General features: G+C 32.8%; 1 protein-coding gene across 1 annotated transcript; it reads left to right on the forward strand.

Annotated features, from left to right (window-relative positions):
• Positions 1–35,685: 35,685 nt before the first annotated feature.
• Positions 35,686–49,171, forward strand: Lmx1a (LIM homeobox transcription factor 1 alpha). Its single transcript, XM_089699311.1, has 4 exons — positions 35,686–35,776; positions 47,281–47,482; positions 47,614–48,230; positions 48,334–49,171. The coding sequence occupies exons 1-4, from the start codon at positions 35,686–35,688 to the stop codon at positions 48,579–48,581; spliced, it is 1,158 nt and encodes a 385-aa protein (XP_089555437.1). The 3' UTR covers positions 48,582–49,171.
• The last annotated feature ends 12,983 nt before the right edge of the window (positions 49,172–62,154 follow it).

Below are 62,154 nucleotides of genomic sequence, written 5' to 3' on the forward strand. Positions count from 1 at the left end.
TTTTAATTTTTCACCTAAATTTTGAGGTTATGTGAAAAAATTGCAAATACAAAAGTAAATAAACCATTTTTTTTGCCTTAGAAGCCCCCCCCCCCTCCCACTTCCCGAACTCGGATTGTCTGTAATTTATTTTTCTTTTAATTTTTATCACATTCCCCTCCTTTTCTAATGGGTTTCATCCTACTGTGATTTTTTTTTGTTTCAAAAATTATCGGCCCTGGTCTATGAAGACTAGATATTTTTATAACGGAATAAACTCAAAGTTCAAACATATACAAAATATATTGCTCTGTAATAAAGCGATATAGAAATGAAGAAACATGTTTACAAAAAAAAAAAACATTTGAACACTCAAAGTAGAATCATTTACAACAACAATTTCAACCATCATTAAGGATTAAGCCACCTGATAAACAACATTTTTATTGTCATCGATACGGTATTAAGTATTTAATTATTTTTGTCCCCGCAAAATTGAATTATTATTAGGTATCGCAATATGTTGGGTCGTATTGTTATGCACCCCCAAAGTTCACCCCAGTGCATTCCTCGATCCACGTGTGTCGTAAAGTGAGGGTAGTTAGACGCATAATTAATTGTTTATGTTAATGTAAACTAATTTTGATAAATATATCACATTCAAAGGTCACGCGCACGAATGGCATGGTTTTAGATGTAGATTACGTATTTATTATCTATCGGGTATAGCCGGTTGATTTTATTTTAATATTTTTATCACTTGAAAAATGCGACCGTAAATGTTTGTAATCATGAACGTATGAAAGTTTGTATCTTTTACGCAAAAAGTACTTTCCATTAGGCTCCAGGTTCCAGGCGACACTAAGTCTTAAATGTGTGACTAAATAAAAACCATCGATGCGATAAAAAAACGCAACGTTGAAGCGGTAAAATAAAAATCAAAGAAGAGCTTAATTACTAGGTATATTAACTAAATTACCTATCACCTTATGTCGCAGAAAAAATTGTGTAGACATTTATAACAGTGAAACGATATTGGGAGCCTAATCATAAGTCCTAATCAATATATTACTTATTTAATTATAATCGAGTGATCCTTTTAATAATTAAAATTTCAAAATGAAAGTTTGTAGTTTGAAACTACAAACTTGAACTACTAGTTTCAATACATTGAAAATACAAAGGCATATTCGTAGAACTACATGCTATCTGCAATCTCTTCTACAACAGCGCGAAATGTACGTCATAAGTCATAACCACCATTCCAGAATTCATTTCTGCATTGATGCTTCAAAATTATTTAGAATATTTCATAATACTATGCTTCGCATACCGGCCTCGAACTTTTCGTGAATGCAAGAATAGTGGAATTTTTCGCTGGATCACTGAAAATAATAAGCACCTTTGCTTTGTATTTGCACATACCTATTGATCTATGACGTACATATTTCCAATTTAGAGGGGAAATTTCTATTGAATTAAATTTTCGATTTAATAAAATCCGTGTTATGTAAAAGTAATAAACTAGTAATCACAAAACATTGTTATACTGTCCATTTGATCGCCCAATTCAAAATACTGAAACATAATATAATATCACAGTATTACAATATCTATATATTGTAATATTACAATATCTATATATTGTAATACTGTGATAATATATTGTGCGGACTTTGAGTAAAGCTACGACGCCCTTACGTAAAAGGCCGCCTTGAAGAAAAGAAAAGTAGAATTTTTAAAGGGGACCCAAAAAAACTAGTGGCACGCCTACTTCTGGAATGATTTTCGGCTACAGGGGTGTGTGGGGGAGGGTGGTCGTATTTCACAATTAAATTTTTCTGGCGCGATCTCGCTATGTATACGTTGAGCAACGCCGCACGCTTGGGGTGAGACGTAGGGATGCTCAAACTGTTCATATTTGTACATTTCTGAAATTGTTCTTACATGAGTTTCTGTTTCTTGTAGAATAATGAATAAGATATTTTACTCGTAGCTCACATATGACTTTATTATCTGTGACTCTTGTACATAAACTTTATAATTTAACAATCAGTGTTCAGTAAAAGCACGTAAAAGCTACCCAAATGAATTCTGTGAGACAGTGTTATAAAGCCCATATTTGCTGCGTATAAAGTTTAATGTTTAAGTAGGTATGTGCTAGCTATACATAAATAAATCAACATATATATTCGATCCTCTGCGATCATACACACATCTAAAACAGGCCTCTCCAAAGGAAATACCGGAAAATATTGGACAGGGTACGTGAATGTTGACACGCACTGTCCCTCGGTTTAATATCGCAACGGCGACGACACGGCGGCGTCACGTGCGCTCAAAGATATACTAACACAAGCACACAATTACACAGATGCTTGTCTGTGTGACCTGGATGCCAGCCTGATGAAATCTTCGACATGTTACTTGATAGCCTGAAGAGGATTGTACTAAATTACGTTATATTCTTGAGCTACTATTATTCTCGGAAGTTCCAAGTATTTTTGTTAGATCGTAGGCAGGTACAGGTAATGAGATGTTATTCAATGTAATTGAATTATTTCCTTTATTATGAAATGTACTTTGATGAAAATTCCTAATTTGATTTGAAATTAATTCAGGGATGATAAGGAAAATGTAAGTTTATGAAATGTCTTTTGCTTTTGGCGAGTAAGTATATTAAAATAAAATTTAATTTATGTTTTTACCCGACTGCCAAAGAAGGAGGGTAATGTTTTTTGTTATGCATAATTTTACAATTTGTTTTTCCGGGCACACTTTTGTATGTACCTAACTGTCTTTTTGGATTCTTTTATGATGGGCAATAAAACACTTGCCTATTAAACATTCAGATTCTAATAACTTCTGAATAAAAAGTTCTTAACATAATCAAACTCAAATTCGATTCGACCCTAATAAAATTACAATACCAACTCAACTCACTCATACTATTTGTACAACAAACATATTATTACGTCTTACCTTTTAAATCCTTAATCCGATTTTTACAACCGGAACGTAGCGCGAGGGATGCAAAAATGAACTTTACTGCAGTTGTTTATAGTGCAGTTTTGTTTAGAAGGTTGGTGGGATATAATTTATTACATTAAAAGCAAAGGGGAAATCCCGCGGGCTTTGTAACAGGTGCTGGGATGCTGTCCGCAACTGATCGCTAAACGCAGGGGCTGATTTCGATGATTGTGGCCTTTTGGAGAACAAATGTTGCACTTTTTGGACAGTGAGGAATTAATACTTTCAAAGTCAATGTTGACTTTGATATTAATACGCTCTTAGGCGCGGGTCAAACACCATAAGCGCACCTCTTGAATCTGTTTTGCACCACGTCCTTCTTATACATTTTGTATGAAAGAACTTTGGAAAGGCGTCGAGATGGCACGCCACGGTTGTGCCACGGTTGCGCCGCCTCTCCAAAGTTATTTCATACAAAATGCCAATAGCGCACCCGATGCACGCAGGCAGTGCGCCCGATGCGCGCCGGCCGCGGCAGTGCGCCCGATGCGCGCCGCGCCGCTTGTGTCTGTCCCGCGCCTTAGGCGCGGGTCAAACACAAGCGGCGCGGGCGCGGGCGTGCCATAAGCGCACCTCTTGAATCTGTTTTGCACCACGTCCTTCTTATACATTTTGTATGAAAGAATTTTGGACAGGCGTCGAGACGGCACGCCACGGTTGTGCCAAGGTTGCGCCAAGGTTGCGCCTTTCCAAAATTATTTCATACAAAATGCCAATAGCGCACCCGATGCACGCCGGCAGCGCGCCCGCGGCGCGCTCCCGGCGCGCCCGCGGCGCGCCGCGCCACTTGTATATGTCCCGCGCCTTAGATTTTCACGCGGTAAAATTGTTAAGTTCTTTGTCGTACCTACATTCAATAATTTTCTATGCATTCATCCTTTATATTTTATGGGTTGCAATGTATAAAGTGTATCTACATAATATAGGTATCTAATATATCACTATAAAATAAAAAGCGCCTCAAAAAATAAATTGATATACTTTCAATCAAAGTACAAGGTTTGCAGTTTTCTTTCAAATCAATAATAATAGTTCCTTAGTGCTTGTTTGTGTGCACTCAATATTCCAATCCAAAAGGGTTATACCCCGTTAACAACTCTATAGTTCCGAAACTATTGTTTATGATAAAGATAATATTTTACGTATTTTTTGAAGTGAAAACTTCTTTAGCGGCGTTGAGCACTTTTTCTGTAATGGGTATAAAATCTTAAACTTGCGTCACGTGACCTGATCGAAAAAGCGTAAGACGGATACCATTCCAAAATGCTCAACGTTAATAATCAAGTTTTCACTTCTGCCGGCACTCCCGGAGTGCAACCCGTCTTTTTTTTTAATTATGTTTGTCGAATGATGCTTTTGAGTAAGAACTTATCAAGCATGTCCTAGTAAAACAATATATGTTACACTTGAATCTTATTCGAATTTATCGATATGTAAATTAAATTGATGCAAGTACCCGTCACGAGAAGCTATAAATTATGTAAACAAACATCTTTTACTAAGTAAACATTTTATACTGCGAGATAATAATAAATTGACCATATTCAATCGACATGAAATATAGACGGGTTATATGAAAGTAACAACCTATTTAATTTAGTCGGATCATATTTTAACGACGCAAAGCGCTATCGTTTGTGTTTCTTGGTACCGGAACGCGTCCGTCGCAGGGATTGTGAACTATCGGGACGCCATTTTGAAATAAACGCATCATTCGAGTTTCGAATGCGTACGAGTTTGTTTCATTGCTTTGCATATATCGCGGATCTGGTTGTTATTGTTAATTTTGTTATTGTTTCGTTATCACTTTTTTATTGTTGTTACTTTAATTGTTGCGTTAATTTTATTTGTTATTACGTATAATGGAGCGAGTAGCCAGTACATCTAAGGAAATAAATTCGCCACGAAAAAAACGTCAAAAGGTGCGTAATACAATTTATCTAAAATATATAATAAGTAAAAAGAAAGAGTTGTTTGTTCAAACGCGCTAATCTTTGGAAACTTAAGGTTAATATTAGAAGTAGGTTTTAAATTGTGAAGTAATTGGTTAGGTTAATTGGTATACCTGGAGATATAGCTTGAGCTTCGTGTGACAAGTGACTACCGGTGATTTTTACAGGTGATTTTTTTACTTAATAATTTATTAAATCTTAAACAAATTCATTTTTTTTGTTGGTCCAAATGTTGTGAACTCCTGAACACTTGTTTACAAAATTTATAGCTTCTCATGACGGTTACTTTATATGCAAATATTAGGAAAGAATTGGTGGAAAATTGGAGTCAGTATCTATATTTTCACATCGTTTAGCAATTTAATACACCATTATCTATCTAAGAATACTTTGGGAGTAAAGTGCTGATTTCCTTTCATGTTTTGGATTTTTACTTAGTGAAATCCGCTCTTCAAGTGTTAATACAAATTTTAATTAGTCTTCACAAACAGGATAATGCACCAAGGAATGTCTTTGAAATGGTTGCAGTTATGATCTGTATGACACAAAATTATTTGTTTTTTTTTGCATTTTGTAAGCTAAAAATACTGATTTCTGTAGAGCTTCCCTAGAAAATTAAACAGCATAATAAATCTTATATCTAACGTAGGCCCTTAAATATTGATTTTATTTCCTTAAAGCTTCCCCAGAACTACTTATGTTTATGTTACTAGTTACTTCGTAGGCATTAAAGCAGGTTCTGATTGAACTATTTTTCGTAGCATATGACAGTAATTTGTTCAGTTTTTAGAAATCTTTGTTGTAGATGTTCCTACACTTTCTCAAATAGGTATTCGTCAACAGTAGCGGGATAGCTTCTATTTCCTTTTATGCACCTGTTTCTTAATTTAGTTTGATATCAGCTTAAAGTTTATGTCACTCAATGACTACGAACGTAATCGATTCCCAAAGAATTCAACCTTCTAGAATAGTCCTTAGCTGCTGTTTTTTTGCAATATATCTGTTTCGTTGAAACCTCGTCTTACTGTCTTGAACTTCGCATGCTACATTTATATAACAAGTGTGACAGCAAATTAATTATCTAACCCTTGCACTGAGCAAGTGCACAGAACGTGTCCGCGAATGTGTTACATGTCATCAATTACACCGATGCGTATTACTGTCATGCTCTTTTGTGTGGTACCCTATTTGGCCCGATTACAATGACGTGCCCGGTGTATATGGCAGTATGAAAAAAAAAACAATAATTACTCCCGCTTTAAGATATTGGAGCACGCAATGATTAGTGATTACTCTGCAACTAAAAAAATAACTATAACGAAAGCTTTTACTTCTACGTTATAAACCGTCGTTTTAGTCGTAAAAATCCATACTAATATTATAAATGCGAAAGTAACTCTGTCTTTCTGTCTGTTACTCAATCACGCCTTTACTACTGAACCAATTTGCATGAAATTTGGTATAGAGATATTTTGATACCCGAGAAAGGACATAGGATAGGTTTTATCCCGGAAATCCTACGGGAACGGGTTTTTCTTTGAAAACGCGGGCGAAGCCGCGGGCGGAAAGCTAGTTATTAATAAATAATACTTGCTCTAATATTGAAAAAGTAAACTAAATAGCCCTTGAATCAACGAAGTAACTGAATCTATACATATAATAAAATCGTAGGAAAGTCAAAACTGTACATTGAATATTTTTTTAAAAGAATACTTGATCCATGATCTATAATCGATATAGAAGCCAAAAATATAGTTTTTAGAATTTTTGTCTGTTTGTCGGTTTGTCTGTTTGTCTGTTTGTCTGTATGTATTTCCGGGCTAATCTCAGAAAGTACTGCATAGATTTACTTCAAATTTTGCATGAATATTCCTAAGAGGTCGGGTGAGGATAGTTTAAACATATTATCATGATATCACCTTCGCGGGAGGAGCTGTGAACCTTTATTTTTCTTACATATTCCGTGTACTACGACAGCGTACAATCTAAAGACTCATGTTTAAATGTTGGTTTCGAGTAAGCCATGCTATTATCTAGCTTTACAAAATAAAAACTATGTCATTTACGCAATTTGGGCAGAGAAACAGTTTAATGAATTTAGTAGTATAAAGACAAATTTGAAACAGCGCCATCTATGAGATTTCGTAAAAATCAAATCAATTTACATGTTATCACTACTGAACAACTGTTGAAAATTAATAATTTAAATATAATCATGTTATTTATTTAACTCTTTAACCCATATCTTCCCTTCCCTATAAGGTGCGCTTATATTTCGTGTGAATATACTACATTTTTAAAAGTGAGGGTAGATGTTTATTATTTTAAGTCAAACTAGACACCATTACAATTAATCTAATATTGATTGTGTTCATTGGTTACATTTTTAATCTTCGTGTTTTATAAATTTATAAAGAATAGAAAAAATTCGATCACGAGGCGGGTCTCGAACCCACATAATTTCGTGATCGAATGTTTCTATTCTTTATAAATTTATCTATATTACATATAATAAAATCGTAGGAAAGTCAAAACTGTACATTGAATATTTTTTTAAAAGAATACTTGATCCATGATCTATAATCGATATAGAAGCCAAAAATATAGTTTTTAGAATTTTTGTCTGTTTGTCGGTTTGTCTGTTTGTCTGTTTGTCTGTATGTATTTCCGGGCTAATCTCAGAAAGTACTGCATAGATTTACTTCAAATTTTGCATGAATATTCCTAAGAGGTCGGGTGAGGATAGTTTAAACATATTATCATGATATCACCTTCGCGGGAGGAGCTGTGAACCTTTATTTTTCTTACATATTCCGTGTACTACGACAGCGTACAATCTAAAGACTCATGTTTAAATGTTGGTTTCGAGTAAGCCATGCTATTATCTAGCTTTACAAAATAAAAACTATGTCATTTACGTAATTTGGGCAGAGAAACAGTTTAATGAATTTAGTAGTATAAAGACAAATTTGAAACAGCGCCATCTATGAGATTTCGTAAAAATCAAATCAATTTACATGTTATCACTACTGAACAACTGTTGAAAATTAATAATTTAAATATAATCATGTTATTTATTTAACTCTTTAACCCATATCTTCCCTTCCCTATAAGGTGCGCTTATATTTCGTGTGAATATACTACATTTTTAAAAGTGAGGGTAGATGTTTATTATTTTAAGTCAAACTAGACACCATTACAATTAATCTAATATTGATTGTGTTCATTGGTTACATTTTTAATCTTCGTGTTTTATAAATTTATAAGGAATAGAAAAAATTCGATCACGAGGCGGGACTCGAACCCACATAATTTCGTGATCGAATGTTTCTATTCTTTATAAATTTATTATTTATAAATTTATATTTATAAAGCATTTGAATAAATAAATAAATAAATAAATAAAATTAAAATAAATGTCATAAAACCAAAAATATCAAATTCAATCTTCGTGTTTTGTGAATTTTCACCATGCGTTCCCACGTAAGTTGTTACTTTTATAGGTATTTATTTTTATAATGATAGCAATTCATGTTTTTTATTAGTTTTATAATGGTTTTATATTACACTTTTAGAATGAAATCTGTGGTGTTTGGTATATACCTCATAAGTGCAAAAATGGCCATTTTTTGTTTTCTGGCCATCTATACTGATAAAAACGTCCTCTTTCGTTTGGTCTATGTCACATAAGCCTACTGATAGTAGAAATACCTTAAATAGGTTGTATCAAAACCCCTTAAGTACAAAAAAAAATATTTTTATTTGATACAAATATATTAATATAACTTAACATAGACTTTTAAAACGAATACTCAATCAACGAACGGCCATTTACAACGTAAGAGCACTTAACATAATTAGACCAAACTTGAATAATTATTATCATCACTTAACTTATTTGTACCAAATCAAATAAAATTATTTGTGAACTTAACAGGTCTTCTCCCTTACTTAAATATAACGTTATTTGGCACATAATTTAAATCTTCAGACATTAGGTCTGAAGCCTATATTATCTATAAAGAAACATGCATATGTGATGCAAGATCTCTTAGACTTAGTGTGTTCAGAAACGTTTACCAATCTTTAAATCGATTTAAAGATTGGTAAACGTTTAAAAAGCCAAGTAACGATACCTACATGCACAAGGTTTGATTCTTTGTCTCTTCAAATTCATTCTTTTGTGTCAGATTAGAATAGATTTAGAAAAATCGGAGCATAAGGCAACATTTCACTATGAAACTAAAAGATAGAAGCTTTTTGTTTACAGATTCCAAATTTAACTGCATCTGTAGCCTTTTATAAAAGAAACTTTGGACTTTTAATTTAAAAATCCGCAAAGTAACTACTAAACGAACATTCCATTATGTTATGACTTATGTATGAAGGAATATCTCAAAGAGGTGCGGATGAAATCGCATCATGCTTATGGCATTTTATTAACGGTTTGGCAGAAGAAGTAGAGTAGCTTATTTTATATTCGGTGTTGTCCAGGTCAAAAACGGTATAATATCTTGCCTGTTAAGCAGATATTGAAAGATTCATTCAAAAAAGAAACAGCACGTAGATTTTATTAAATACTCTTTGAGTGAAAATGAAGAGTTTCTGTATTTCTGGTTTAAGAGAACTGAGAAAAGAGAGAAGTCTCCGAAGTGGCTTTGCCATTGGCCTCTAATGAGCCTATCAATATCGATGCTCTGAAATTCAAAGATCTCTTAGATCTCCTGCCAATAAGTGATCCAATTTATGATGATTATTTCAAATCATTGTCTCATGGTCCGACTAGAAACAATCTTATGACTTTCAGTAACAGTGATGACGACTATGAATGAATGTTGTAGTGGTACGTTGTACAAACAAATTTTATTTGACTTGATCCAGCTCGTAACCGTTTGCAGGGTAAGGGCATCTTCTCACAAGGAGAAGGCATGAGCATTGAGCAGTAATCACCACGCTTGCTCACTCACTGCTGGTTGGTGATTTCAGACCAAAATCCCGGTTGCCATCACGATGTTTTCCTGTTATTAGAAATGATGATGTTTTCTTGTTATAGAAGATGCATCTCTGGTTATTAGAGAATCTACTTATGCATCCGAAAAAGACACATTGGTACATGTCGGTTGATGGGATCGATCTCGCAGCATCTAGCACGGCAGGCAAGCGAACTACCGTGACTTCTGAACCACACACACACACACACAAACACTACTTTTAGGATTTTACTTTGTAGAGAGAGTATCAGAGAATTGCATATTGCACGAAAATCACAATATTTCCTGGCTTTTTTATGAGTACTTATTTGTGGCAAATCACACTCCTATTCGTTTTTGTTTTTATATATGGTTAAATCTATTTGTATGGAAGACGTTTCACCATAATATTTGTTTTTTAATGTCTGTTTATGTCTCCGTCGAAAAAAAATGAAAAATCCTTTCAATTTAGGTAAAAATAGGAATAAATACTAATGAAGAGTACAAATAAATATGCTCTAATCCACTTAAGTACACACGTTTTAGACATTTTCACATCATTTTCACATTTTTTTCTTTTGGTACAAACATGTTAAGTAACAATTACTCTTGAACTAGAACATTTTTTTTATTTTTTATGTAAGTGTTCAAAACTTAAACATAAAAGACATTTAAATATCATAAATTCGTTTTACTCAAGAGTTTATTCCGATCTGTAGCAACAGGGTAGTAACAGTGAAAACTTTCAAACGCTCATACTCAAAAATCACCATTTTGCACTTAAGTGGTACGTACCAAATACCACAGAAATAATAAAATGATGAATTCTTTTTGACTTTTACAAGATTTTGAGGTGCGTTGGGAACAGTAGTTTGTTGATAAAATTTTATTTGTAAGTAGCTCTTTTTATTGATTTACAATTATTAACGTTTGATTTTTTATTTACAGATTCAATGTTCATAAAATTATATCGCCTTTGGAAGACTATTTCTGCTGACAATTTTACAACACCACTTGAAAATTGATGATTTGATGATGAAGATAGTGGCAGCAAGGATTAAGTGGAAATTAGTAATCATCCGCTTCGTCAATTTTTGACTGAAGTTAATGTCCAACGTATGGTTCAATCATTGGAAGTATCTCGGGTAATTTTGGAGGATATTTTTCAGGAAGGAGAGGAGGGGCAGCCAACCACATATCAAACTACTACGTTTTAGTACCGAAAAAAATGTTATTGCCAAATGAAACATAAATTTTGCACTCACAACTGTACAAGTTATGATTTTTATTCTGACTTTGCTGTTATCTGATTATAATATTTATCGTTATGGCTATCGAGGTACCGACCGTACTGGGATGAGAGTACATGATATTATACCTACTCATCATCCAGGATTGCTTAGAGCATTTTCACACTGAAAAAGATGTTTTCTTTGAATCGTAGTTGCTTCATTTATTTATTTTTAATCATTTTACATAATATGTTTTATATTTGCCCATTTTCATTATATTTTATAAATAAAATGGAACCAACATAACTTTGTTGTGTAGGTATCATTTCTCTATTAATAATCCGTAGGCATATTTTCCGAGCACCCCATTTAAGGTGCGGTCCTGAAATTATAAAAAGTTAATGTATACTTTTGCCTAATATAAGCTCAAGATCATTTTTAGATAAAAATAACAAAAAGAACTTATTTATTAAAATTTAGTAGATAAAAGAAATTATGTTACGATTTTATAAGAAAACACAGTATATTTATTAGGCGGCGGTGATCTCTTCCAGGCAAAAGATATTCATCAGCTCAATAAAATTGAATAGTTGTTGTTAGTTATTCTTTAAATTCACTGATTGTAATGAGCATTTCCGCATGCAAGTTGTATCGTAGTTTAGATATATCATAGTTTTGACACATTACAGTTCCAACAAAACCCTCAAATTTTTGAGCAGAGTTGAGCAAGATAATTTAAAAAATGTGCTGTGTTAAGCATTATAGAAAAGGTTAGTTCGTTGATAATTATCATTTCTTCATCATTTACATGGGTGTTGTTAAATGTTAGTAAAAATAAACTTTGACTGTTAATACTTTTGTTCAGTATTTACCTGTATGATTATTGCTTGGTAATTAATATGTATATTTTCATGTCGTATAGCTAATTATAAACATAAGTGTGATGTGAAACTAGCTGGATTTATTTTTACACACTCACAGCCATATATTTTATATTAAAATAGTGTAAATCATAATATTTTTTCACAATTAAAAATATTTCCTTTTTTCTGATGGTGTTGGCATCGAATTAAACCGCGCTGACGTTTCGTTCACTAAAAGTGATGTTATGAGGACCGAATATGTAGCCGCCTCAACTTACGGAAACGAGAGTAACCTGCGTTGTCTGTTAGTTATTGTATAGTCGAATTTAACGTTACATGGAAATTGGAATCTAAATATATTATGGTAGGTATATTAAATCTGTACATGAAATATATTTCCTAAATAACTATCACGGGGTGATTAGGGATCGACACTGATGCCAAAGAAGCAAACAGTAAAATTTTTGTCCGTATAACCGGTATAGAAACAAAAACTACTCGACGGATTTAAACGAAACTTGGTAGGTACAATTATTTTTCATATTCCTGAGCAGAGCAGTAACTCCATTTTTAAGCTTTCGTCGCGTGTGCAACCTTAATGGTTAAAGCTACACAGAAATCATGTATGAAAGAAATGTTCTCCTTATTATATAAAAAATATCTCCCGACATCATAAATGTCTATCTTTTATGGTTGACTCACAATAACACGTGTAACTTCCGATAGCTTAGGAGTTCGAAGCTTTCTGATTATATTTGTCTATAACACTCTCAGTCCGTTTTAACTCAATTTTTATTTTCATGCATCAGTGCCACCTAAAAAATCTTTAACTCGAAATTCGAGCAAAGCTAAGAAAATGAGAAATAAGAGTTCTCAAGAATCGTTAGAGGTATACTCTAGGCCGAAAACAACACGTGTTATGCCGAGAACCTGAAACCGCTTCACAACGAGAATTGCGGCTCACAGCTGACCGCGAACGGCATGTACTATCCCGTGAGACCGAAACCTTCACTGAGAGGGTATAACGTCTCACAGCTGATCACGGCCGTCACATTTTATCTCGAGAATCTGAAACTTTTACTCAATATGAAGACCGTTTGACAAATGATAGGGTGCACCATAATATTATTCGATCTCTTGAAGATGAACATGAGCATAAGCAATGACTAGAGTAGGGACGCGAATATTACAATTAATTGAGACAAAAACGATTATTAAGTTTGTTTAATGAAAGATTAAGAATTGAAACTATTCGGTCTCTGGAAACGGACGAATAGCGAGAGGCCCCTCTTACTGCAGACAGATTTCGCATAGTCTTAATGACTTAGAGGTAAACATAGAAGATCAATCTACGAATTCGGTGGTGGGGTCCGACAAATATAAAAGTGGGTTTTCTTATAACCTCACAATTGATTACAGATCATCTTCTGTATAGGCGATATTAACGTAGTATGTTATTTTTGTAATGCTTTAAAGTGGAGTAAGGAGTCGGCTTTCGTTTGAAGATACACCGGAACCTTTGAAATCACTACTTTTAGAGGAACATGACGTGCAATCTAAACAGTTCTTAGACAATATTCGCTCTTATAGTAGTGCGTTTCAAATGATCCTTTGGTGCTCAACAATTATCAGAAGGTCCTTTCATGCTTACTTTTAAGATACAAGGTCAAGTTTACCATTTGATAGGATCCCTTTTGCCTGAAGGCCAACCTAAGTTTCTTTAAATATATTTTGTATTCGACTACAACGAATAGTCGAATACAAGAATTATCAATATTTCTCGAATTTAAAACTGAACTCATTTCACAATTTTAGAACATGTTTCATCAGGTTAATTCGTATGTATGCAGTTTTAAATCGACATTAGAAGCTTTTCCTCAAGATGGTGATATTAATATAAGATTGTTATAAATGCCGATAGACGGACGTCTATCGGCACTCAGGAACTCCCTGGGCGTGTATAACGCCCAGGCCACAGTATTACAATTTTTCCTACAGCAGGGCGACGAATGTATTTTCGCATAGCAAAGGAGGGGAACTCGCGGGGGGTCAAGTGACGCGGGCCACGTACCATTAACATGCTTAGTTTGTGGTACCGAGCGCGAAAGAAAGTCATCGTGTTTTTGTTTTGTTACTATGTAAACTAACGTAATTTAATACTTAGGTACATATTCTATAACGGTGCGCTCAAACTGTTAATCTACATTTAATTTAGATTATTATTTGAAATACTAAGTAATGTAGAATTTAAATCACATTCCTTCATGTTTTCCTCAGATTTTCAATTTTCTCCGATTTTAAGATTTTCAGAGTGTTCAATTTTAATGTAGTTAAATTTTATAAGAGACAATTAAGAACATTCAAAAATAAAGTGTCACGTATTTTTTTTAAACGACGAATGACCTAAAACGACGTAATCGCGGACGAAGTCGCGGGCAACAGCTAGTGACTCATAAAAGCAAATATTTGTAAAGTCACAACATTCAAACACATCTTGTAGTCAGAATTTCATACATATTTAAAATTGGATAACGTTGTAAAAACATCGCTATGCTTGAATATTTGTAAAAGTGTTTGCCTTTAAATTCCCGTCTGATAAATGCAGTTAATGCATTCGGTTTGTAACGATAAAATTCCGACCATTTATTAACAGCACTTTTAATATTCGGTAAGCTCTTAATCGGGCAGTGCAATACTCAAAATATATTAAACCACTAGCGGTCCGCCCCGGCTTCGCCCGTGGTACCTACATGTTTAAACTATCCTATCTAAAGTTGGATCGAACTGCACATGGTGTGCGAATTTTATTATAATCGGCTAAGTGGTTTAGGAGTCCATTGAGGACAAACATTGTGACACGAGATTTACAAATACAGTAGCACCTCTATAAGTCGAATATCAAGGGAGACGCCAAAAAATTCGAGTTATAGAGTTTTCAACTTATGGAGGATTTCGACTTAGGCGGATTTTGATTCGACATATAGAGTTTGAGGTTTATTCTTATAAATTTTGAGTTAGAGAGGTAAAATAAATTAAAATTCAACTTGCAGAGGTCACAAACATGTTTTTATTTATTATAAATCAACATTATTTCAAATCATTTTAAAATAAAAAATATGGCATTAAAAAAGTCAGTATTTTTTTTGCTTTAGATAATTTGTTTGTTCTCTAGCATTGTCTAATCTATAAAGAGCAGAAAATTCTTCTTTTTCAATGCGGTTCTTGCCTCTTTGATGGAAACCCATGGAGCGCATGTACTATTCACGTCTTCTATGTCATCTTAATCATTAGTATCGGTTTTCTGAGCTACTGAATCGATAATTTCGTCATCAGATACTTAACGCAAACACGTGTTTCGTGAGTCATAAATTAATTATCGTATACTCCTAAAATGTTTTCTAAGAAACAATAGTGTACTTGCACTGTCAGCAAATTCTTAAAGTCGGTAACTTATTTTTGTTCGAACAATAGAGGTAATAAATTCCAAATCATCAAGTTATAAAGGTTGTAAAATAAAACGTTGCTATGTTCGAGATACAGAGGTCAAATTTCATTTTTCGAGTTATAGAGTGAAAATATGTACCAAAATGGCTTGGAGGGACTCGGTGATTATTTCGACTAACAGAGGGACAAAATTTCAAGTAATAGAGGTTTTCGGGTTTGAAGGGAAGGGAACAAGACATTTTTTCGAGATTTGGAGGTTTTTGACTTATCGAGGTTCGACTTAACGAGGTGCTACTGTATTAAGATTATTGATTACATCGGATTCAATCTGATTACTTCCACTTAGTTACGTTCGGTAATCAAATGTAAATAATACTAGTTTGGTTGTGTTTCGTAGAATTGGTTTGAGTGGATTTGTAGTTTTATTGAGAAGTTTTAAAAAATATGTCTTCTTGGTTCCATCGTTTAGCTCTGTAATAATCCATTGTATTTCGTGAAGTTTATTTGAGATTTCACTATTTATTAAATAAAAAATCTTTTTTGTATGAACGTAGGATGACGATTATGGAAATAGGTATCGCTAATTTTCTTGCTAAACCTATCATACGGGTTTGACGTCATGAAATAAATCGATTGTCCTATAAATTATCTTTTAAAACAATGTCCCTATGTTAAAAGTTGAAATCCTTTATCCAAATTCAAAATCCCTATCTTTATACTCAAAATACTAGTTATAGAAATGTGTATTTTTTACTAAGAATCTGTAACCATTACGATACTAGTATGTGCAAAATAAAGTATAAATCAGTGTCATGACTCATGCCTTTGTAGACATGTGTTACGTTATTCGTAGCAAGTTCTACGTTGTAGACATGAAATGTGTTGTTCGTTCATTTCAATTATTTTTATAATATTTTCTAGTGAAATATATTGTAATTCAATTGTATCCTATTTATTGTATTGTATTATGTAATTTATAAAGTTGAATGTACGATGATTGTATATTATAATAAGGAAAATATTCAGCATTTACTGTCAACCTTCCCGAACTTATGTAGTAGGAATCAATTTCGTGCAATTTAATTGTTTGCATTGTCGTATAAATTGAATTGCTATTTAACAATTATTTTATAAATTATATAATAACGTTATAAATAACAAGTCTATTTAACATTTCTTAACCCTTAAGCAAACTATCTTATTTTAGAGGCTTTAAACCAATCAGAAAAAAACTTAACATCAATTAATGAGTGGAAGCCATATGTCAAATTTGCTTCCAGGCTATCAGATCACGAAAAGGGCATTGAAAATATAAACTTAATTACTATAAGACTATAATTCGTATGCGATGGTAGTATGTGTGTCCCTTTAATCCGATTAGCGACATCTGCCGTCCTTTGGTTCACTCCAGCTATTTTATTATCTTTTGTATTGATTTTGAATGTGCATGCATTTTAGATATTCTATAAGACTATAATTCTTATCACCTTTTGTTTAGTAACTAGTCCGACAAAAAGGATAAACGCACGAAATCGTCTGAGCGGTACTTTTCTAGTATAACAAGATTATTACTAATAATAGAAATAAGAAAGGCAAGAAGGATATTAATTATTAGTTTTTTGAGTCATTAATATATTTTAAATAGTTTTATCTTTCTTGTTACAAGACTATAGATAGTAATTAGATTTATCAGGGTTTCAATGTAATATTTCACAAACTTTTGTGTAGGAATCTAACGGATTTTTTGACAAACGAGACAAACTTACTACAAATTACACCTTCTACAATCCAATTCCCCGAATCCCAATCTACAACATAATTAAGAATTAATTATTATTATTAATGAGTAAAAATTCCACCGTGGCCATTATCATTTCATTATCGCGAAGTCATTTGACTTTATTTCAATAAAATTAACATCTGAGATTAATAAAATGGTAATAGGCCACTTGTTGCAGTGACAGCGGAGTAGTCGGATTATTTCTTTGTCTGGCCTTCGCCGCCGGTGGTCTTCTGTTTGTTCGAGCTTTATATTAAACTAGACATTGCCCGCGACTTCAACTATGAGGGGGAAAATGCATTTTCAACCGTCTTCAATAAAAAGAGGAAGTTTAATTCGACTGTTCTTCATTGGGTACGTGAACTCAGAACTCACAGCAGCACCTCGATTTGGTGACTGATCTCGTTGATTCTTTTTTTGTTTGAAAACTTGTGCTTTCCTTTTGGTTCCATCCAAAATTTAGTTAGTTCCCACCATTTGAAACCGGTTTAGTTTTTTGTTAAGAAAATATTATTTACAACATTGATGCTATAAAGAACAAAGATTCGATTCGGTGTATTTCTATGGTAAAAATGTTTATTATGTTTTGTTTCTTGTTATGTATAAGCCTTAAATCTACTTAACGAATTTTGAATTTCATCATTAAAAAACTGCATTATTCCTGAGTGATATAAGCTAAATTTTTTTTGTTTTTATTCGGAGAACCTAGCTAGAGAGATTAGCGTAGAATGGTAAAGTATGTTAGGGTGCCTTTTTTGTCATTTTACAGACAACGAACCGCGCGCCGCGCCGCGCGCCGGTGAAAAAATCAGCTTAAAATTATAATTCGGTAAAGGTATATATTTTTTAGCTTTTTTTGCTAATATAATTATAATGATAATTATAAAAATTGAACATGTTTCTACTCTCCAGAAAAATTAATATACTGTTTTAAAGAAATCTCTATGTTATCAATCTAGTTATGAGAGCTTATATGTAAGTAAGTATATGATTTAAATTCTTATTAAAATTGTGCACTAAACGTTTACAAAAGTTGCATATAATAATTGTAGAAGCCACCTTGGTGAAAAGCAAATTGCTTTAATATAATTTACGTAATATACTAAGCTCTGAAATTATGAAGGAATTTCATGAATTTAATTGTAAATTATGGCTTACTAGATTTCCGCCCGCGGCTTCGCCCGCGTTTGCAAAGGAAAACCCGCATAGTTCCCGTTCCCGCGGGATTTCCGGGATAAAAACTATCCTATGTGTTAATCCAAGTTACCCTCTATATGTGTGCTAAATTTCATTGTAATCGGTTCAGTAGTTTTTACGTGAAAGAGTAACAAACATCCATACATCCATACATCCATACATCCTTACAAACTTTCGCCTTTATAATAGTATTAAGATGTGGACTATATTAATTATCGGCTATGGCGAACTGGTAAAATCTTTTTATGTAATTGTATTTTATTTGAAGTACAAGGTACCTATATATTATTATCACAAAATCTAAGCTTTGTAAAATAAGCACTTAGATATCGTACTTTTATTACAATAATAAACGCAGGTCGTGGGAAAATCGTTCCATACAACTAAATTCGTATAAGTCGTTCAATAAAAGTAATGAATATAATATCATGTGTGCATTACGCGTTTCCCACCAACTACTAACTTCATAAATAATACATAGCCTCCCGCAGTTTGACACAAGTAAGCCAAGGCGACCGCAGATAATCCCGGCACGATATGAAACTATATTTTATATCACCTAAATGCCGGTATCGACCCGTATTGGCTTAAAACCTAAAAGCCAACTAAGCCACCCGCTCACTAAAAATTTCTCCATATTAATATCGCACAATTTTGAACTCTGTGACATCTATTACAGCTCAATTATAAATAATTTTATTAAAATGCTCCGCTCGCGCAATCCAGCTTTTATGTTCATCTCATAAAGTTCAATTTCGTGTAAGTTAAGCGGTAGGGAATGATGACTTTTAAAGCAGGCGTTAGCCCCGGGTTGTTAAATTACAGTATCCATGAATAAGTTGTACCGTGGATATATCCACATTATATTATTTATAAAATGTGAAGCGTATGAAATAAGTTAACTGTAAAATCAATTGATCTTCATTTGTTTAAAAAGGTATCATTAAAACATTACAAAAATATTCAAAATTTATTTGATAGTATTCGTTTCGTGTTTTTCTTTTTACAGTGACTATAAACGATCCCGGTTATTTTTTCAAACTAGCGGATCTTTTAGTGCTTTAAATGAAGCAAAAGAATTATACCTTATGAATTGATAGCTGTGAAATCGTGCAAAGTCGTCGCGAGGTAGAGCGGCGTGGTGCGGGCGTACGGCACGTGGCGGCCCGGGGCGCACGCGGCGCTAAGCCGGCGCACGCCGCGCCGTCTAGCGGCAAGTTTAGCCGATTGATAAGCGACTGCCCGGTGTTTGCACACGAACATCCACGCTTTATTGCCTCGTGGGATGTACCCCATTGTTGCCTTCACAATAACACTATAACACTGCCGTGTCACCCGTTACGATGGGAAAAAACAATATTTTTCCCCGTTTCGCGATATTTGCACTGCGCTCGCTAAATATTTACAGAATTCAGGCGATAAATTGCGGCGACATTTCGAATGGCACGTGAGAATTGTGATTGGTTACGCGTATTAAATTTTTTTCGATATGTATCTTCCTACCCAAACGGAATTTATTTATTTTGATATTGAATTAAAGCAAGTGAAGCGGCCCGTTACAACATTTTGCTTTATATGTTATTGAAATATTTAATTACAAAAGCATATTTTTTAATAACAGATTCATACTACAAGAATTTCTAAATATCGACCTATCATAATTGATGAATCCAGCTCTCAAAATAGCTTAGCCAATGTAATTACATATGAATTTATCATTAAGACCTCTTGAAGAAAAAAATCTATTTAAAGATCCTTTGTAATTAAATACCCGTGGTTCAATTCAGGACTTATCATTCTTAACATTCACATCAAAACAATTCTAAAACAATAATTCTATCATTAGGTACATTATGATTGTATGGTAAATGGTAATACAACAAGCTTCAACAAAATTTATAACCGGAAGACTGACATAACTCACATATAAGCATTGCATATATGCGATAAACTCGAATCTATACTAATCAGTTCAATATAACTTGTATAACAAGTGAATTTTATCATGACAAGATCTTATGAAAAGGTTACAGTTCCCAATCATATAAAAACACCTGTATAAATAGGTGAATTACACAAACAATAAAACTAGTGCTATAAACTAATGCACGGTATATTAGTCAGAATCACGTGTGATTAGAGGTGATTATTGTTTCAACAATTTTGAATAATAGATTCCATTGCGCACGAGGTACAGTCGTTATCTGCCGCCCCATAGTAAACATGGAAGGTAATTTCGCAGCGAATACTCGGCATACAAGATAACGGTTCGGTTACAATTTATCGCCAAATGTCCAGTTCTCACAAATACACGCTCTGATGTGACGCAATTATTATTATTCTTTCTTTACGTAGACTAGACAATATCTATTGCATATAACTTATTTGGGCATTAGTTATAACTCTTAATTTATAGATTACAAAACAGTTTTGAAGTTACGCTTTTATCGTTAAATTTCAAGTAAGGCTTCCGCTACCTATGCAGCTATGTGTAATGTGACAATAAGAGACTTAGACGATATAGATTATCAAAGGGCTACCTAAAAGGCCAGTGCATACCAAAAACTACTAGTGAACTTTCCAGTACATCCTTCTGATACTAAATCAAAAGTTTCAGTGCGCGCACAAAGAGCCAGCCAATACAATTGACATGCGCGATGTCCAACACAGATAATCTTGTTCAAGCGCTTGTGAAATAGCCGGCGCGTCTCATTAGGTTCAGTCAAAAGCGTTTAACTTCAGATGTGATCGCATTCAAAGAGACAAGTGCCAATATAGATGTTATCAGCATACGTTCTCACGCGTGCCGGGAGCGTGCCGTACCTGTGTAGACTACGCTTGCAGATGCGGCATATTATTTTTTGTAAATAATTATAAAAGAATATGATTAAAATCGAGATGATTTATGTTTTGCTTTGTAAAGCTAAGGAAATCTTTTTGGTGGAAATTTAATTTAGAAGCAAAGTACGTATTCGAGGTTAATTAGGTACAATATTGAAATTAAAATTAGGTATGTAAATATTTTCGTAACCATCAAGGTTAGTCTTCGGAATACCAGGTAATAAAGAGTATTTCAGATGAATGTAAGTTGCAATTTTTGATAAATACCTACTAAAAAGAAACACCTATTTCATGGAAGTTGGCAATATTATCTATCCATAAGGACATAAGTATTTTAGAAGAGCTGGTAAAATTAGCAAATTCCGTCTATGAAGTACGTTTTATAGATAGCTCTACATTTATATTTATTAATTTTTTTTATATTATTGTCACAAAATATATTTTTTAGAAGTTCGCCACTGTCCATTTAATGACTGCCATATCTGTGTATCTCACACTACTCTATGACAACCGCGCCCCCCGATTGGCGATATCTGCTACAATTAATCTTTGCATGAGAAAATAGCCCACTTGTGATGGCACCAGCGATTTGCTAGTCATTTGTTGTAACCATTTGATTGGCATGTTAAATTTTATTGAGTTGTAAATTGAATTATATTGAATATTATTTTAACACTCCCAAACAATTGACTGTAACTATAGCTGATACGTTTTATACTCACGTATATTTTAAATGTGTTATTGGGAATGTTCGCGGAAAAATAATAAAGATTAATATGATATTGTTAAAACAAATTCCCGTCAACTACGAAATATTAAAAAGCGTTCTCAATGGAGCATTTTAATAAAAATTATAAATCATAAGTGTTGAAAGGCATCTCAAAAATGTGGCTGTATCTCTACGGAATAATGCAGTTTCCGTGCATAAAACAATTACCACAATCGGATATGTTGTTGATAAGTTTATTCATTTAAAATATGAAAAAAAAAAAATCCATTCCTTCTTTAATTATTACTGCAGTAAACGTAGATAATATAAATTCTTCCTAACTAGTTAACTAGATGAAAGTGACATTTTAATTTAGTCCATTTATGAGATATTTCGTATTATGGAAAATGTGATTATAAAACTATTCTCTTATTGCAATATCTTTGTATCTTATAAGTACAAAGGTCTAGGAGCGAGCTTTATGAAGTCTCCGAGCGCTCCTTCTACCGTAGTAATTTATTCCGCTCCAAGTCATTTTATTCTTATTATGGCTTTTTATGATGTAACGTTGTGAAGTGTGATAATATTTTAAAGCAATATTTTCCAACAAACAAATTATTAAAAACTGGCGTTTGACTTTTTGACTTGGCTTTAAAAAGTTGTTTAAAATCCAATGAACTCCGGTTTCTATATTGTTTGTATACTTATTAGGTTCTTTTGGGGTTTTAAACATTTTGTGCATCGAATCCAATAGGTAACATACATTTGAATACGTAACTTTGGTTTTAGTATTTATTAATTTATAATTTTATTTTAAAAATGTATAGAGGAATAATATATACTTATTTTGAGTAACTTATCTTTATTAAATTTCAAAAACCTTTATTAGATAATTTCGGTCCGTTACTGGGTACAAGCACACAGACAAACGATTTTTTTTTAAATATAGTTCCATATCGATTTTAAAGTTACCGCTTTCTTTAATATTTAAAATAATTCGCCCTGACATGACATAACAATAAGAATAATTTTTATTTTACAGGTTAATAATGATTATTATCAAACACTCTTCGATAAATAACATAACATCCTTCCTATAAATAGCACATACCTACAATATACATCCAAAATACAATAAAAGAAAACAGTGCATTGCCAAAAACTCGGTATGAGTTCTCGATTTTTTAATTTCGGCTCACATGTTTGCGTAGCTGTCATCTCGGCCAAATTGACCATTCGGTCGGTGTTGAGCAGTACTCAAAATAGGACGGTCACTTGGCGCACTGGGCGGTCCTTGGCTGGCCCCTGCTGCGCTCTCAAGGGCCAGTATGAACTATGAACCATAAAAATGGGCTCCACTTTCATTAGGCTCATATTACTGTGATAATTACTATTTATTTCTTTCAGTCTTGAACCTAGCAGACTTGCAAGACGTTTCACTACGGACTAATAAGTTGGTTAGGAGCTATTAAATGCTCAAAATATTATTGAGAACTAGATAAAGACAAATACTATCTTAAATTCGCAGGACCACTCATTAGGGTAGGCCACAAAATTTACATCTTTCGGTAGACTAATAAAAAATTCAGGTATTCTGTTTCAAAAATATGTATAAATAAAGATTTTTTTTCATATTAGTATCCATTATAGATAACTTTAGCCCTAACAGCCTTAAAAATAAAATATAAAAAACATCGTATTTCTGCAGAATTCATTTTTGTCATAGTTCTTATAAGAAATGTTCTATTATGAGGATTTCCCTATGGGATTTCCTATTTTTTTTTTATTTCCCATGCATAAAAAGTATAGGTAATGAGAAAGTTTAGGTATAATGTTTTATAAATATTGCAAAAAGCAAAATTTCATAGCTCTGAAGTATATTATTTGAGCATCAGGAAAGGCAAGGGTGATTTGCAATGATACCCGACGGGGTGATCGTTTAATGCCCCAATAAAACATCTAAGCTCTTTTCAATGAAACTTTTTCATCCCACCGGGAGATATATTAAAAATCTAGTATTTATTTATATGTTCACTAATACTTTTCTATTGAAATTTAGTATTAAGGAAATAGACCTCTATCTATATACATATAAAACACGAGCGGTCCGCCCCGGCTTCGCCCGTGGTACCTACATGTTTAAACTATCCTATCTCTCAAGTTGGATCGAACTGCACATGGTGTGCGAATTTTATTATAATCGGTTATGTGGTTTAGGAGTCCATTGAGGACAAACATTGTGACACGAGATTTATATATATATGTATATAAAGATTGATATCGGCTTGTACTCGATAAATGTCAATTTAATACACATACTTTTTTAATTACATCCTATTTCATGTCTTTGATATTTAGTAGTTATTTAGTTTATGAGATAGTAGTTAAATTAGGAAAGCCATCATTTAAAAAATATCATTCATTGTTTCCTGACATAATTCGAACCCAAAAAATTCTTTATATGGTTCGTTTTATTCCGCCTCGAGATCGATTTTTTTTGTTCTTAAAAAATCTCACCTATTTCATGCGCATTCGTGCGAATTTGAGTGACCGGCCGTAAACGAACACCACAATCGAATTCTTCAAAAAATGAATACAAAGACCGTCCTTTGAAGAGGAAATAAAAATGAATTCGGGATGTCCACCGCTTTGCTCATCATCGACAATTCCCTCGATACCAATTTCCCCAAAGAAGTTAAAGCACAAATCGGCTGGGTGAAAATAAAACGAATCGCCATGTAAACGATAGGGGTGGGACGCCATCAATTCGTTGATAAATTTAATAATATGCATTCCGGAACGCGCTAAGGATTGCGCGTTTTAACTTTGAATTCGGAATTACTGAACGAAAATATTGCCTGTATGTTTTTTTCGTGTGTGAGTGTATACTGTTTCCAGATATAGTAATCTGGAAACAGTATATATAGTTCTATTCTATATATGTTTATAGAAATATTGGAAGTTTGAGAATAACAGATACAGGACAAAATGTTATTTTTCGTAGTATGAACTAAAATAACGGCGGTATGGTTTCTCAAGTGTTAATTCAGTTGAAATAATATGACTTTTCAATAAAACGAGTTCAATTTTGTTTTAATATTTCTCGATTCTTTGAAATAATATACAGGTAAATTTTATGCGAAATACCTGCAATCGTTACATATAAATTAAAATTTAAAGTCAATTCGTTCGGAAATATTTAATCATCGTGTGATGAAGATTAACTTTAGGGGTCGCTTTTTCCCTTATAATCCGCGACAGAGGGTCGCAGCATGACTCTTCGTATCTAAAAATCATAAAATGACATGGGGATTAGACACATTTCGAACATTGAAACATTTTTGCATGCAAAGCTTTAAATGAAGAAAGCGTGTGTATTTTTTCGGCTTGTATGGTATTAGATAATTTATTCATATAAAATAGGAATATATTGAAGTATGGTTTAGGAAATTTACGGATTTCGTAAATTATATGTATTCTGGTTACATAAAATGTATTATGAGTTTCGATATATGGAGACTATAACAAAAAGCTCTTTTTAAGCATCTAAACCTTCATTATTCAGGTTATCTCTAATAGAATCTTACTGTTAAATCATGTGAGAATATGTTGTTCATCAAACATAAAAAGTGAGGAGACAGGAGTTAGTATTAAATGTTAATTTTGTACTAGCTGTTCGCCCCAGTTTCACTTGGATAGACTATAAAAATGCGTTTATTTAACCGACTTCAAAAAAAGTTTTACAATATTTTAGAAGTTACTACCCTTATTTGGGCGACATAGATAGAGATAAATAGAGCAAACCCTTTCTGTTCTATAATACGTGATATAATTAGCACGACATCCTTTATTAATAAATACACATACACGTTACATTTACATTTCAAAGATTACAAAATACAATGAAACTACAAAATCATCCCATCAAAGATTTTATTTACAAACAAATTTGAAAGCTCAAACAATTCAAATCTACACATCAAACAAAAAAGTAGTATCAAATTCGCACCCTTCCCTGGCAGGTGAATCGAAAAATGTATTATTGACAGGAAGAGTCGTTGAATGCTTCAAATAAAAGCTAATAAATTTTGGTTAAATCGCAACGCGTGGCAGACACGCGCAAGCCAATAGGCTGCTCGCAAACAGCGATGGCTATTTGAACACCGCCGGCTACTATGGATTTAAACTACCCTGAATGCTAAAGTGCCTATTTGGCTATTTATGCGCGTTTACTCCGAAATGTAGCGCGGTCTGCCTGCAGTTGTTCGACGTAATTCGCGATTAGGCGTTGATCGATACTTATTTATGCGTTTAGTGTCTGCTTATAATATGTCCATGTCCTAAATGTGTAATCAACATTAAACAAGAGATATTATTTGATAATTGAATTGCATTTCTAAAACATATTTGATTGAGCCTAAATATATTTAAAACTACCTATTTAAATAATAATTTTGAACGAAACATAAACTGAATTATTTTTCTTTATTTTATAGATTTTGATTAATTACTTTCTATAGTAGAGCCATGCAACATTTGACAGTTCAACAAAATTCAATATCGTAGTGATCGTAACCTAGTAACGACGACATAGAATTACATGATATTTCGTTTTGTTAGAACTGCACATTTGACGTCGTCGACCGTCGTCGACGTCGCTACAATTTTGTGTCATTAACCTTTTTTCTTTTTAAATACCAGAGACGTTACTCTAAAAATCGAAATCTGACATCTAGAATCGAATGCATTGATTAGGTACTTGTGAATAAAAATCATCATAAATTAATAAATGCGTTGTTTTTTTTTTCAATTATGTAGATACTTGTCTTATTTTGCTCTTTAAATTTACGAAAGAAAGTATATTACTGGGACAGGGATTCGCCTGAAGGATTTTAAAATTGACATGTGTTTCAAGTTCCATTGACAAATGCTTCAAGTCCGTATCGATTAATTCACTTTGATAAAATTGATAGACATCAAATGTTGCCTACTAAATTGGCTCGACTATAGTTAATGACATAGTATCCACGTGTAAATAATCCAAATTTAAACTATATTGACCATGATACACCAAACTATATCCTTTATAATATATCCGGGCCTTCGCTTTTCTCTTTTGATCTGCTACAGAACACGACCCTTTTTATTGTAAACATAGGGGAAAATCGTCCCTTTACGTAATATTTATCTTTATCCATTGAAAATCAGCTTTATTTTTAGAGGAACAAGGTTCCTTTTTGCCTGGGAAATATCTGGAAGGATTTTCAGTACTAACACGTGTGAGTTCAGTTATTGACGCTACATTTCTTACCCGCCCAGGAAACTCATGTAACGTTTCCAGAAAGATCTTTACCTAATATTGATTAAAACGTTTTTAATATTGAAACTAAAATATTATGGTAGCTTCATTGATTCCGTTTCGTTCGTTTGTAATATACTTAGTCTATGAAATTCAATTCAATTTGTGTTGACCTTTTCAAGCCTAACGAAAACAATATACGAAGTGCAATTTGTTAGATCAATTTTTTTATATAATCCCATATGTAAAATAAAGTTAGACAAAATCAACGCTTTGAGAGTTCCGTGATTGAGGTTTTTTTAGTTTAATTATTGTTAGATAAAAAGAAAAAACTTGTACTTTATTAATATCTTGTCTTAATCTCTTACCCGTTTTCTACTTTAAATTTGCTTATTAATTAAAATAAATCATAGTTCAGTAAATTTCTATTAACTCAATACATTCCCATATATTACAGAATATCGTTATATTCTTCTATTTCACAATATTTTTTAATATCAATTTTCTAACTCATTAACACGTATTCATGGAATTTAAACATACAAACGTGAAGTTCTTCAGTAATGAAACTTCTTACACTGTCTCATATCTTCAAAGTAACAGTTACGTTACAACGTACACATGTTTTATAATATTGCATTCAGTAAAATAAGTGGAAGTACCTACATCTAAAATAAAGTTATATTCTAATATTGTCCGGAATTCTTACTTTCAAACTCCGATTCGGTTTTCAGTTATATTTCAAAAATTTCGCTTTATTTTCTACCAATCGACTGATTGCTATGCTCGATGGATCCAATATATTGGCGGAAAAATTCTCGCATTTTTTTTAACAATTTTGATAGAAAGCTGGTTTTTCAAAGGCACGCCCACAGGGCACGCCATACCGATGTGCTTTGTTTCACAGAATTCTAGGAAAACTAAAAATTTTAAAGTCATTTTGACTGGTTTTTGAAAACATAGTTATCTATTGACTATGCAGCAGCGAGTTTGGTTCATAGTTTTATTTACTTAACAATGTTTTTTTTAAGTAAAACGTTACCAGACAAAGGCATGCCTTTTTATCGGATTCGTATAGAATGCTCACACTAGATGAACATCGTCTACATGTAAAGGCATAAGTAATAGCTGAAATAAAAAATAATCACATTATATACCTATATGTACAAAATTGATTACCCACTTACCGACACAAAAAATAAATCGAAATAAAACCTACTTGGTGCAGCTTGTTCAAAATTTACAAATACTTCGTTAAGTTTAGGATAATATAAACCGATCAAAGCTGCAATATAATAAAAACCTTTTAATTTCAATATTAGTGTAGTCTCTCTTATAAAACAGTTAAAAAAGAAAACAAAAACGTTCAATGCGATTGAAAACGGTATCTCAAACAAATAATAAATATTTTTAAAGAGGCGCTTATTAAAATCAGCAATATCCAATAAGCTATCGCAGGAATAAGTCATTAACATTGATTCGATGAAAATGTTGCAATTCGTTTCGTTCCACTTAAAATATTACTCTCGGAAATTGTAATTGAATGTAATACAGTGCTTTTTCATTTATTCACGATTCGTTTAAGCCACGCGAGTACGTTAATGTACCTATCGAGATAATTTAATTCAATTAACTGTAAAATTTGGAAACGATAAGATGAAATTTTTGGCGTAAATATTTTTTATATGTTGAGAAAGTACATAGGTATACATGGGTTGATCCAAAAGTAATGATAATCAATATTAAACAAGGTCATTACAGTTAAAATTATTATGTATTCCTCTAGATAGTCTTCTAACTAGATAATATACATCGATATTTTTTTGTTAAACTTAAAAAAAAAAAACTTTGACTTCATCCACAAAAACCCCTCTACTGCGGCCATCACTTCGCTGTCGTCTTAAAATTTCTTGCCTCGAAGGTGTTTCTTGTCCCGAGGAGAGAGATAGAAATAACTAGGAGCTAGATCTAACAAACAGGGTGGGTGATCAAGCATTTGGAATGCCGATTTTTGAATGGCAGCCATTGCAACTGACGCTTTGTGATCTGGTGCATTGTCTGGGTGAAACAGCATTCAAGCCCGCATTTTGCCATGTCTCTTTTCCTTACTAACCTACCGCAATCTTTTAATTTGGTATGTGTAGTAAGAGCCCAATATAGTGGCTACCTTCTTAAAATAACCCACCATAATTATTCCTTCAGCGTCCCAAAAAAAACTACCGCTTTAATCTATCCCACTAATTTTCACTTTGAATTTCTTCATCGTAACTTTGGAAGCTCGCATCCAGGCCATTGATTGTTTCTTGGTTTCAGCATAAACATGGTGAACCCGGGTAACGTCCATGATCACAAATCGTGACAAAAAATTATCCTGATCTCATAAAAAATTTGGAAATTAACCCTCTAAATGTCGAATCGTTGTTTCTTCTTTTCGTCGGGAAACATTCTGGCACCCACGGTTCACATTCAAATTAATGTAAATACTTGGAAACGTGGCCTGTTGATATGATTTTTTTGTGATAACTTAGTGAGTACATGAGCAAGCAAAAAATATTTATTTTATATTTTTATGTGCACAGGAAATACCCAATTATCATTAGGTACTTTTGGATCAACCTAGTATAGAGCAGTAGAATGGTTATGATTCAAAGCATTGATTGTGTGGTTTCGATTGTATTGCCTTGGAGCAGGGAGTATTAAATAAAAAAAAAACAATTTTAAAGGAACTATAGAAATATAACACATAATATAAAATGATTCCTCCATAAAATATTAAACGTGAAATAAATATAGAAGGGTCCGTTGATCTCTGTTCAAACTATGCAAAAGTTACTCGAGCGGCTCAAGCTTTAGGCACAGCTTTAGGTGCCAAGTTTGTTTACGCGTTTCAGGTTTAAATATTACATTTTACTTTTATCTAGAACTAGCGGTCCGCCCCGGCTTCGCCCGTGGTACATAATATTTACGTTTTCTCTACATAAAAACCATCCTCGTACTTCAAGGAATATAATAAAAAAAGAATTATCGAAATCGGTTCAGCCGTTCTTGAGTTATGCGCTTACCAACACATTTTGCGTAAAATGATTCCTCCATAAAATATTAAACGTGAAATAAATATAGAAGGGTCCGTTGATCTCTGTTCAAACTATGCAAAAGTTACTCGAGCGGCTCAAGCTTTAGGCACAGCTTTAGGTGCCAAGTTTGTTTACGCGTTTCAGGTTTAAATATTACATTTTACTTTTATCTAGAATACTTATATCCTACGATTATAACTGAGTGCATTTTTTAATGTTTATTATTCAATGGTCACATAGATAGGTAAGCCATTCAAGCTTAACTTTTTTATCGGTGCGGAAGCGTGGTACGCTTAAAATATGATTTGCCAACAAACAATATTCTTTTTCTTCCGTACAAAAACTATACATCATTACACAATCTACTTGTCATTTTAGAAACGTCCAGAAAAAACGTATGAACCGTCAATAATCACGGGTAACTGGGCATTGCACAAATTGTAGTCGCATTAAAAACGAGTTGCGGTAACCCGTTTCGTATTTTACTTGTTCATCCCACCATTGCACTTGAAGTGGTGAGGTGAATTCACAATGGGACCAGCGCACGCAGAGCCATTCATTGCTACTGATAAATGAAAACATAATAATAATTCCATGTAAATTTTATAAAAGTACGAAACGTGGATGTGGCTTCTGGTGTGCGGTATTTAGTGTACTTGGACGACGATTTATGATTTTTCGTTAAGTTAATATGTAAGTATTAAGTAATTATTTGAATTGTTAAGTACATACGTATGTTTAGTATTACTTATTAGTCATACCTTATAACATTTTTTATATTCATGCTTAGAAGTCAATTAATTATTTTAAAATTCTAGTCATATTAGATAAAGTATAGAATCGAATCATAAAATGGAATCGATGACTTTATTTTATTTTATTAGAACTTCGCGTTTTGAACAGCAGTCAACTTGCAATTTTACCTGTTCCCAATGCCACATCCAACAAATTTCGTAATCCCACGTGTGTTTATAGACGGATGGTGTAAGTAGTTGTTCAATGGCAGAATTGGCCCACTCGAACACAATGCGCATAGTATATATAAGTGCCCTAACCGAGATACCTCTCCAGCTGTTTTTTGGCATAAAAAACTAGGGATTTTTCTTCAATATATTTTAATAAATTCAACCGTCGCGTCGTTACTATTTAGTATTTACGTCCCTCTGTAGGTACGTGGTTGTTCAGATTTGAGGATTGTAGAATAAGTGTTTATTATGAGCACGATAGGGTAGGTACATAACATTTGCAAGGTTTATAACCTTGATGTTGGGTAGAGTTGGATGTTTCTTTTTAATCTATTGCAAGTTAAATTGCTGGGGTATATTCGTAAATACAGACAATTTTCATATTTTCATAATAATATAAATTCATACATTCAGTGTTAATGATTTCAAACGATTTTAAGAAAATCGTAAGTTTCATTTACATGTTCTTCTATAAACATGGATGTGTGATAAATGAAGTAGGTAAACCTTTATTAAAACCTTATTATCCATAATTCTTAACGACGTAAGACGTTTATAAAATGCGATCATGTGACTTACCTTCTGTTACTTTTCTATTACATTTAAATTATTCATTTACGACAAACATGTTCACAGATAGAGTCCAACCAACAAAAATAAAATAGAGTCAGAATCAAGTAAGTACGCAGTATATCAACTGCATATGAATAGAAATCATGAACATAAGCACCACAATATGCGTCCTAAATTGTTCCAGAAACTTCTATTTAGATCCAAGCCGAAACCTTGCTCGATCAAACACAAGATGCAAATAGCGCAACTCAAGAATGTTAAACTTAAGCTTAGATCGTCAAACTTGAAAGCACTGGGACGAAATGTTCTATCTTGTTTGTACTTTGCTCAAATAATATTGTTTCTCTCAGCTTTGTCTTAGGTATATGACGTCTACGAGGACATATCTTATTTAGGCAGGCTTACATATTGTTGCGTAGCATTTCCATTTTTACAAGAAAAATGAAAAAAATAATTTATACGAGCATAATTCTACTTATCCCATAGAATCTCAGTTACACAATGATATCTGTTAGCATTGTTAGATAGTTTTAACATTGTTAGTTTCTGAACAACCGCTATAAATTTTTTGATGAAGATGTTTCAGATCATATCTATTAAAAGCAGACCTTGACTACGCTTTTAAAATATAAACTTTCACTTATTAACAACTAGCTTACCGCCCGAAGATTCGCCCGCTTTGTCTAAAACCTAATAAATTATATACTAAAACCTTCCTCTTGAATCACTCTATCTATTAAAAAAACGCATCAAAATCCGTTGCGTATAGTTTTAAAGATTTAAGCATACAAAGGGACATAGGGACATAGGGGTAGGTATAGGGACAGAGAAAGCGACTTTGTTTTATACTATGTAGTGATCAATTATTTTCAGCCCAATTCACGATGCAAAATTCAGCTATGGAGGGAATTCCATTCTTCACCATTCCCAATAAAAAGTAGAGCAAAATATTTCGAAACGGTGAAAGTTAACTGAACAATTTTAAATGCAAAACTTAAAAGGGTTTTTCGTTTGAAGAGTGGATGAGAGTAATAATTCAAATGTATCACATTTGAAAGTGAAGTTAATAAGCTTAACGCAGCTAACTTTGATTTAAACCCAGTTTATCTGTGGCTTAGTTCCTGGAAATTATGCAGTAAATTTGAACTCAAACATTTCCACTAGTTTTCTTTAACAGCGTTTTAGAAAAATCATTTTACTCAGAAATGAATACGCACCGAAACTACATAAACTTTATTCCTTCCCAGTTCTCAGTTTCATCCCCTATTTCACCATAATATGTTGAATTCGTTTCCTCTATTTTTTAATTTTCAGTTTTTAACCTGTTAATTTTCTAAAACTAAATTGAACTAAAATGGTCAGACAGACACCTTTTATAGAAATCAATCAAACCTTATCAAACTTTTAATTGGGATATCTTCTTGAAGATACATTTTTGATAAATAAAACACACATCACTTAGATCATTTGCTGAACAATAGCGTACTAATACCTACTGTAATACATGATTGAACATACTGAATACTGATTACGATAATGTTTAACTTTGTCACCCGTGAATGCCTTTGATCATTATTACACTAGTGACTATTCACTATTGGACAGTGTTATGGCTTTACTATTATTATCTATGTAGCTGAACAGCAAATGTTTATTCGCAGGGCCATAAACAAACATAGACTTGTTAATTAAATTTACATTTTGTGTAGTCTGTTAATAGCGTAGCATAAAGTTTGTATTTAGGAAGTAATTATCGAAATTGCAGAACTTTTCTATGAATTTGTCATATTCTCTAACATTTTTTTTATATTTTACATTGTATAGTTTATCTTTAACTCTTCAGACTGCTCGATTTACTTTCTACAGAGCCTGACTTCACAGTAAATCTCTGGTTAAGCTTCCTGTCATCGATAATTTAATGTAACTATTATTTTAGCAAATTGTAAAAGCACACAGTACAATCAATAAATGTGTAGACAATGTTAGAATCTTAGAATCAATAATTATTGGAGACTAAACTAATTTTGTCTTACAACGGAAGTCGGAAGGAAGCTGAATGCGTCCAGGCTGAGAGGCTGTTTGTTCATTATATTATCTATTTAAACTTCATCAGATAGGCTAAGGACAATGAGGTTATTTTATTTTATAAGTTTATAACTTACAAAATAACGTAAACGAACGATTTGCTTATTTTGCTTACTGTCTAATTTTGTGATAGGTCTATAATTATGTCAATTAACTAAGCCAATGTGACAATAACTTGGACAATAATAACCAAATGATGCGTTTATAATCAGATTGAAGCGTTTAACATGGAACAATTAATTAATAATCCAATATTGCTGGCCACCGTGGGGTTAGGGAAAGAATGTCCAAACAACACCAGCATTCCAACATACCGATAGTACCTACAAATTTATAATAACCACCGTATTAGTGTCAAATAAACCTATTGTAGTCGTAATATTTGTGATAATTTGGTTTGTTAACTTTACATTTAAGTAACAGAATTTGTATGTAATATTGTTGAGATAGTTTAGCAGATATAGATAGAATGCTAAGCATATACAAAGTAAAAAAAAAGTCTACACGAGGAAAACCGGGACGATCAACTAGTATTTCATATACGTGCAGGTATATTGAAGACAATATTATAAATGTGTGGGCTAAATTGCATTAAAGTTTCAATGGTTTTCCTTCAGCGGAGCATATCTCGTATCTTGTGTTGGAATATAAAACTTTCTTTATAACCGATGAAAGTACGAACACAATAGAAGTCAGGTATTGGCAATAAATTTCGCTATTTCTAATCGAACGATGCGAAGGTATAAATAAAATAAAATAAGATGCATTGAAATTACGACCAGATAGAATGAAGAAAAAAAACTGAAGCGCTTAATGTGTTAGAAAGTAAAAGGACAACATACCTAATTTTTCTTTCATTCAACAGCAGCGCCTTTGCTAAAATAAATTGAATACATAACATTTCCTTTCCTTTTCATATACTTACAACAATTAATAAGAATATTTGTGTCTCTCATGGTCATGGCATTACCGGGATAAATACGTGGAAACATTTTTAATCATTTTTAGTCTTCTTGTTTAATCAAATTGTTAAAACAAACTTTTACTTTCTTATAATATTAAGTGTATGGATATTTTCTTCTACTACTTATCTCTGCAATCCAAAATTATATTAATTATTATTGAACCGTGCTAATGTTATATTTAAAAAAGAGGTGAAGTTCCCGCAAGTTCTTTTCTACCGTATCACGCAAATCAATACGAAATGTAGAGTCGGTTGGTCGGCCTATAAACCGATTTAATTTAATCTTTAATCAAACCTGCTATACCTTTTAAAAACCTGTTTCGACACTGATTATTAAAATTTACTCGTTATTTAAAGAAAAAATTAGTAACATTTTGTATAATTAAAAATCTGTTTCGCTATAAAATGTACCATAAAATACTAGAGTCTCTCATATCGTGCATCCCCGTTCCGAAATTCGCGGTCGTAATCAGAGCAACACTGCCGAATTTTCCTTTGGCCGAAAAAAACATTTAGTCGCCGTATCGCAGCGGGAAAATATAAATAGCTTTCTGTATAATAGGTAGGTTGGGTTAGAGTATTGGGCGGAGTCGCACGAAGGGGTCCTGATTGGCGGGATAAGAATGGAGCCGAAGCGGTGAGCATGAGGGTGCCGACTGCCGACTGCCGCTCGACGTCACTGTTCGCTCGGCCGGCGCGGAGCTCGTGCTGTGTCACACGATATTTATATGAAAAAAATGTTAGAGTTTTATACGAATATTAATTCGGGATTGATGCAGGAGGGCATGCAGCCGCCGCTCTCCTGTGCAGGGAGGACAGGTCAGTGGAAGTGATTTTTATTTTGATCTTGCGAATTTTTCTTTTATATTGTGTACATGTTGTGTTAACCTTCGGACTTTTGTAGAAGTCTTGTTTATCTCGTCAAGATTTTTTTGAACGATTGATACAGCGCAAAATTTGTTTCAAATGTGTTTTATTGTGTAAAAGTGTCTTAAAAGTCATACTGATTTTTTATAAGTAGGTATCTACCTACATAATTTAATTTTCAAGAATAATTAATATTTGGAATAGAAGTGAAAGCAATATTTTCAGTAGTGAATCTTGAATCAAAAGATTTTAATTTAAAGCTTTTCTCTTAAAACTCCTTCGAAACTTTATTTAAATATTTTAAACAAGATAGATTTACTAGTTAATAATTACTTATAGGGTTAAAAAGTAAAATAAAACAAGAAAAATACTGTGTTTTATCGAAAAATACTGTGTCTTTAATAAATTCATTTGAACCTTGGTCTAAAGTAATTAATACCACAGTTAATACTTAGATCAGGTACGTTTGACTTTCCGTCACGTTGCCGACGGTTACTTTCTTTGTAATAGTAGGTATTTATACCTATGCATTAGTAGATAATCATACCAATTTATTTTGTTTTAATATTAAAAAAAACAATTAAAATATACTTTATTCCAATATTAATTTATTTCAAACTTATTTGATGAATCAAAAGTACTCAACACGAAGAAGGCTTTACTATAATGTTAAAACTTGAATGTAACCGTATTTTATTTGTAAAACCATGTGTAAATAAACGCAATCAAAATAATACCGGTCGGATACCTATTTGAGTTTTATAAATCGACGAATGGAACAGTCAACTCGAAATTATTTGCTTTTCAATCGGACAATCTGAATTTGCCTTTGATACTATTAAGGGGAAACCATTTCGGTGGCTTGTTTTTATTAAATTATTTTTATTCGGCATTCCAGAATTGTTTTTTAGGGATAACATAACTGGATTTTTGGTCGGAAATTCTGTGAATTCCAATAGTTACTGTTAACAATATTGAATCAGCACTCTTTTAGAATTTATAATTGATATCCAGATATGCCCAGGCATTTTCAAAATAAAGTGTACCATGACTGAATTTATGGATAAATTTTAAATGTTGCATTTTTAATGAAATTTAGATTAAGAAATTTTAAATATACATCATAGTAAGTGAAATTATATTTAATTGCTTGCAGATTAATTTGTTTTAGGAGAAATCATCAAAATTGGGACTGTGAAAAAAAGTGTTAGTTTTGCGACAGTCATCAATGCTCATGTAACTATTAACTACGAAGAAAGACGCAAAATATTTTGATTGTGTTACGAAGATTATAATTTATAACATACATTATTTAAAAAATAGAAAATTGAAGTCGAAAAATTAATAAAATTCCTATTAAACTAGCTTTAAGTTCTGTTTTGCCACAGCTGATGCCAAAGTAGCCGTTACTTTTACGATACTTAACACATTTCGATTAAAATCGGCAAAGTGATTATTTTATTTCGGAACAGTAAAACCATTTTAAATATTGAATTCAAATTATTTGTGTCCCTTATAATAAAAAAATGTAAAAACTAAAATTTTTCTTGTCGCAAAACGGGGGACTTTCGCAAAACCGATAGACCATTTTTTATAAGGCTAGGTTTTCAACCATGTAAATTGGAACAAAATTTTTATTTTAGTCTCATAAAAAAAGTACATCAACACACAGTTTGACACAGTATCAATTTTAGGGTAAAACTCAGAGTTATGGCGAGTTTCGCAAAATATAAGTAGGATATATCTTTAGCCGGTTATACGGATGTCTTTAGAAGTACTGTTAACCCAATAAGTCTAAATAAATAATAAGATACCGTTTAGGTAAATACTACTTCTTAGGACACGAAGTGTAATACGAATAAAAAAACGATGTAAAAAGTTACGAACATTATATTAACTGGAATCTTATCACAATTTAGGAACCGTTCCTTAAAAATTTAATAGAGATCAGTTGCAACTGAAAAATAACCATGTTGTTGGAGCTTTGTGGAACTTAGAATGTTTTCCAATCTGAAAAAAAGAAAAAAAAGATAAGTGGTTAAATTATCAAAACTTCCAGCAAACTCCTATAACAGTAGGAAGAATGTAATAGTTAAGGGTATTTATGATAAGACAAAAAAAAAACTAATCTCAAGCTTCAGAAGAAATATTTATTTATTTATTTATTTACTCTTTATTGTACAACAGTCTTATAAAATAAAAGTACAACAAAACCATTCAAAAAATAAATACACTACACCTTTTAACTTTCCATATATATGTATCACATATGTATTCAGCGCCTGCTGGCCAACGCATTCATTGCAATACCATTTTTTGCAAATTATACATGTCCTTTTTGGTCCCGAGATTAGTGAAACCTAAAAATTATGAAGAATATTACAATGACAATGTAGACTGGGCTTTATGCTGTCAGTTTTGCGACTTTTCTTGTCAGCCTATAAGGTCACGAACTTGGTCACGAAGCAAAATGTTGCAAAACTGACGTGACGTTTTCTTCTCAGTTTATAGTCAAAACTAAGAGTCAAAATTATATTCTGACGAAAAAATGTGCCTACACTCATTATCAAATGTAAATAACGGTTAATGAATACATTGCTCATCTTCTGAAAGTATTTAAACGATGTTTACTTACCTGTATCAAGTAATAATAGGTATGTCTCAAACCAGACAGTAGAAATTTCAACGGCCGTTGCACTCACAAAACACGTCTGTTTTACTCGAATTGTATTTGAAAACAAGCTTTTTTAAAATCTCGGACGGTGAATGTAAACGATAATTTTGCCATTTAAAAAATTCAAATAGTAATCTAAAATTTTTAAGTGGCATTATTAGCCGTGGTAAACCCGACATGTCCGGTCGGTACCACTTTTTAAGATATTTTTGGAAATCAAATTGTTTTTAAACGATTATAAGGCCTTAATTATGAACTACATGCGACGATTCGCAAATAAAAGTACTTTTAAACGACACTAAAACTTATTGTACCCTGGTATAAAGCACACGCCAAAAACTGACACTTTAGTTTTAAAAATAATTATTTCAAAAATAGTACGCAATGTTTCCGTGAATTAATTGTTTGCATTTATCAAATTTTAATGTATTTAATACTTTTCAAGCATTACAATAATTAGCCATAATATAAATTTTACTTGTTTTTCGACTTGTAACACTGGGGACAGGCCGAAAGTGAGGGGTACACTTTTTTTTGAAAACGCTCATCTACGTTTACATGTAGGTACCATTAGTAGGTACATTTCATTAGTAGGCACCTATGGAAATTGGAAATATAAGTACCTAAGTATTAATGAGTAATGAAGTGATTTAACTAGGATAATTAGTAAGATTTAGTTATCTTTTTTTAACAACTTTCTCTAAAACGCAGTTGCTGAATAATTCTTATTTTTAGTTTTATAAAAAAAAAGATGTATCGTATAGGTTCTCTACATAGGTTCTCTATGTTTTCTGTTTTATAGTTTATGTTGATAATTTTTTTATTCGTCACATTTAGGGCCGATTTTTCAATGCTTGGATAAAACTTAGAGTAAGTCCACACGGCGCGTCGCGTCAGCGTTGCGTCGTCGCAACGCAAATATTTGACGCATAGCCGGCCACACGGGCGCTGCGCCATCGCAGCGTTACTACTACTACAACTGAGCGCTGACACCTCCTCCCGCTTCGTCTCGGGGGCTGCTGTCCGTCACGTGTGCGTTGCGCGCCGCAGCGCGCCGTGTGAACACCTTGGTTATTTGTATGTAAAACGACGCAGCGACAGCGTTACGTCGACGCAACGCTGACGCGACGCGCCGTGTGGACTTACTCTTATTCGTCGAATAATGTATAAAACTACCATTTTAAAAACGTATTCTAATTGCCCGTATTTGACAGTTTACGTGACATTTTAATATTATCGTGTAATACTTTATTTGGACGGATAAGTTTTATCCGAGCATTGAAAAATCGGCCTTTAGTCGAAGTTGTATGTAAAATGAATTATGAATAAAGTATAGAACAGTGGATATTCATTTAATTTTAAATACGGATTTTATAAGTTTTATGTGATACGATTTTATGTGGTCTGTCTTTTCGGTCTTCATATTATTAATTAGCTTTTCTTTGTATATTCAAGTCACGGCCAACTGAAAACTACAAAAAGAGTTTTTAAATATAGGCGTATAACGTACTAAGGTAAATAATACGAAATATCCATACTAATATTATAAATGCGAAAGTAACTCTGTCTGTCTGTCTGTTACTCAATCACGCCTAAACTACAGAACCAATTTTCATGAAATCTGGTATGGAGATATTTTGATACCCGAGAAAGGACATAGGCTACTTTTTATCCCGGGAAAATGACGCAATCCCGGAAATCCCACGGGAACGGGAACTATGCGGGTTTTTCTTTGACTGCGCGGGCGAAGCCGCGGGCGGAAACCTAGTACCTAATACTATTAAGCATTGCACTTTAAAAGGTAGCTAAATGGCCGTCGAGACTTATCAAAATAGAAAGATGAAATAATTTTGAAAAGAAAAGCTTGTTTGGTAAAAACCATTTTAGCGGTGGGTTTGGCGTGAACGGTTTTTCAAAAATGTTAAAAAGAACAGTTACTTGGGCATTCTCGAGCGCGTCAGATATTCATACTACGTATGCCCCAAGTGCCTCTGATAACAACGGTATACTAATCTGCCGGTTTGCGTGATGGGGCTAGGCATATAAATTAGTCAAAAATGTACAAAAAAAAATTACTCGAGCGGGTCAGATTTTCGGAAGGGGTTTTAAGTAGGCCAAGGAAGCTCCCCTTAAAAAAACTGACGATTTCGGCGTGACGATAAGTTACGATGAATTTTTGAAAATGCAAAAAAAAAGTCTTTTTGAAATACTCGAGCGCGTCAGATTTTCATAGGGGAGGTTTATCTCGGTATCCTGAAAGCATTTTTTCTTAATCTGACAAAAATGTTGGTGGGTTCTCTTAATCTGACCGAAAAAGGTTTTTGGGTTTCTTTTTTTTCCTTTCTTTCTCCTTGATATTGGTAGGACGGCATATTTCCGCGAAGCGCTCAGTCTGTATTACATATTTGTGGCAAATTCCTCTTTTTTGCTTCAATTCTTCACTTCGTTTTGCTTACGGTACGTCCAAAAAACAATTTCAGGATCAACAGGCTATTGAATAATATACATATTACATCAAACTGTACATATTAATAATACTTTTGTATACAGATACGCGTAACTTTTTCCGAGTCCACGAAAATTGTCGAGAAGCTTAAGAAAAAAAATTTTGAGATATAATAAAAGTCACATAATTTAATCATCGTTATTTCATAACAATTTTTTTAACACCCTCAGTTTTCGACATATACTCAAAAAACCGGGAGTTTGAGTTTTTATGATGCTTCAAGTCAAAAAGTTTTAACTTTGGACAAAAATGTAAAGAGACCTTTTTTGTGTAAAATAAAATTACCTTTTTTGTTTATTTAAACTTTTTTTTTTGTAAAATGAATCGTTCGCGACTTATATGCTGCAACGCGTTTTTCGGAAGACGAAATGGCTCCTCCAGCCTTCGGGTATGCGGAAACCGGCAGATTTTGTATTTTTAATAAGTTATAGATTATATTCTTCAAAATAAAAAATAAAATAAAATCGCGCTCGAGAATGCCGGGTTCACGTTTTTTTTTACAAGTTCGCGACCCTATAACTCGGCGGCGTCAAGGACTTATCGTCAGATTAGTTAAATTTAGTCTTAAAACATTAAAATCAACCCCCAATATCTTAATCTGACGCGCTCGAGTATTTCAGACTATCGATTTTTTTTTTACTAATCTGATCGTCTATCCTAGGCGCGCGTCACTACATATAGAGCTAAATAGTTTACAAGGTTGTTCTATTAGGTCTAAGGTATCTCTCATATCTTAAACTGCCACGCTCGAGTACCTATTACCGAAAATTCTCCTATTCGCCTCCCTAACTATCTTTGCTCACTTAATTTTGTTATCGCGGTATCCTTTTATGAAAATAAATTTTCTTCCTTTACTATTTCAAAGGAACTATCTATGTCTAATGTTTCCAAGCACTTAGTTTCAACTAAATATGTAGTGAATACGAGAATTATAGAATTAAATTTACCTCTTATACATATTCGTAACTAGACGATACTATCTTATTCTATACGTAATTTGCTCGGGCTCGCTGGTGATGAAACTTTATTTATTTTATTTATAATACTTTATTGTAAAAAACAATGTAAGTACCTAAATCTAGTACAATCTAATTAGGTACAAATATTTTGCACGACAGGCGGACTTATTGCTACACAGCAATCTCTGTCAGGCAATCTCTGTCAGGCAATCTGGTAGGAGAGAAAATGTGAGAAGTATGAGGATATCGCAAAAAAAAGCATTCCTACTGTATGCAATATAACAGCTGACGCGTTTGAATTATGTAATAGGAAGATAAGAATAACAAATGTTTTCCATTTTTTATATCAGTTAAGTACTAAGTATCTTTATATTTTTTGCCATAGATACATATTACATACCTACTTAGTTATAAGAAACTTTATTTTAAAATCTTCTGTTATATTATTTTTACTAGAGCTGCAAGAGGAATAATTTTCTATTTAACGGTAGTTTTCGCTCAGTTTTAAGATTATTAATAGGCTTTTGATCAGGTTTAAAATTAACTACATTAAAAAATATTTTATCTATAAACATAAGTAGGTACTTATGCTTACGGGTTAAATCTTTGAATTTAATAGTTTAAAAGGTTTTTGAAGAAAAACAACAACAACGCAGTATCAATAACTTTTCAATACACATAATAATAATAGTCCATTGAATAAAAAGTTCTAGAGTGCGTGAGTTAGTAACGTAAGATGTTTTTTCGGAAACATGTCAAGAGTCCCTAGGTAATAAACATACTAAAACCCCGGGACACTAGGAGGAGCCCCGGAGTGGGGGGAGTGGTGGAAAGGGTCCATTTTTTCATTTTTCGCTTAAATCTCAAAAACGGTACATGTTAGAGAAAAACTTTCAAGGAAAAGTTGAAAGGCCATAAAATTATCTACAAGTTGTACCTACATAATTTTTTCCTATATCCTACCGTTTCTGAGTTACACGCAGTAAAAAATGATTTTGGCTCATCAATCGATTAAAAAATATTTCTTTCTTCCAAAAAACTCAAATGTGCAACTTGTGACCGGTACTGATAGATTGCTCTTAATTAGGTCTATAATTGGTAAAATAAACACATTCCTCCATGGAAGCCTTTAGGAGGAATCGATTGTCAAAATATTATATCAGGGTAGTTTGAGTTACTGAACTTGATCTTTTTATTTTTTTTTCCAAAAAACTCAAAAGTGCAACTTGTGACCGGTATAGATTAGATTGCTCATAATTAGGTCTAAGTATCATTGATAAAAATACCAGATTCCACCACGGAGGCGTTTACGGGGAATTGAATTTTATTAGGGTAGTTACGATACTTGAACTTTTTATTTTTTTTCTTCCAAAAAACTCAAATGTGCAACTTGTGACCGGTACTGATAGATTGCTCTTAATTAGGTCTATAATTGGTAAAATAAACACATTCCTCCATGGAAGCCTTTAGGAAGAATCGATTGTCAAAATATTATATCAGGGCAGTTTGAGTTACTGAACTTGATCTTTTTATTTTTTTCTTCCAAAAAACTCAAAAGTGCAACTTGTGACCGGTACAGATAGATTGCTCATAATTAGGTCTATAATTGGTAAAATAAACACATTCCTCCATGGAAGCCTTTAGGAGGAATCGATTGTCAAAATATTATATTAGGGTAGTTTGAGTTACTGAAATTGATCTTTTTATTTTTTCTTCCAAAAAACTCAAAAGTGCAATTTGTGACCGGTACAGATAGATTGCTCATCATTAGTTCTATCATTGATAAAAATACCAGATTCCACCACGGAGGCGTTTACGGGGAATTGAATTTTATTAGGGTAGTTACGGTACTTGAACTTTTTAATTTTTTTTTTCCAAAAAACTCAAAAGTGCAACTTGTGACCGGTACAGATAGATTACTCATAATTAGGTCTATCATTGATAAAAATACCAAATTCCACCATGGAGGCGTTTAGGAGGAATTGAATTTTATTAGGGTAGTTACGATAATTGAATTCTTCACCTTTCATGGGATGTAGCTCGAAAACGGCTGCGAATAGAAAAAAAAATTATTCAGGTACAACTTGTAGATAATTTTATGGCCTTTCAACTTTTCCTTGAAAGTTTTTCTCTAACATGTACCGTTTTTGAGATTTAAGCGAAAAATGAAAAAATGGACCCATTCCCCCCCTCCCCCCACTCCGGGGCTCCTCCTAGTGTCCTGGGGTTTTAGTATGTTTATTACCTAGGGACTCTTGACATGTTTCCGAAGAAACATCTTACGTTACTAACTCACGCACTCTAGACCCCCCTTGGAAGAACTCATTCAATGGACTATAAAGTTAATTCGCTATTATTTTATCACCTTTAATTTTATTGTAAAGTTACAAACACGTGCAAGATTTCGTCAAATGTTAGTAAGTTTTAATAAATTCAAACAAGTTCACGAGATGGTTTCATTTATGAGAAGTTATTTAATTCTCAAAAGATCCAGGCGATGTTTCATTCATTAAGGTTTTTCTAAAAGAGAAACGCAAGTTCAAATGTATACCGTTTTATGCACACATTTAATGTTTAGTTAGTAATGATGCAGTTAGCATCACATTCTATGAAACGAGGCAAGAATTCTTCGTTCTTGCCTTGGTTCTTGCAGTGAAATGACATTATACATATATATTTTTTATACATATGTCAATGTAAAACGCTCAAAAGATTTTGTTTGTTGTCTTTAGACCACAACGGGAGTTCTTTTTTTACTGTTTTGTTTTTTGAAATGCCTACTCAGCTAATTCTTCTAAGTTCTTACAAGTAAAACCAACTCTACTTACCTATTCAATCTTTAAAATTTGAAAACTCAACTTTATAAGCAAGCATATAATTTTAGATTTTTAGAATACTTCTCTATATACTGAACTAGCGGTCCGCCCCGGCTTCGCCCGTGGTACATGTTTACGTTTTCTCTACATAAGAACCATCCTCGTACTTCAAGGAATATAATAAAAAAAAGAATTATCGAAATCGGTTCAGCCGTTCTCGAGTTATGCGCTTACCAACACATTTTGCGATTCATTTTTATATATATACTAGCGGTCCGCCCCGGCTTCGCCCGTGGTACATAATATTTACGTTTTCTCTACATAAGAACCATCCTCGTACTTCAGGAATATAATAAAAAAAGAATTATCGAAATCGGTCCACCCGTTCTTGAGTTATGCGCTTACCAACACATTTTGCGATTCATTTTTATATTATAGATAAGAAGAAGAAGAGAGATTAGACCACAGAATTAGACATATCTTGTAGGATTCATGTTGAGTAAAATACTAAACTTATTGAATATCTTTACGCAGCAAGCTGGTCAAAATCGATACGCGAAGATCTCAGCACGGTTAGGCATTATACGCATGTGTGTTACTGCATACCTACGCATAATATATGTATAACTGGGATGATAAATTATGCTTTTAAACTTAATTTTATTAGTTTAAAGCGGACTAGGATTAAACGTGGTTCTCCAGTAGCCCCGTAAAAGAAATGTACAAATAAAAAAAAACAATATTATTTTCTAAGTCTCTCTCAGTAGGTAAATGGTATTTTCAAAGTATAAAAAAAACGTTTTAGCAGGTAATGTAATTAGTTTAAAACCGGTTTTATTTTCCAAAGACTGCCTCTTTACAGGCGGTGGTACACAGTTTGATGATGATGGGGCATAGGCGAGGTGAAAATGAGTTTACAATGAGTTTGAATTAAGCTTAAAGAGGATACAATTGAATTGCATCGACGGTAACATCGCTATTAGCCAGTGCTATTCCAAAACAATAAGAATTTTCATCTACGCGTCATGCTGTCTAATACATTTCAGGCACGCACTGCTCATCGATTAACCGGTAGGGATGTTTTACGCCGTCGTTTTGTGCCCCGTTTGATCCGTGACCCGGGTGACCGAGGCCCCTCCTCCTGGGGCGTGTATCCCCACCCTAAGGAATGACTTAAGACGCCGACTATGTCTTACCAACTTATCTATACAGCTAGGTATAAACGGTATACCAGCCGTTTATGAAAGAGAAATGATGGCATTCAATTCTCCCGTTCAAACGAGCATAAAAGAATCGCGGTTATTATTACTTTATTTTTGATCGTCTTATTCTTAAATATGTGGACGTTTCACGTTTAACGACTTAAGTATAGGATTCTCTTTAAGTTTTATTTTTAAAGAAAAAATGCATAGGTGAAAATCTACATTGCGCTAAACAAAATCAATGAGTTCTTATGACACGTTTTCAACTTAAAGCTGGCATCGAAATTTTTATCACTTAGGTAAATAAAACAATTTAAACGGATGTTTAGTTATGTTATTCTTATATTACCTACTCTTAGAACTTTCAGCATCGTTAAAATTAATGATGAACAATGAATATTGAAGATAAGTAATTAAGCCTCATAGATAAAAAGAGGTAGGTAGTCGATGAATACCTAGAGCTATAATTGAATTCTCTTAAAATATAGAGTTACTATTTACTAGATATTAATTATAGACTACAGGCCCATGTTGAAACATTTATGGGTCATTTGAACCACCAGGTGACCTATCTAGAACGATATAAGAGCATAAAATAATAAGATTCAGCACTATGCCGTCACTTGTAAGCTGTCTACCTGAGTGCAGATGAGAATTCGAAAGTACCTACAGGTAGAGATTTTTTCCCCTTGTCTCCATGATTTTTGTACGGCGTTGCGGAATAATGGATTAATTTTTCTATTACTTACCTACTTGAATTTTTTGTTGCCATTGCGAATTTAGAAAATGTGTATATTTTATGATTTGTATCTACTACATTATGTTGTATTTTTTCTCAAGAACTATCTTTTTATGTGTGTGTGTTATTGGCATCGCTTAAATTTTCCTTTGTTTCTATAAAATAAACTTTCCTAATAAACACAACGTGTAAATGGCAAACGTAATCTTTGTAATTATCAGATTTCATTATTGTTGTGTTGCTTTTAAAGTTTCACATTCGAACTCAAATAAACCTTATAATAAAACTCGCCTCTCTTACTGAATGTTACTTAAAATGATAAAGTTACAAGTTATAAATATCTTATAAACTGTTCGATGTTGCAAGTTATATAATTATGTATTATCTTTTTAATTATTTGCAAAAATATTGTAGATTTTGGGGTATGTGCCAAGTGCCAACTTATCACGTTGTGTTTAAACAAACAAATGTTTCACTGCAAATACCTAATTACAATTAAAAATAGTAGGTTAACGACGTAGTTAACCACTTTCTATACAACAAGATTTTTTTTATTCCAGAGCTCAATGCCAGCATCAAACGGGAGAAAATGGTAGAAATATGTGAAGGCTGCGGTCAGAAGATCCAAGATCGCTACCTGATGCGGGTCGGCGAGCTCTCCTGGCACGAGCACTGCCTCAGCTGCTGCGTGTGCGGCTGCCCGCTCGCGCACACCTGCTACACGCGCAACGCCAAGCTTTACTGCAAACCCGACTATGATAGGTAAATACCACCTAGTTCATTATAATTATGCCCCTTGCGAATACCCACTGCTCGCGTAGGCTAGCGATGCGCCCAGCGAATTTGCTGTGCGCCTTCCGTTTTTGTATATCCATTACTTCTGTTTGTCTCAGGTTATTCGGAGTTAAATGCACCAGATGCGGCGACCGACTCCTCCCCCAAGAAATGGTCATGAGAGCGCAGCAGTACGTGTTCCACATCCAATGCTTTGTGTGCGTTATGTGCTGTCAGCCGTTACAAAAGGGAGAGCAATATGTCATCAGGGCTGGCCAGATCTTCTGCAGGCAAGACTTCGAAAAGGAAATGTACTTGATGCAACATGCCGAAGACGATATGATTATTGACGATTCCGAGAGACCTCGCGATGGCCGACGAGGCCCAAAACGTCCGCGGACAATACTAACCTCAGCTCAACGGAGACAGTTCAAAGCTTCCTTCGAAGTCAGCCCGAAACCTTGTCGCAAAGTTCGCGAAGCATTAGCTAAAGACACTGGCTTGAGCGTGCGAGTCGTGCAGGTCTGGTTCCAAAATCAGAGGGCTAAAATGAAAAAGATACAACGCAAAGCCAAACAAGAGGGAGACAAAAACGCGGAAAAGGAAAAGGACAAAGATGAAAAGAGTATTAAACAAGAATCACCTTCGAGTGAACATGGAAATTACTTAGGCCTTGATGCGTCTTACTCGGCGTCTAGTCAGCCTTTAAATCCCAACTTACCTTACTCTCCAGATGGTAAGTTATCATATATTCTTATTAATTTTTATGAGTCAAGCTTGTTTTATTACACTAACAAAAGTTCAATTTCGCCGTACTAATACAACTTTTTATTCAATAGATTATCCTGCTCACTCCGGAGATAGCTTCTGCAGTTCAGATATATCGCTGGATGGAAGCAACTTCGATCAACTCGATGAGGGCGCATCGGACACAATGAGTTTACAGAACCTAGAAGTAACGCACCACGCACACAACCATTCCAATCACGGAAACCACGAACCCCTTAGCCTAGGCTCCGGTGCTGTTGTCAATCCAATTGATAAGCTTTACCTAATGCAGAATTCTTACTTTAGTACGGAACATTGATTAAGCCAGAACCGCGCAAATCGTAGTAAGGTCGGTTTGCGCGTGGGGCCCTATAACGGAGACCTTACCGTTAAGTCCACGGCGACGGCAACTAGTCACACAGTCACCGAAACTAATTCCATAAACTCTTATTTTGATTTAAATGCGTTTTCCATGTCTTAATATTATGTTGGTATACAGAAACATTTTTATATATATACTCCTGTTTATTCGGATTTACGGGTAGCGCGTTTATTAAACAAACCGTGTGTTTGCAATTCCCTGCAGTCATCCAATAGAAAGAACAATTCGCAATCAAAGCCTATAGTAATTTAGAACATACAGATTCGGCTTTGTATTTCAGTTACCACGTTTATTTAGTTAGTGGGTAAACAGATGGCCGAGTAAAATGTGTTGCGTTTATTGTTTCAATTCGATGTCGCACGTTTTATTTCACTCCCTTTGTCTGGTAGCAACATGGCAGAGTAGGTACTTAATCCATATTGTTGCAAATAGCATAGGTCATAGTTTACTATATAACTTCTCATAATAATGTAATAGTAATCAGTACTTATTCAAATTTACAATAGATAGACTTTACTTCTTGTTAAATAGGTAAATATACATTTAGAATAGATGTCATGTCAATGAATTTTCCTTTTTATTATATAATATAAATGAAAATGTAGCACGATGCCATTTTCATTTGATTATCAAATTGGCTTTTTCACCAAGACTGAAAAAACGGGTCATTTTATTAATTTGATTAATTTCAATAAAACTGCAATTGTTATAAAATAATTCCAAAAAATGTACAAGTACATCATTTTTAGAATAATTATTATTTGCGCGGTGAAATACACTTTTCCTAGATACTTAATTTATTTACAATACCAAAAGATAATACCAAATAGTAAAATTAGTTATTATCTGTAATGCACTTGTAGTTCGTTGAAGTTATTATAAATAAAGGATAACTGAATCAACTGTGGACTTAACGACTAAATATAAAAGTAATAGGAATATTTGAAATTGTATATAAGTAGAGGTTGTATATGTCTATATTAATCTTGTAAAGATGATCATCATGGTAAAATTATATTCTAGTCATTTGGTTTAAAATTGAAATGTTAAGGTACCTACTTGTGTAAATATTATCTAATGTTTAAGTATTTTCAGAATGTGGCTTCAAAATTATTTATTCGTAGTTTACGAAATAGATTTGTACCTAACCGAGTTTGTAATTGACGTTTTAAATGTTACAAAGCATTGTCCAAGTACATGACTTCGTATTTTATAAGTTTAGATAAATCTCAATGTTTACCAGATACTTAGAAGTAATATAAATCAAATAATTTATGTCTAAATGTCTCTAGTCAAAATTATACGGTTAGGCGTAAGTATGTAACAAAATTATCTTACACGACGTTCGGTTATTTTATAATACGATGTACAATATAGTATCAATAAGTTATGTGGCATTTTTATTTATATCTACTGTTAAACGCTTTATTACGTTTCATAAAGCCTAAAGCTTCACAATTTTAGTCTTAAAAATATGGCAATACCGTCACGTCATGGAGTAAAGCGAAGATTTTGGTATCTTTAAATCTTGCAAAAGAAATTTCACTTCTGACTCGAGTGCTCGGCACACACGCTTTTTTATACATATTTTAAAAAATTAAATATTTTATTAAATTACATATTTAGTACCTAATAGAGGTAGAGTCAATATAGAGGTAGGTAAATTATATAGAGTTGCAAAAAGAGTAGATTTTAAACACAGACAATCAATAATATCAATATTTTTTTGTAGTACACCTCACCATTATCTCAATAAATAATCACCAGCATACATTCTGCATCCATGCTGTAGAATCTGTGATAAAAATTGTGTCGGAATATATAAGAATTCATCCTTAGGTTACCCTTGGTGAATTTCAATCAACTGTTTAAACTTTAAAGTAATAGAGCACCATGTATAATTACATTATTCTTTTGATTAATAAATTTGAAGGAATGGTAAGAACAATAAGTACACTTTTTATATCTTTTTATAAAGTGCAAAAGTGTCATATATATAGTTCGTAATATTTTATGAAATACCTATATTATTGAAGTGAAACTTCTTTATCGGGGTTGGAAAAAAATTTAGTGTAACATTTTTTCGTTACGCGTGACATTTTTCCGTTACACGCCATCTTTTTCTTATCCCTACCACGCGTGATTCGACGTATTTCTGTAAAGTTGCATATAATAAATTATTTTTTGAAAAATGAGGTCATAAAGAAGTTTCACTTCTTACGTGTGTAGGTACACTAGTACACGCACACATTTTTTAAATATCATATCTAATTATGTGCTCTTTGTGTTATTCCATATTGAGAAAGATGTACAGTCAGAAGCATAAATATATTACCATTTGCAGATTAGCAAAAATATCTGTCATAAGAACGGGTTCAATAATATCTGTCTGCCCGTATACAGCAAAAATATCTGACATTAGTAGGCAGCATAATAAAGTGGCATCAAAATTATATGACGAAAATGTAGAGCAAATAATTGTGACAACCTCTCGAAGCATAAATATGTGACGTCACCTAGGAGGCAATAATATCTGACACAATTTTATATTTCTGTATTGTAAAATATAATTGATTCCTCACAAAAAGCATAAATATGTGACACTAGCTTTCCGCCCACGGCTTCGCCTGCGTTTTCAAAGAAATACCGCATAGTTCCCGTTCCCGTGGGAATTTTGGGATAAAACCTATCCTATGTGTTAACCCAAGTTACCCTTTATATGTCTGCTAAATTTCATTGTAATCGGTTCAGAAGTATTTGCGTGAAAGAGTAACAAACACACACAATCTTCACAAACTTTCGCATTTATAATACTAGATTAGTAGGATAGAAAGTAGGATTATAGTAGGACTAGTAGGATAAGATAGAATAGGATTTTAAAAAGGCCAAACGTTTTTTATTGAATTAGTGTTTTATATTTTGCTGGGGTAAGAATATGAACAAAAGACACATTATATTTTGTAAATATATTTTATTTAAATGAAATAACGATAATATGATAACTTGCCATAATTTTCGATACTCAATAAAATAATACCAATATTATAGGCTAATTATAGGTAAATGAAAATGCATAACGGAGGAATCGTGTCAAACGCCGCTAACGTCAAATATAACAAAACAATTTCTAAATAATACACGAAGGTTACACTGAACCTTTAAATAAAATAGATCTACCCAAGTGGGTATTCATATACGTATATGAATACTTTAATTTTGTCATGATAATATGATATCCTTCTAATATTATAAATGCGAAAGTTCGTATCATGTAAGGATGTTTGTTACTCTTTCACACAAATAAAAGACAAAACAATGGAATTTGGCACACACATAGAAGGTAACTTGGATTAACGCTTATGAGAGCTTTTATCGTGGAAATCCCACAGGAACGGAAATTATGCGTGTTTTTCTTTGAAAACGCGGGCGAAGCCGCGGGTGTTAAGCTAGTAGGATATAATATCTAGACATACAATATGTAGTATACAACGACGGCACATATTAATTAATATGGTAATCATGTTTTAAAACAACGTAGTTAAAATAAAATTTATTTATTTTATATTAATTCAATATTAAATTGAAAATAAAATTGTGTCAGATATTATTGCTTCCTAGTTGATGTCACATATTTATGCTTTTTGAGTGGAATCATCAATCAACGCAAAATACAGAAATATGAAATTGTGTCAGATATTATTGCTTCCTAGTTGATGTCACATATTTATGCTTTGTGTGTGGAATCAACGCAAAATACAGAAATATAAAATTGTGTCAGATATTATTGCCACCTAGTTGGTGTCACATATTTATGCTTTGTGTGAGGAATCGAAGCAAAATACAGAAATATGAAATTGTGTCAGATATTATTGCTTCCCAGTTGATGTCACATATTTATGCTTTTTGTGAGGAATCGATGCAAAATACAGAAATATGAAATTGCGTCAGATATTATTGCCACCTAGTTGATGTCACATATTTATGCCGTGAACGGGAACTATGCGGTATTTCTGTGAAAACGCATGCGAAGCCGCGGGCGGAAAGCTAGTGTCACATATTTATGCTTTTTGTGAGGAATCAATTATATTTTACAATACAGAAATATAAAATTGTGTCAGATATTATTGCCTCCTAGGTGACGTCACATATTTATGCTTCGAGAGGTTGTCACAATTATTTGCTCTACATTTTCGTCATAATATAATTTTGATGCCACTTTATTATGCTGCCTACTAATGTCAGATATTTTTGCTGTATACGGGCAGACAGATATTATTGAACCCGTTCTTATGACAGATATTTTTGCACATCGCCCCCTAGGCATATATTATTGCTCGTGACTGTATATTACTTATATTATATTATTATTATAGCTCACAATATAATATGCATGTGTATTTTATAGTTACTTCAGTGGCGAATTTGCAAGCCTAGGGCGTCATATTTTGGGAGAGTAAATTAAAAAAAGGTAGATAATGAGATTCAATTTTTTTTTTGTTTTAGAGGAATAAATCATCCATATCTATCATAATTTGTAAAAAACACTACCGACTCTACGAATATTCGGTACCTATATTATATCGTCTGCTTCAGCTTTGAGCCTTCTTCTTCGATAACCTTCATCGGAATGAAAATCCGTTCAGTAAAGTTTGAGATTATCACGCACAGACAAACAGAGAGACGGACGCAGCGCAGGTCTTTGTTTTATAATATTGAAGTATTTATTTTTGCAAAATTTGCATATACTTACTACTACTATTATTATTTTATCTGTGATATACTTAACTCTATTTTTTAATGTGTTCATCGTTTTCTTAAGACAGAAAGTTCCAGAATGTGCATAAATCTTTGACATCATAGTTATACATATCTACAGTAGAAAACTATAACATGACTGAATTCTTGATCTCAATATAATTTCAATATTTACCTAAATCTTTTTTTGGTCCAGAAACAATCAGGTAACGCAGGTTTACGCAGCGCCGGGTCTTTACCTAAATGAAGAGATGCTTCCTAACAAAGTTTATATGTGATTAATCTCCTATACTACTGCAAAGTTTCATCCACATCCGTCCAGATTTTCGTTAAAGAGTAACGAACTCACATACATCCATCCTCACAAACTATCGCATTTATAATATTAGGTAAAGATTAGGTAGTAGAAAGGTTTAGTTTTTTCTAATTATCCAGATTTTTCAATTAATAGCCGTATAATCATCTGCATGTGACATATTATAAGTTGGGAAAATAAAACACATAGTTGGGGGAGGGGGACAGTTTAATTGGGACAAATCATACATAACTTTGGAAAGTACAACATATTATACAAATTCGCCAAATATCATCGAAACTTTGTTAGTGGTAACATAACATTCTAGAAACTATTATTTAAAATAAAGTATACAAATGAAATTTCGAGTACAGAATTTCACAATTACAAATTTATAGAAGGAATTACATACATAAAGATTCAAAAATGTTTTGAACGCATTAACTGTAACTCAATGTATTAAAGAACTTAACCTTACGAAACACAATGTGACAAAAATTATATAATAATTATTATTAATTAACAAAACCCATTCTATATCATACTTAAAGATGCCTAAACATTGTATTATTGAATATAGTTTTTAATTTTGCTATGAAATAATAACCTGATCTGAAAACTTTAGACTTCTTTATCTAAGCTGTTTAACCACGAATAAATCGCAGATAATCAAATTATTTTGATGGTATTGAATGGGTAGGTGATACAAATACAAATAAAGGATGACTTTTATGTGAAAACAATATTAACGAAAATAATGGGTTACAATTATTGAATGAAAAGATGATTCGGAATTACATAATAATAGAAGAAAAGAAACCTTATTTTAAACACTACAAACGTCAACTGTACAAGCTACTCATACTTAGTAATAATAGTAATCATGTGAACTTATTCATTGATTCATTGCATATACATTTAATGCTACGAGTATTATACGCTTATAATTAAGATATAAAATAATTTAACATTATAAATGTAATAACAACTTATATATTTATTAATCAACAATCTAATAATCTAGGATCTATAGAGTCGTAACAATTGCATCATGGAACATACAGTGTTCCAGTCAACAAAGTCGTCTCGTATATATATAGAACCGCTATGCTATCGTAATTCTTTTAGCTTTTTGTAAGTACATGGAACGCCCCGATACCGAACATATAGTTCTGGTAATAATTAAAATTAAAAGTTCAATAAACAATAACCTACACCTAAGATGATTTTATGAGATGAGATTTTGAAATGATTGTTGCAAAATCTGCTAGCTAAATTAAGTAAGGAAAACATTAATTATTCAGAATTTTGTGTTGTCACCTCATTTTGGTTCAACTGCCAAAAACCGATTCAAGTGCTTTTTTGAAATCAACGTGAACAAAGATTCAATAAGAACAATCTCCACACACGTTTATTGCAAAAAAGTCCATATTAAATCGATTTTAAATTGAACTAAACGAGTGTAATAGGTTATTATTAAAAGAAAAGAGATTTAAGTCCGATGTATCTAATTTATTTGAAAAATAGTGAATATGTATTGTACTATAAATAATAGAATCCTGGATCCCTTAAAGATGAATATGTTCAAGTGAATTAGTGATATTCTAACCTAACGAATACTACTAACGATTACATACTACTTAAAAATATTTATGATAGTATGCCCCATTTAAGCCATAGTTCCAACCGTCGCTCTACACTTAAGAACCCATCGTGGTATCAACTTCAACGAGAATTGGATAAGAATTCTTCAATTTACATTCCTTCTTTGATATTAATGAACAGGCTGAGTGAAATCATGAGTGTCGAATGTTCTCAATTTTATTTCTGTTTTTAGAATTGCTACAATTGCAGTAATGACTGGAAGTGCGTTTGTGGCTGATAGATATTAAATTAATGCCAATTTTGATACTTATATGGAAAGAAAATAATTGATAGGTTTTATAAATTTTTAAAGCAATGTAGCCTATGTCAACAAGGACGCGTACTTAGCATGTGTGAAGCCTCTAAGTACGCGTTCTTTCTGGGAAATAAGTTTTCAAACAAAGATAAAACGGAAATATCTATAATAATTTCATAACGATGTAAATTAATAATCAAAGCGCTAAGCTGACGACGGGCTATGACGCTGGTCGTCGAATTGTGTTGTATTATGCGGTAATGTAGCGTCAAATACAGCGACCTGCGACAACGCTTTATGCAACGCTGTATTACCGCTTAGTACAACATAATTCAGCGTCACAGTGCGCCGTCAGCTTAGCGCTCTGACGCGCGCTAAGTACGCGTTCTATTCGGAAATATAATGATGTCATCACGTAAATTAATAATCGCATTAATATTTATTTTAGATTATATGTGTAATACTGAATACACTATACACTAACTTCCAGGCATTGTGCACGCAATAGATCTAAATGTAATATTAATGAACTCTTATCCTACTTAGGGCCGATTTTTCAATGCTTGGATAAAACTTATCCGTCCAATAAAGTATTACACGATAATATTAAAATGTCACGTAAACTGTCAAATACGGGCAATTAGAATACGTTTTTAAAATGGTAGTTTTATACATTATTCGACGAATAAGTTTTATCCAAGCATTGAAAAATCGGCCCTTAGTCGTACGTAAAAATAATAAATACTACATCTGTTTTTTTTTGTATTTTTTATTATTTTATGTTTTTTTTTTCAACTTATCTACAATTGTTTATGATTTTTATTTTTTTTTTGTATTTTTATTATTTTATGTTATTTTTATGATGTATCTAACTAACTACTTAATTTTAAATTTGTATTTTTTTTGTATTTTTATTATTTTATGTTTTTTTTATCTTATCTACTTGTTTTTGTTTTTGTATTTTTTGTCTGTTTTTAATATTTTGTGTCTTTTTTAAAACTTATCTACTTTTTTATGTTTTATATTTTTTTTGTAATTTTTGTTTTTATGGTTTTTTTGTAATTTTCGTTTTTTTTTCTTAATAGTAATAACCTGTATTATCTAGGTCTATTAAAATCTAGGAAAATGTAGAGCCAGATCGTGATAATTGGAAAACAGAATGTGGTCGAACGAAGATGGTTGGTTTATGGGGTATTTAGAGAAACATTTAGCATTCATACTTTTCACGGACGATGATAGTGATGCCGTGACTTTGAGGTTGATAATTTATCCGCAATTATAGAATTGCGCCGTTCAGACTTTACAATTCTCTTGTCGCAAGTGGACAAACCGCCACAGTCAGTTTGAGTTTTGTCCGAGAATAATTAACAAGTAACTCGTAAAGTAATTGAGTGAAATTGAATAAAATTAGTGTAATGTCATTTATTTTAAACGATTTGAAAAACCCAAAATATTCTATAGAAAGGTCTGTTCTACAGAATAATTAAAAAGAATAATAAATGAATGAATTTGCTAACTTATTCTTAAAATATGTAAAATTAATAGAAAAACGTCATGTCAGGCCAATGAGACGAACTAAGTACGTCTCGATAACTAACATACTTTCCATAGGTAGTACCTCTGGAATGAAGTATCTGAACGGAGCTACTTCACCCCACGAAGTGGTCATATTGCGTTAAAAGTTATAAAAAAACACCTATTATATTCGAGCATAGATTTATTTATAACTGATACCAATATGAATGTCAAATCCAATGCATCGTGCACAACTCAAGTTCCGACAAAAATATTTTCGCCTCACTCACTCGACAATTCTAATTCTAGCATTTACTAACATTCTACTCGAGTGAGTATATGGGCGACAAACAAGATTGTTCTCAAGAACGAATTAAATGGACGATGCGCGTCGTAGAGATTGATTGGGAACCGTGCAGCTTTAAGTTAGCCTTATGGACCTATAAGGTCCCAGTGCGCCTTGGAGCCATCGCTGCCGGCCAACAAACGGGCTACCCGCTCACGATTCACTCTAATCTAAATCTCTTAGCAATGTGAAGTCTATATGGGAGGTAGTCTCACCTAGACTTGTAGCGAACTGGCAGCGGGTAGGCTTTATCCGCAACCGCGAATACAGCCTCTTGATACTGAAATAACTCTAGCCTCGCCAGTGAGGTAAAGTCGTATCGTAATATATTTCATATCCGTGACTTAATTTTGAAGAGAACATATTATTTCGAAATTCGTTCTCATTGGTGCCAATATTTTGTATTCATATTTCATTTTGCGCGAGTCACTTAGAATGCGATGTGTTGATGTTGTATCGTATCGTTCGGTGACTGCGTCTTGATTCATTTCATAGTATCGATTGCTCGGTGATGAAATCCTAAATATTAGTAAAATTGAAAAAAACAATCTGAATAGATCTTATAACTTGAGCAGGTAGCTCGCATATTTAGAACTGTGAACACAATCTGTTAAATGGAAATATAATTTGGGTAAACAATAACAGCAATAGGAAGCAAAAATGAATTTAGATTTTTTTTTATCAATTCGAAGTTAGGTATATCGTGCTGCGAATATAAATAAAGAACACTATAAACGCAGGAATCATCACCGGCATAACGTTTCGCTAGTACTATCACTTATTATACTAGCGCGTTTTTTATCGAGTCAGGGTATTTTCTTTCTGTGGGCGGTTGTAATCCTAACTATTCTAAACGTTCAGCACTTGCTCCTAAAATGTTGAGCTTAATGGTACCTACAACTAAATAACCCCTTTTACCTTCCTGATAAACTAATATAACTAATGGCTATATAGGTAGTCCAAGTAATTTCCAAAGAAACAGAAAAGATGAAGAAAGAAATGTACATATTATAGAAGAGACACAACATCAATATGTACAGGCTACTCAGATTTTATATTGCTACTCGGTTCGCATTCGCATCGCTCCCTATTCTAATAAACTACCTATAATTCTTACATACTAAATAACGTGTTATAGACTCTTTTATCTGCAAAAGGGATACAAAGGCATTGCCTATTCTATGTACCTAATTATATAAATCTACGGTTTGGTGCTGAAGAGCGAATCATATGCAGTATGCGTGATAAAAAGAAACAAACTGCTTTACGGGTTTACGGTTTAAATGTTTTCGAAGAAAAATAAATGAAATAAATCCAATTTCAAATAAGTACATAGTGAAACAAAAACAACAAAAATGTCGTGCCAGTGCCGATACCAGATTTGAATAAATACTTAAATAGAATCTCTAAAAAATATAATTTTGCTCTTGTTGCACCGTACCGCATTTGGTATTAGCCTATATCTAGTCTAGTCTTTCGGAAACTGACCTCTAGGTATGTGTTAGCTAATTATGGCATTCGACGGCGAAAACTCTGTGAAATCTGATTACCTACACTATTTACCTACTTAATCTACGTTGAGCAATGCGATGTATTTATACCGATTATAAAACGGTGCAAGTAAACCAACTCAAACTAATATGTGCATTATAATAAATAAGCTGAAATAATGTAAAACTTCAATTATCAATACTTAGCTATAGACTGCTGTGGTTCAGAGGTAGACATTTTGTATTGAAAATTATGTAGCAGGCTAAAAGTTGGTTCACGTAATGCTACTGTGGGATTCTTTAGAGGTAGAAACATCAGGTGTATCGTTTCTACGTGACTACCAAATGTTGTTAGTAACCACATTCAGGTAACACATAAGAGGAAAAGGTGCTCGTCGTCATTGCAGTGACGGAAGCCTGCCAACCTAATATATACGTATAACTAACCTATTTCATCGATCACTGACGATCGGAATTTACTATAACTATTACGGACTCAATATTTGCTTTAAGAAAACGATAATAAATATTCGCCCAAAAGACTAATCTTAATGCTACAATCTACAATTCTACGTTACCTATATGTATAAGTAATTAAGCTACAATAAAATAAAATGTACAGGCTACTCGTGTTTTAGATGTTATGATCGTTCCTTGATATAAGTTAAACAACTTGCTTGCGCCTAAAATCCAATAATCTCATTAGATGTTATAATGAATGACGATGTAGTTTACGCGCGGTTTTATGCGTGGATGGCAGGTAAGTATAGGTTAAACCAGTCTGCAAACTTTGATGTTAGATTAAGCTGTGCTATTTCTACTCGTCATGAAAAATTAATCCCTAATTATTATCTACGAAAAAGCGAAAACATTGCAAATAAACTAACATATTTTTTTATTTTTATTTTTTTTTACTAAAACTACATGATTTTAATTATAATCCAAAAAAAGATAATAATTTAAGTGCAATAAAATAGAATTTATTAAATAAAGTGCTCTAATATGTCAAAAAACATTTTTTTATCTTTTTTTTTAATTTTTTTAACTTTTTTTATATTTTTTATTATTTTATTAATACAACTAACAAGCCAACTTTTCCTGATGTTAATGCGCTCCGATGTGGTCAGCTAACTGTGTTGTTACGTAACCGTTACAACCCAGTGCTGAACCCACTACCTTCGTGTCAGATGTTATGGACCCGCCCAAACACAAGGGAACTCATTAACAAAAGCATTATACTTTGAAAAACAGTTGGTATTATGTGCGTTTATTTCAAAATGTGGTTGATAAATGTTTAAGGATCGCGTTCTGCCTAACCATGAAATGATAACCCAAACAAACCCACTTCCAAAAAAAAACAAAAGTTGTAATATTTTTTTTGTGAGCAGATTGAAGCTGAATGTGATTTTGAGTATGAACTCAAAATGACTGGAAGTAAGTTTAAAATAAACATGAACCATGGTACGTGTAATGAGCTTTTATCTGTAACATACGTAACAAAACAATTAAATCAATTCAATTCATCAACCATAAAGCGTAATTAATTGGGCTACATTTTTTTGTATTTATGTTTTTTGTTTATTTTTTTTTACATTTTTATTTTTTTTATAAACTTACATCAATATTTACGATAATTATACTATATTATTTATTTTAACAATATAAGTCAACTTTGTCCAGTAAATACTTAATCTATGTTATATTAATAATTACCATCGAGCGGTCGCGACTACCACGCCGCCCGTTGTCTTACATTAATTTTCAGGTATCTTTAAAGGCAGTATCCGTAAGAATAATTTCTTCGATACGTTAATAATACTCTCAATATCTAATAATCTACTCAAACGCTATATTGGCTGCAGACCTTCAACCGCCGCAGTGACAGCTTGAACAAAAACAGCTAAATGCATTAGGTACCTATTGAAGTCGCTACCGAGTAGGGAATTGAACCCTACCCTAGATAAAAAATCATAAAAGAAAACTACCATATAATTTTTGGAAGACCGTCTGGAATGATCTATGTTGTTATAATACTCATGATTTTATAATGATTTACGATTGAATAAGGCCAATATTAATTAAGAATAGATAAAAACCAACCCACCGAGTGGTAGAGTCAGTTAGGTACATGTTTTTGCCAGATACAGAAAACAATCCATCTTCTTAACCTACAGTATAAAAATAAAATTTCAAAATTCAAATTTATATAATTAATAAATGATTTTCGCCAATTACATTTAAGAATAGATTGAGAAACAGATAATAAAATGCCTGATATTGTAAAATTTTAAGTAAGATTTGTAAATGAAAAAGGTTAAATAAAAAAATAATAGAAACATCACCAGGAATATTTTGTGTTTTGGTTGTATTAAATGAAATAGTTAAGAAATTTTCGGAGAGAACGCAAAAGGCAAGTAACGTTTAAATATAATATTAAATAAATTAAGTCCTAATCCTATACTTATTTTCTAATACTCGATTGATTAAACTTATAACGAAAATATAACGATCAATAACGGTATTATGATGTTATATTACCTACTAGCCTAACATTTTTTTTATATTTTTTTATTTTTTTTAATTTTTTTTTTGGGTTTTTATATTTTTTTAATATATTAACTGTGCTGCGTTGATGTCGATACGCAGCACTTGAGTAACGACTTATAACTATGCCCTAAAAAAATCAAACTAATTAAAAAAAAATATCTAGCGTTTCGAACAAATCATAAATGAATTTCTTTCCGATTCCAACTACGTAATATAATATTTCTTGATTCCGGAAGACTTCAATGTATTGCACTGCTTCACGTGATGTTAAAATTTTCAGCATTTCGAGCGCAGCACATTGCGTTGTGGGGCCGAATTTGACCTACATCTAACACCGATGACGAACTTATAAGAGACACTAGTAACAAATACAATCGGATACTTTTGTGAACTCAAGGCAACGTCAGATTCAAATTAGCAATGTTGTAGGAAGGTTATAGGTTATAATATAAAATTATCTTAGCAAAGTAATTAAGTACGAGCCTGTGAAACTCAATAGCACTAATAGAAGTTATTAAATGATATGTAATCTTGCAGAAGTGGAATATAAAGTAGGTAATATTTGAATTATACTTTAATATGGAATTTGGAAATTTTGAAAAAGAATTTAATGTTACTGAGCTTGTTTAAGTAAATATTGGCAATAAACGCTGAAATGTATA

Source organism: Colias philodice, chromosome 1 (assembly GCF_061535455.1).
Source record: "Colias philodice isolate Cphi_HAF_F1 chromosome 1, ilColPhil1 Martin Lab GWU primary, whole genome shotgun sequence".
Taxonomy (NCBI): domain Eukaryota; kingdom Metazoa; phylum Arthropoda; class Insecta; order Lepidoptera; family Pieridae; genus Colias; species Colias philodice.

Coding starts and splice junctions, on each gene's coding strand:
- Lmx1a (XM_089699311.1), top strand. CDS start 35,686: ATGAAAAAAATGTTAGAGTTTTATACGAATATTAATTCGGGATTGATG. Junction 35,777..47,280: donor CTCCTGTGCAGGGAGGACAG/GTCAGTGGAAGT, acceptor TTTTTATTCCAG/AGCTCAATGCCAGCATCAAA. Junction 48,231..48,333: donor CTTACCTTACTCTCCAGATG/GTAAGTTATCAT, acceptor TTTATTCAATAG/ATTATCCTGCTCACTCCGGA.